Here is a 61,195-nt window from a genome sequence, read left to right on the forward strand (position 1 = left end):
ACTGGTATCACCAGCCACTTTAACTCAACTGGACATATATAGACTTACCCCCCCCTGACTATATCTCAGATTTGCCACCAGTCCAGAGACCAGTCCACCAGCCCATTTGCACCATGCACTATGTACTTTATCCCTGTCCCATTCCCCATTTACCTGCTATGTTCCTACCTCAGTCACTGTTGCACCTCTGCTATTCACACACACTGTACATACCGCACCTATATTTTTATATTTCATACCCTATACCGTTATCTATTTTACATTCTTAACTTGCTCATTTAATGTCTGTTGCCTGTCTTGCACTATGTTGTCCTGCACTATGTTATATGTAACTGCTGCTGTGATTTTGTGATTTTGTAGTATGTCATTGCACTGAGGCCTAGCCTAAACGTGTTTTGTTGTGCTGTACAACCCTGTTTCAGCATAATGACAATAAAAGTTGAATTGAATTGAATTGAATTGAATTGAATTGAATATATATATATATATATATATATATATATATATATATATATATATATATATATATATATATATATATATGTGTGTGTGTGTGTGTGTGTGTGTGTGTGAGTGAGTGAGTGTGTGTGTGTGTGTGTGTGTGTGTGTGTGTGTGTGTGTGTGTGTGTGTGTGTGTGAGAGAGAGAGAGTCAATAAATAAAATAACAACCCCTCACCTCTACACCTCTAGAGGGAGCTATGGGAGAAGGGGATGATCCTTGCCTTGCACAGGCAATGAGGAAGAGTAGGAAGCAGACTGTCGAGTGTTTTACAAGGGGTTGTGCAGGACAAATTTTAATACACTCATATGGATGCAACACATAAACTATGAAGAATCAGAATGCCACAGTCTCAGTAGCAGACTTACAATTAAAAAGGTAGTCTACCTTAACTCAAGTTAGAGCTGGTTTAAATATTTCATGATGAAATATCTTCTAGATGAAACATATTCAAGAGAATTTGATGCTAATGACAGGTACTAAAAAACACCTAGAAAGTGTCTCACTGGGTTGCTCTGAGGATGGAGTGTGTAGAGTCAAGGGGGGTGTGTGTGTGTGTGTGTGTGTGTGTGTGTGTGTGTGTGTGTGTGTGTGTGTAGCCTGACAAACACACTCGCAGTCAGGCAAAATGATTATTTTGAAGATTCTTAACTAGATTATGGTCAAGTTTGTAATCCCAAGTGATGCCAAACACACTCATACATGTCTGCACATACACTAAATAAGGCATTTAAATGTCTCAGTGTTTCTATTGACACTGGTCTCTTGTGCAATGTATTATTTATTGGTATAGACATAACAGCCTCTAGATGGCACCAGAGGCTGCCGCTAGAAATGAAACCTTAAAACAATCGCGTAACTTTAATTAAGTTACGGAATAATCCAGTGATACAGTACCACATTTTACCTCTAAATATTTGAACATGTTTTAAAACAGCACCTATATATACAGCTCAAATTCGAAGTGTCATTCTTGCGTTAAAAAAAAGGCGTCCGTGGTTACAACGTACCGGTGAATAAGTCCGTTATGTTTTTCCTCCTACCTCTCCGTCTCGATATAAACTCCACAGCCTCACCCCCCCCCCCCCCCCCCTCTCTCTTATTATAGGAGCGACTGCTAGTTTTTATTGACCTTTGACCTCTAACCTTCTGAGCGAGGTTAGGGGGTGTCACTTTTTCAGGTACAGCGGGCAGTAACAGTCAGGAGTTAACAGCCACGCAGGGACACCGGCCCCACTCGCAACACGCTCTGATTGGCTTCAAAAGTGCACACGCCTTACCCAGAGCCCAAGACAAATGGTGCAGTTCATGACTCAGTGGTCTGCTCACCCCAGATGGCTCAGTCTAGGAGGTTTGTGTCCTATTGTTTCACAGTGTTGATTAGACACTCAGTTCAAATAGCTGGTGTTGAGCTGAATCTTAAAGTGTTCATTTAAGTTTGATTAATGCTAGAGGATCTAAGTGGATTGCAATTAAATATTTAAAATGAAAATTCTTCAAGAGATAATTCAAAAGTGAAGATTTTATACTGTCACCATGATCTTGTAGTCTACCTATATGGTTTATAATTGGAAAGATTCCTAGCAAATCCAGCCCTACAGCAAATCCCTGCACAGTCCTAACCAGTAACGTCACCGACCTGTCCAGTCCTGTCACTGTCCTAACCAGTCTCAGCAAAGACATGTCCAGACCCAGCACAGTCTTGTCCAGTGTTAGAAGCCCAGACATGTCCACAGTGAGGACAGAGACACAGTGAAGTTTGTTTTGTTTTGTTTTCTTGTTGTTGTTTTTTGCAGTACTAATACCTTCCTGCCTTGTTGCTGGGGTGAATCAGTGTGCATTCATAACCTCCTGTAAGCAGTGCAGCTCTGTGCATGGTACACACAGCCAGGTCTCCTTGGGCTCTTCACCTGTTATTTGGACTTCTCAGTTTCACCTGTGGGGGCTCACTGCTGCCAGACCAAATATGCTTGCTACAAGACCTGCCAGGATCCTTACCAGATCTGGTTCTGTTCAAACATCAGAGCCGCTGTGAAAGAAAAGGATGAGAGAGAGAGAGAGAGAGAGAGGAGAGCAGACAGACAGATGGACAGACTGAGACAGGGTACCCTGTGCTACACAGGGTATCAAGCACATGACAGTAAATTTGGATGAAGTTCTCTCTCCCATTGTGGAGTGCAAAGAGCTGTTCAGTGAAAGTCACAGAGCAGTTGGAGTGTTGAGAGACTTCAGCTGTGACACAGCATTGTTAAAAAACACAAACCTCCTTCTCACTTAGTTCTACTCTGAGAGAAACAAGACAAGAGAAAGAGAAACAAGAACTAGTTGAGAAGCATTTGGTCACATCTATTATTGCATTATTTGTAATCTTATTGCTTGAATGTATGCTGATAAGAAGACTTCAGATTCAGAGGAGCAGCTCAGGAGAGTGGGTTAGTTATCATTGTTTGTCTGTACTAATGTACTGATGGTGTGTTTACACTGAGTTACGTCTTCGAGGGCAACTGCAGTGAGTGGATTCCTTTTAAATGCCCCACAAATCACGCTAGCATTCCCGAGTGGAAGGTAGTCGAGGATGTTGGCTACGTCTGTGGTCTGAGGTGGATAAGCATTAAAAAAGAGAGTCCCACACGCTTCATTCGTCTGGAGATGTCAAACATGGGCACATGTGCAGCAGACAAGAGAGCAAGAAATTATTAAGAAAGGCATTTTGCATCTTCATGTTTAGTGTTTTATATAGCAATGCAAAACACATTTGGATTTGATTGAATTGAGCCCAGCACTAAACCTCATCAGCCTATCTGTGTAAACAATATTCCTTTTTTTGGCGTGGAATCCATTTAATGGGGTCAAAAGGATTTCTGTTTGTATCCTATTCAAAATGTAAACAACATACCTTTCCTCAAAGGAATATTTGGTTTTCTTAAAGTACAGAATTTCTCTGTCTGTCTGTCTGTCTGTCTGTCTCTCTCTCTCTCTCTCTCTCTCTCTCTCTCTCTCTCTCACACACACACACACACACACACACACTTTCTCTCTCTCTCTCTCTCTCTCTCTCTCTCTCTCTCTCTCTCTCTCTCTCTCTCTCTCTCTCTCTCTCTCTCTCTCTCTCTCTTCCCCTCAGCAGCTGTGCAGACAGCTCAGAGCGCCTCAGCCACGCACCCATGCAGGCTGAGTCGGGGCTCCTCAGGGTTGATCTGCGGGCGAGGATGCTCATTTGAGCTGCAGTTAAATTACAGACTGGCCGCAGAGCGAGATCCTCCACCTCGTCCCACCACTGCTCTTAGGCTGTCGCCCTGTCCGCTGTCTCCCCCTCCACCCTGACAGTTTAATGAGCATGGAGCCATCGCAGATGAATAGCGCTCGCCGCCACACGCCCCCACCTCCCCTGCAGTGGGCGGGCCCCAGCTGCATGGAACACCACGCGCGTGATGTCACAGGGGAGGTTCTGGAACTGGAACCTGCTGCGGAACCAGAAAGAAGATTCAGCAGAGTCCAGTCTGCAGAATGTCTCGTTCCTGCTCCCTCGACGAGACACTGGGCATCTGGGCCAGCAGCTCTGAGATAATGGCATGAGGTGACCAAGCATGACGTACCGCCACACGGGCACTGGAGCAGCAAATCAGGTGGCCACCTGGCTAGAAGGCCTTAGTGTCTGCCCCCCATGCTGGAAGGCCTTAGTGTCTGCCCCCCATGCTGGAAGGACTTAGTGTCTGCCCCCCAGGCTAGAAGGACTTAGTGTCTGCCCCCCAGGCTAGAAGGCCTTAGTGTCTGCCCTGCTGCCAACACAAGCTCTGCCCCACCGCACACAGGCTGTGTGCCCAGAATGAACAGCTCGCAGGTGACAGGAGCTGTTTATGGACGTTGCATATTGAGAGAAATGTGCAAGATTTATGTCACATTCTATGAATTTTATATGTTTAAGAATACATTTGCATACACATACAGTATGCATGCACATATACTTTGATTAAATAGCATTAAACTCATTATGAAGGTGTCTGCAAATTCTAAGGGCAAAAGAGGGATCTGGTGTAACATGATCTTCTCATCCACACAGGACCTGCACCTGAAGACCTGCACCTGAAGACCCGAAGGGGGAAACCTGTGGCTGGATCTAAAATAAATTAATTTATATTATTTATTTTATTTAGATATTATCAAATGACATTGCAGCTCATACTCCTCAAAAGTCATATTATAAACATATTATTATAAATACAAATATTAGTATAAATTCTTGCCATGTTCAGAAATGACGCCAGCTGTGTTTGGATGCTCCACACGTCCTACACTGAACCTCGAGTGATGAATTAGCACTTGGACTTTTACTCACTTTCTTTCTCTCAGACACACACACACACACACGCACACACACACAAATCTACTTTCTTTTTTTCTCAGAAGCCACAGACTCATAATAATCCAGCAGGCTGTGATTCCATAAATAGGCTGACTACACACACACACACACACACACACAGAAGCACATCTCTCTGTCTCACTGTCACAAAAGTTCATTTGAATTTCACACCCAGCGAGAGGTAATTCTGGCTACCACCCCCCTCCCCCTCACCCACACACACACACACACACACACACACACACACACACACACTCTCTCTCTCTCTCCCCCATCTCGTGGGTATAAGCCAGCCTCCCTCAGGAATACTGACGCTTAGACTGTTCTGTTTAATCCTGGATTTAAATTTGCACTTGAGTTCCACGAAATTACCTCCACTGTTCATCATATGTGTGTCTGATGAATCAGAAGTCCAGAGAAGGCCCATCTCAGCAGGAAAACAAATGGTGAGGGTAGCCAGAGAGAGGTGAAGACTGTACACAACTACTCAGGAGTTTTACTGTGAGCTACAGTGTGAGTGTGGATACAGTCAGAATACATCATGGATACATTCAAAGTGATTATGGATACAGTCAGATTGTTCTTGGATACAGTTAGACTGGTCATAGAGCATAGCTAAGTGTGTCCATGTGTGTGAGGAGAAAGACCAGACGAGGCGTATGTTGAACATTTAGAGGGGTGAGAGGGAGACTCACGGCTTTAATTCAATTGGATGACGGCTTCACCCTGGTCATGTGACACCGTCCATACCAAATTCATGCACACACACACACAGGAAACAGGAAATAAGACCAACAAGCAACTCCATATGCCCAGTGTTTCCAAAGAGCACAAATGAGTGTTAACACTCCCCTTCAAAAGTCCAGCATTAGAAATGATGAATGAACCCAGGACAAAGGCATACATTGTGAATTTGAATTATCTAAACAGGGTCATACAAAGGTATTATGCTAAACTGTTTCATTTCACCTTAAAGAGGTTCCTCTATTGCATTAAATTATGTGTATTAACATAAGTCAGTGAACAACATGTGAACAACAGCGTGAAAAATCACACTGAAAACACACTCAATGTAGCTGCTGCACATCAATCTTCATCAGTAGTGCAAAATTCAGCCTGCACCTATAGTGACACACGCGGGAAACCCTAGTGACACACGCGGGAAACCCTGGTGACCCTCGCGGGAAACCCTGGTGACAGGCAGCCGAAACAAGAACGCGTGTTGTGGGTGTTAGTTAACAACAGGGTGTTAGCAGCCACATGTTAATGCTTTCATTTCAAAAGTCAAATTTTGAAAAAAAAAATGGTAAAGAAAACGTTTGGTTTAATAAGTAAATGTGTTTATTGTATAAAGGTAAACACTGCAGGCCCTGGAGCCCGTGGACTGTTATAGTTGATTCCTTTGGTTTAAACATACGTCTTTCTTTCAGCATGAGTGTATTTCTGGGCCTGAGAACCCAGACTCTAGGACATCAAACCGTTCTGCCCCCAGAATGTGTGTTTTCGTATCGGAAATATGTGCCTCACAGAATTATAAATCTTTGTATAGCGATCCCTTAAAGGTACCTACAGGGTACACTGACGTCTGTAAAAATGCAAAGGTAGAGGAAAATAAGCCTTTGTATTTTTCCAAGAGATTTTTTTTACTTAATTACAATATATTCACTGTACAGTGTTAGAAAATTATTTCTATTTACATACATTTACACTAAAACTATAACACAATAAGCAATGAATTTATGTATCTTTAGACTTTAAGCTGGTAGGTGTTCAGAGGTTGAAATTTAAATATATTTAAATATGTTTAGAGACTGGTGGCAACTCTGAAAAAACAGAGGTGTTTACAGAAACACCTGTACTCTGAGTCTCCTTAATTATTTTTTTATCAAAACAATTACTTACACTTTAATGCCAGTATTTTCAAACAGACCTCCCTATTAAAGGTATTTTACGGGTGTTTATCATGGAGTTGTGAATATAGCTTTTTATATGGCATTCCTTTTTCAAAAACTATTTTGTGAAATTCATTTTCACCGAATTGCTCTCTGAGAAGTCAGTGAAATTCTCACAGGCAAGTTTTAAGGGTTTGATTTGGCATTCTTTAGTTTTGCTCATCTATACTACTAGGGTTAGGGCTAGCAGTTGGAAATGTCTGTCAGGAAAAGTCAGGAGGAACTCACAGAGCAGTGTCAATTTCGTGAAAAAGAGAAAATGTGATGATTAGATAGATAGATAGATAGATAGATAGATAGATAGATAGATAGATAGATAGATAGATAGATAGATAGATAGATAGATAGATAGATAGATAGATAGATAGATAGATAGATAGATAGATAGATAGATAGATAGATACTCTACATTTTTGTGAAATGCACAGACTTTCCAGAGAAACAGTACATCTCTGACAGAGAGTGGGCAAGGGATTAGGGTTAGAGTTAGGGTTAGCACTGACCTGTAGGGGGCAGCTGTTTTTTGTTGTTTTCTTTCAAACATCTTTGAAAAAGGTTGACATGGCTGGTAAATCTGAACTTAGTCCAAGTACATTTAGCCAATTTGATGACTAAACTGGAGCAAGTGTTTCACTTCTGCAGAGAGTGGACGCACTGGCCTATAAACTATCTACTGTTGAGACAACAAGAACTCCTTTGGTGCTGACTTATCATCCTAGAAATAAAAGAGTGGCTATGAAACCATTCAGGATCCTCCAGGGTGAGGCAGAGAGCGCCTCCCTTTTAAGGACCCTCCATTAATCTCCTACACTCCAGACAAAAACATCAACATGCTTGTCATGACCATTGAGACAATAACAAGACTTGCTGATCCATGTGCTGAACACCTTCAGACCATCAGAATGAAAACCACAGAAAAAGAACTGATCTACATTCTTAAGGTGATGAAGGATCTCTGTCCAAAACATCTTATCTCTCTGGAAACTCTGTAATTTACAAAAATGTTGCATATATATATATATATATATATATATATATATATATATATATATATATATATATATATATATATATATATATATATATATATATATACACTCTCTTACTACAGTACTCTGCAGTTATTCACCTGATATTTATACTATATATTAATGTATAAATATTTATTAAAATAAACACTAATCTTATAGGTAGAATGTAAAAACCTCCCACATAGGTGTTTCACTTGTATTTGCATATGCATGGATGCACATCCATATAGTACATTTTGTAAACTCTGGCTAACTGTAACATGTGATGTCCACCTGGGATCATTTTGAAACATGTCAGAATTGGAATTGATTAATAGCAACCAGCCTCCATTTTAAGGGAGCGTCCAGGTGCTAAAAGGCATTCTGAGGAGGTCATATTGGACTGGATCTCCTGGCTGCCTTTAGTGAAGAGACCAACTTAAACACCTCCCGCTGTAATGCTGAGCATGGTCAAAAGAAGCTAAATACATCCTGGTGGTAAGTTGTGATGGAAAAGTTGTAATCTGGGTGTTGAACACGGAAACCCCTCCGTTCAATACCTGAGAATGAGTGGTTACCCAACACGCCACCTTCCAAACTCTCCACCCTCCTCACACCTGAGAAGTGGTTACCAAACACGCCACCTTCCAAACCCTCCTCACACCAAACACCCATACACCTTCCTCACACCAAACAGCCAGAAGGCAGAAAATCACAAACAACTGGAGCTGGCCTTACATGGCCTATCTGCTTGATATAAAGTCTCTTAAAAGTTCTGAGACATGTACGCTGTAGGTTCCCCTACAGCATTTGAAAACTCTCAACTGTAGAACGTTGGTGCTTATTTCTCTGGAAGAGCCATTGAGGAGTTTGAAGCAGAACAGAACTGTGTAATCATGGAAAGATCAAAGTTCAGCTGCTGTGTACCTATTTTTAAGTTAAGGTCATTGATGTCAAAGGTCCTCTGAATGTGTCTTTATGAAATGTTCGTGACATACCATTAGTAGCAGTTTGATAAGCTTTATTTTTAGAAAATAAATTTAAAGGATTATTTGCTTCTGATACTCAATCCATTGGCATGATTGCTCTTGTTACCCCTTTGACAGTTTATGCATACCAGTTTTAACCAAGCACATGCAACGATGAACTTTATTGATCAGGCGAAACCTGAAGGCTTTTACTCTTCCCTCCAATCACTTCTGTATATTATACAATTGGAAAATCTCTACATACACATACAATTTACAAACCCTCCCTGTAAAGGAAATGATATTCAAATAAAAAAAAGGAAATGACAAGATAAGGTAACAACAAGAGACAAATGTGCATGCTTGGGTTGACAATGATATTTTGGCATGACATTTCTTTAAAGAAACCAGTGTCTTCCTAAATAACATTGCTTGTAAAAAATGAAAAGGAAAACAAAATAAATATAAAGAAAACTATTAAAGGAAAATATATTTATGTCTTTAAAAGTAAGTTGTGGTTCAAAGCAGTTTTTGATTTAGTTTGTCATTCAGTGATGTGGCACTTGAGACTCCTCCCACCCCGCAAACTTGAAATGATCTTTTAAGTAAAAGACAAATCAGCTTCATTAGTCTTTCCCTGTAAAAAAAACTAGGTTTAAGCTCCTTCCTCAGTGTTGTTGTCGGAGCTCGAGGGGCTGTCATCCGATGTCACACCAAGGTCATAAGGTCGTAAATTCAGGTTTGGGAGATTTTGCCCCAGAACAGAGGCAAACAGCAGCCCGCAGACGAGTGTACGATGACAACAAGGCAGATGACCCATGAGCATGCTTCATGCTGTTCATCCTGGGGGAGGAGTTTCAGTGGGCTGGCACCTCCCACCACTCCAGAGCTCCTCCCAGCCTGTAGCCTCTCACCTCAAGGACAAAACTGAAATGTGATTTTGGTTAAGAAGCAGCTTTTGCAGATGCAGTGTGTGTGTGTGTGTGTGTGTGTGTGTGTGTGTGTGTGTGTGTGTGTGTGTGTGTGTGTGTGTGTGTGTGTGTGTGCGTGTGCGCGTGAAAGAATGTGTGTGATTTAAGGTATTGATGAATCAATTTCATTTTAATTGAAAAAGGGAAGAAGTATGGGGGCGAAAGCCAGAGTCCAGGGCATGGGCGGGGCCAGTGTTGGGGGCGGGGCCAAGGCCGGGGGACCAGCGGGTTCAAACGGATTTGCGTCGTCTCATCAGGCGGAGGTTGTCCGTGTAGCTGTGCAGGCCGGGGGACACGGAGCTGATGGGGGAGGGCAGGAAGCTGTTCTTCAGGGTGCTGGGTGAGATCTCCTCGATGCGGTACGTCACCGCAGAGTGGAAGTACTGGGGTGGGCTCAGCTGGCAGCTGAAAGAGTTCTGGTGTGCAAATGCCCTTCCGCCCACCCCCATGCCACCTCTTCCTCCTCCTCCTCCCCCTCCCTCGGGCCCCAGCGCGAGGGCGGCCGAGCTCCCGAACTCGTGCGAGCGGTAGCGCATGCATGAGCACACCGACTGCAGGTCGGCGACCTCCGACCTGAAGCGTGACTGCTGCTCGTGCCTCTCGCGGCGCTCGCGCCGGCCCCTCCCCGGCGCCCCCTCCTGGACGTGCACCACTGTGCTGCTCCAGTTGCCGGCCAGCGATGCGCGCTCCTCCGCGTCCCGTCGCTCGTCCTCGCTGTTCATGGTGAGGAAGCGCAGCACCACCAGGTTCAGGAACGCGCCGATCACCGTCAGCCCCACCAGGATGTACATGAAGCTGAAGGCCACGTATAATGGCTTCCTCTGCAAGGCCCGGTTCTTCTGCAGGGCCACAAAGTCCCCGAAGCCGATGGTGGTGAGCGTGATGAAGCAGTAGTAGTACGATTGGAAGAAGCTCCAGTCCTCATAGTGCGAGAACGCGGCCGCGCCGATGCACAGGGTGCCCATGCAGGAGAAGAAACCCACCGTCACCATGTTCTCCATGGAAACCTCGGTGATGCGCATGCCACAGCACTTCTTGATACGCTTGAGCAGGTACTTCACGAAGGTGTTCATGCGTTCTCCGAGGCTCTGGAACATCACCAGTGTCAGCGGGATGCCCAGCACGGCGTAGAACATGCAGAAGGCCTTCCCCGCATCCGTGCCCGGAGCCGCGTGACCGTACCCTGAGGGGAAGCAGAAGACACACGGGATCAGGCCATGACCTGCCACACACAGTACAGAGCGACTCAGAGGGGAATCTCAGAGCCCAGCCAGACCCACGTGGTCTGTAGTGGAGCTTCAAGGACTGGACGTCGTGCTCGCTTGGCAAACAAGCCTGCAGAGAGAAGAATTTGTTAAACTATAATTTTTCATTTTAGGTTCAATATCCAAGTTAAACACAATTTCTGGCCATTTTCATTTCTACTTTGGCTCGTTAAATGTACAAACAGCTGTGAAAATGCTGTTTCCAAAGTCTGCTCCGGCTGAAAGTGTCTGTTCCATGGAATCCTGCAGCAGATTTTCAAGAGTCAGTCAGAATACATCAGAAACTCGTCCAACTACTGCTTGATATCACAGTAAACACATTTTTTGTTGAACCCCCCCCCCCCCCCCGATATAAACACATTAATATTCATAAACCCCCTGCCATTGCTTTATACAAAGTAGCTAAAAAATTTAGTTGTGTGATTGCTCCAGTTATTACTAGGGCTACATGTGAAGCTCTGTGTGTTTGGTTAGTGAAGCTTCATGCAGTTCCTCTAACATGTAGCTCAGCTTTCTCACTTGCACTCATAGACTGAATAAGCAAGCTCCACTCCCACAGGCGGTATATCACTGCTTAATCGTCATCGAGGTATATGCAATATGGGCAGAGCAGAAGGCTGCATTATGCAAATGAGTCCTCTAACCAATTATTAGTTCATGAGCGAGCACCGACAAAACGCTCAGACTTTCTAGAGCATTCTAGAGCAGAGTTCTGTCATTGTTTGATAGATTACAGCACTCCAACAATATGTATATATGGATTTTGGACAGAACAATGCCAGCTCATCCTTCTCATTAGAGGTTTTTGTGAATACAGCCTGAACTGCTACCATATGGTTGCCTGTATATCTGTCCCAACACCCCTGACTCATCTTTATGAAGGCTAACACCATAACCCCAGAAGAGACAACCAGGAGGCCTCACAGATTAGTTGAAACATTAGGCAAAATGTAGGAAACAGAATCATTTAGAAATGTACAAACAGCTCTTAAAAATAAATACAATTACTTTTTGTAAAAAGATGCTAGAAGGGAACTCCTAATCTTCAGACTCCTTCACTCAATAGGCATAAGATATGACAACACATATATAATATATGACAATACTTTCAATACTATACTCAACCATCATCACTAATGTCAGGAGGTATACTCCACCTACTTCACTAATGTCAGGAGGTATACTCTACCATCATCACTAATGTCAGCAGGTATACTCCACCTACTTCACTAATGTCAGGAGGTATACTCTACCATCATCACTAATGTCAGCAGGTATACTCTACCATCATCACTAATGTCAGCAAGTATACTCCACCATCATCCCTAATGTCAGCAGGTATACTCTACCATCATCACTAATGTCAGCAGGTATACTCTACCATCATCACTGATGTCAGCAGGTATACTCTACCATAATCACTAATGTCAGCAGGTATACTATACCATCATCACTAATGTCAGCAGGTATACTTCACCATCATCACTAATGTCAACAGGTATACTCTACCATCATCACTAATGTCAGCAAGTATACTCCACCTACTTCACTAATGTCAGCAGGTATACTCTACCATCATCACTAATGTCAGCAGGTATACTCTACCATCATCACTGATGTCAGCAGGTATACTCTACCATAATCACTAATGTCAGCAGGTATACTATACCATCATCACTAATGTCAGCAGGTATACTTCACCATCATCACTAATGTCAACAGGTATACTTCACCATCATCACTAATGTCAGCAGGTATACTCCACCTACTTCACTAATGTCAGCAGGTATACTCTACCATCATCACTAATGTCAGCAGGTATACTCTACCATAATCACTAATGTCAGCAGGTATACTACACCATCATCACTAATGTCAGCAGGTATACTCCACCATCATCACTAATGTCAGCAGGTATACTCCACCATCATCACTAATGTCAGCAGGTATACTCCACCATCATCACTGATGTCAGAAGGTATACTCCACCTACTTCACTAATGTCAGAACACTTACCATCCAAGAAAAAAACAACATAGATGAATTAAATGTAACTAATGAATATCATGAAAACAATGTACTGAGATTTAAGGAAAAAAGGTGATAAATGCTTATCCCCCCTAATTTGCTTCATGTAAAGTGAGGTTACTCACATTAGATATCCACCATTTTTCCAAAGTGGTATGAGCTCTTTTCAGTTTTGCATTAACCCATCAGCCTGTGATTTGTTTTTCTTGTAGAATGAAGCACTGGCTTTGTTCACAAACGTCACCAAACTCATCATCCGTCAGGCCCACCAACACACACACACACACACATATATACATCCACATACACCCATGACACATGCACCCACCCACATACACCCCCCCCCCCCCCAAAAGAAAAAAAGAAAGGATCCACATCACTCATTTGGCTGGTTCAGAGATCATACTGGAGGTGTTCAATCAGACAAATGTCCCTTTTTCCCTTTTTGTTCACTAGACAGGAGGGAGGAGGAACGAGTGGACATTATTGGTTTAGAAAAGGCAGGCGGCCTGCACAGGCCAGTAAAGCTTTTAGCTTAATGAGCCTTTATCTGGAGGCAAAGAGCTAAAAGTTGCTGAGTCACTTGGACCCCATCGCACCTTTCCATGTTGACTTATGGGATACTGGGATGGCATGAAAATACAGTATGACAATGCATTAGGTTGTAAACCTGAGTCTGCCATTCATTCTCCATAGTCAGTATGCTGGGAAGTATAGTGGAAAGCATTGTGTACGATATGGAAGGTGATATTGCAGGTAGTGTGAGGGGCAGAGTTTTGTGAGTAATATGGCAGGCAGTATGTTGATTAGTATACGAGGTAATAAGACAGGTCACTGCAGTACCTGCTTGGTGTATTGCATGTCACTTTGGGCAAAAACGCCACCCAACTGGGCCGGTACACAGTTCAACCACTGCATTATAGACAGCTTGTCCAGTACTGCGATCAGCCACAGGGGGAGCTGCACGCCCACCATGCTGGCCCTTCTAATGCCGGTGCCTTGGGGGGAACGTACGTCTCTGCTGTTCGTTTGGTCCTGTCAGCATTGATCTCTGCGCTCTCCTGGACCCCGGCCGCCCCTCCTGCACACGCTCCTGGCTTGTGGGCTATTTTTAGCGCACACTCAATCGATTCCATTTGCAACCAGCGACTGGGGAGAGTTTCCTTTACGACCAAGTGCTCACAGTTCGTTTGACCCCCGTCCACACCAACAGACACGCATGCATGCATGAACACACACAGACACCATAGACACCATACACACACACAGGCACCATACACACAGACACCATACACACATACACAGGCACCATACACACACTTGCACTCACCCTTGCAGGTTCAAACAAACATTTCCAAATACTGCCAGCTGTGCAGTTTAAGGGGATCACGAGTCAAGAGGTGAAGGATGTATGATTAGACCTGCCAGGTGTGGACGGCCCCCATACACCACGAGTCCAAAACCACCACACGCCACACAATTTTCACTATACATGTTTGGAGCTATTAGGCAAAGACATTATAATAAAGACAGCCTGCTCATAGCAGGAAGCAATACTAGCTGTGTCATTAACGCACCTAATTGGATATGACCAAAAGCACATGAGAAATGCTATACTGTAATATGCTAATTAATCTATGTTTATTCATACTTTCGGGTATCTGCTGATGTTCATTGGACGCAGAGGACCTTCGTCAACAGCAAGAGCAATTTCAACGCTAAAATAAACCTCAATTGTCACAAACACCTCACATAAAATCTGACCATGAGAGATTATTACCAATTACCAAATAGATCTGGTCTATTAGTTTGTTAAGTTTATTATACATGTCAATGTGTTATTGGCTACGAAACCCATCGTTAGTTCTCTCATTGCCCAAATTGCACTAGCAATCAGAACCTATAGTGCAGTAAATGCCTACCCACGATCATGTTCTGGTATTGGTAGTGTTATACACCCTGTCCTTTTGTATAAATATATCATTCTAACACCTATTCCATTACTTTATTGGTCTTATTCGGTCTTCTACACTGCCCCCCTGTGCAGCACCAATCTCACCCACACCCAAACTCTTTAAATGTACCCACTCATTGAAGTGTTTCTGATTCTGACTCCATTACTACAAGGGTGTACATCAGATGTCAGTGTCTGCAGCATGCTTTAGAAAACAGACTTCAGAACACAGTAGGCCCACGTGGTGATCATCACCTTGCCGCTAGCCTGTGTCTACCGACGCTGATCTTAGCCGCGCTGTGCGCGTACGAAGCAGGCTAATAATTCTTGTCTCTTGCAGCCCCGTTCAATGAGCCACCTCGCCCCCTGTTATCTGTCTTTAGAGAGCCCGCTGGAGCGGGGCGCACGCAGAGCTGCCAAATAAGATTAAGACCCCAGCCGACGTGGGAGGTTTATTTGCCGTGAGTACGGAGCGCTGCGCAGCCGAGATACGCAGCGCCGCGTTGTTGTTGTTATCTGCGGAAGTGGGTCGATCTACACCCGCGCTGCGCGTCACCGCTCCCTCTCCGGGTTGCGCTTAGTCATGGTGTGTGTGTGTGTGTGTGTGTGTGTGTGTGTGTGTGTGTGTGTGTGTGTGTGTGTGTGTGTGTGTGTGTGTGTTGGGGGTCGCGAGGCTCCCTAGAAGTGGTGAGTCATCAGTTAAATATAATCAGGACGAGTCGTAAAAGCATCGAAACGTACGACGGTGCCAAAGTAAGTGGATGTCAACCTTTCAGACCCAATTTAAAAAGCTGCATGGTGAAATGGTGGTGCCTACGCTCCGGCTGCGGCGGTGTGAGCAGTTTCAGCGGCACCACAGAAGACAAAACCACACCGGGGGGGTTAAGCTAAGTGTGACCGTTGTACAAACACATATACAAATGTACTTGTTGAGTCTGAGCTCTATCGCACTGGGTCCAGGAAGTCATCGGCATGCACAGAGCAGTTTAACCCCAGACACAGACTCTCTCCATGCTCTGAAATGTCATTAAAAACCATTAGAACCCAACAAAGCTTTAGAAATCTCAAAGCCTTTAGCAACTTGTCACGATGAACAGTAGACTAATTAAAATTTCTCTGATGAGCCTCTCTTCTTTTTTTTTTACCATTGTGTCCCCCAGTGCCCAACAGATACTTAACCAAGTCCCCCACCTCTCCACCTCCCTCTTCACCTCCCTCTTCACCTCCCTCTCCACCTCCCTCTTCACCTCCCTCTTCACCTCCCTCTTCACCTCCCTCTTCACCTCCCTCTCCACCTCCCTCTCCACCTCCCTCTCCACCTCCCTCTCCACCTCCCTCTCGTGTTCCAGGCTCACTAATTAATATATAGTTTCTAGGTAGCCTGTACTGCACACAGTAATTGGGCTTCTCTGAGGGCTGGTCTGGGGTGGAGGGGGTACAGGGCTAAACTCAGAATAAGTAGCACTACTTTTGTAAAAAGAAAACACTGACACGACCTACTCTGTCCATTTCTCTTTAGAGAAGCGACATGCTAAAGCAGGCGGCCCCGCTCCGTGGGTGTTGAATATTCAGATATATTAAAGGTCATCATTCTGTTTATGTAGGTACATCATGGCGTAATAACCGAGGCTATATGGGAAATGCACATGTTGGAATGGCTCGTCAGGACGTGAGTTTGACTGCTCGGGATTAAATCACACGGGTGTGTGGGGAGCCTGCTCGCTGTATCCTGCAGTCACGGAGTTAACGGGACTCCTGCCGGGCCCGTTTAACTCTGCACACAATGATGGAATGAACACGTGCTGCAACTCTGGCCCAGCGTGGCGCTGATTGGTATCGCTGATTTGAGCCTCCTGGCTACACGCACGCTAATTGTAAATAAGAGCACGGTCCCTGCTAGCTCCCAAAAACAGCGCCATCAAGAGGCGAAGCTGTGGAACTGAAACTGTCACCTCAGCTCGGTGGCGAGATGCGGCGCAGTCTCTGGTCTCCTTGTGGTGGACGTGAACAAGGATATTTGAACACGTATTTGACGGTTCGACAGGGAGCAGGGACGTGAGAATTAAATTACTGTGCTCTGTGCTGAGTCAGTGAGTCTGTGTCAGCCGTCCAGCCTGGTCAGCTCTCTCTGATTGTGCTGATTAGAGGGTTTTTATGTCTAAGAGACAGAACGCATTGTACCCATACTGATATTATTATGACTTAATTATTTTGACTTTATAATTCAATTGCCATTGTGCGTGTGTGTGTGTGTGTGTGTGTGTGTGTGTGTGTGTGTGTGTGTGTGTGTGTGTGTGTGTGTGTGTGTGTGTGTGTGTGTGTGTGTGTGTGTGTGTGAAAGAGAGACTTTTAAAAGTGTGGACCTTACTGGAAGAAGTCTCAGTAATGATTTGTAGGAACAGGAAAGGTCAAATAAATCCCAAACAGTGTGTGTAACAGCTGGAATACTGGCCTATGAACAGGACCCACACTACAGAGTGCTTTCCCAGGGAACACGGCTCCAGCTCTTTCTAGAGGGTTTAGGACCGGAGTTCAATTGCAGCTCAGCCACCAAGCAACGTTGCCACTGGTCTGGCAGTGGAAACGCGTGTAGTTCGATTTCCCACCCTGATGTGCAGTAATGAGACAGAAAGCCTCTCCTTTCTATAGTGTCTCACCTGGCCAGGCAGACAGCACAAGGAGCTGCTAACACAAGCTGTTAATCCCTAGGATCTGTCTATACTGACAAATATGTAAATCAATCTGGGTAAGAACATCTGACAAACGACATCAAACCATTAAGGCCTGTTGTGAGCTTCTCATTCAGGATTTAGAGTTTTACAGGTGTGTAAAGAGAGAGGCGGGATCAGATGTATGTCTGCCAGCCCTAATTAGACTAGTGTTCTCAGCATTCTGGGTTGACTGTTGCTTTAAATGAATGTTTTACTGTAGTCTGGTCCAGAAATTGCAAGCAAATTATAAGCCTTTGCACATCTGATGCAGATCAGATATATCAAAATCCTACATGTAGATTTCATCCTACATCCATTTTATTATTTACAAAAGTCTTTTGCAATGGAGAAGCGTTAATTGAACTTTATATCTGGAGGAAGGGAGAGAGAGAGAGAGACAGGAAGAGAGAGAGGGAGATAGAGAGAGAGAGAGAGAGAGAGAGAGAGAGAGAGAGAGACAGAACGAGGGAGATTGGGAGAGAGAGAGAGAAAGAGAGAGAGAGGGAGAGAGAGGTAAAGGTAGCGCAGAAGTACCAAGCGTCAGCGTGGCTGTACATCATGTTTAACAGTAAGACTGCTTAAGCTTGTTGGTTGAAAGCTGCCTGTTCCCCTGATGGTATCACCATGAAGTGTGGGCCCCTAACAGACAGGTCCATTACTGTGGAAGTGCTTTACATCGCTGCCTTCTGCCTGTCCTGTTCACCTGTTAATCCACCTCCAATTATACCCTCAGCAAGGCAGTGATAATGACCATGAGCTACTGCATGTTAATGAGAATGAGAGAGACAGAGCGAAAAAGAACATGGAGAGAGAGAGAGAGAGAAAGAAAGAAAGAGATGAGTACAAAGAGAAACAGGAACAGCAAAACAGACATGTTGTTTTTCTAAAAGGTTTCTATAAATATTTTATATTCCTGTTAAATCAAAACTGTTGAAGTGCCTATAAGCCATTCATGTTTGATTAAGTCAGAGCAGCCTTCAAGGAGAACCTACAAGGAGAACCTACATCGCAAACCGTCAGTTTCAGAAGGTCCAGAAGATCTTCATTGCCTCAGTTACTCAGTTACACCAACAGCAGGTGTGGTGGGTGCAGTGATGCAGGTTAGTTCAGATACTCCACCTGCCTGTTTCAGAGTAGTCTGGTAGGGTTAGGGTTAGGTTGGGTTAGGATTAGGTATGGTGGCTTATATACAGAAAAACAATTTAATACAAATTAAATTTACAATATAATGCAAAAAATTGTATTAAGCCCTCGAATTCCGTTCTGTTCTGACCACAAAAGGGAAAAAAGCTAAAAAATGTAGAACATGCCAGTCATTCGGTTCACAAACACAGTGTAATAATACACTGTTTGGCCATTGGTAACAAGCTGAATAAAAGCACGTGCAGTCTCTATAGACCATGACTGGCAGTAGGGCAGCTCATACTGAGGAGCATAGTGAGCTTAAACATGGGATGACACCTTTGCCCCAAGATAGGCCATGACATTTCTGCTCTGCTTGATCTGCCCCGGGCCACCCGCCAGTGCTACTATGATGAAATGGAGCTACAGCTCATCCTGGAAGCATCAGACCACACAAACCCCTCGGAGCAGGACGGCCGTGTGCTGAAGCGTGTAGCACATAAACATCACCTGCCCACTGCTGCTCCGCTCTCTACAGAGTCCCTCAGCGCCTCTGGAAGCAACGGCAGCTTTAGAACAGGGGTGGGACCTTCACGGGACGGGTGGAGCAACCACACGCCAGCAACATCAGCCACTGAACGGGGGGGACCTTCACGAGACGGGTGGAGCAACCACACACCAGCAACATCAGCCACAGAACAGGGTGGGACCTTCACGGGACGGGTGGAGCAACCACACACCAGCAACATCAGCCACAGAACAGGGTGGGACCTTCACGGGACGGGTGGAGCAACCACACACCAGCAACATCAGCCCCAGAATAGGGTGGGACCTTCACGGGACGGGTGGAGCAACCACACGGCAGCAACATCAGCCCCAGAACAGGGGGGGACCTTCACGGGACGGGTGGAGCAACCACACGCCAGCAACATCAGCCCCAGAACAGGGGGGGGACCTTCACGGAACGGGTGGAGCAACCACACGCCAGCAACATCAGCCCCAGAACATGGGGGGAGCTTCACGGGACGGGTGGAGCAACCACACGGCAGCAACATCAGCCCCAGAACAGGGGGGGGGGACCTTCACGGGACAGGTGGAGCAACCACACACCAGCAACATCAACCCCAGAACAGGGGGGGAGCTTCACGGGACGGGTGGAGCAACCACACGCCAGCAACATCAGCCCCAGAACAGGGGGGGACCTTCACGGGACGGGTGGAGCAACCACACACCAGCAACATCAGCCCCAGAACAGGGGGGGACCTTCACGGAACGGGTGAAGCAACCACACACCAGCAACATCAGCCCCAGAACAGGGGTGGGACCTTCACGGGACGGGTGGAGCAACCACACGCCAGCAACATCAACCCCAGAACAGGGTGGGACCTTCACGAGACGGGTGGAGCAACCACACACCAGCAACATCAGCCACAGAACGGGGGGGACCTTCACGAGACGGGTGGAGCAACCACACGCCAGCAACATCAGCCCCAGAACAGGGGGGGACCTTCACGGGACGGGTGGAGCAACCACACACCAGCAACATCAGCCCCAGAATAGGGTGGGACCTTCACGGGACGGGTGGAGCAACCACACACCAGCAACATCAGCCCCAGAACATGGGGGGAGCTTCACGGGACGGGTGGAGCAACCACACGCCAGCAACATCAGCCCCAGAATAGGGTGGGACCTTCACGGGACGGGTGGAGCAACCACACACCAGCAACATCAGCCCCAGAACAGGGGGGGACCTTCACGGGACGGGTGGAGCAACCACACACCAGCAACATCAACCCCAGAACAGGGGTGGGACCTTCACAGGACGGGTGGAGCAACCACACTTTTTTTTCATTTTCGATGATTATAAGCTCCTGACTTTGTGGTAGCGGTTTGGGGAAGGCCTCATCCTGGTCCAGTATGGCACTGTACTCCTGCGCAAGGTCCATGTAGACCTGGATTCACAAGTTCTCACAGAGCTCTGAATTGAGGTGAATTGAGGCATGAATTGGAGAGTCGACTGTGAGCCATCTTGAGAACACACTGTACTCCTGCTCCATCTAGCATCAGTGCTTGACCTCTTTTGACTGAGTGGATCCAAATCCCTAAGGCACACTACAAAGATCTCCCAGAAGAATAAAGGCTGAAACAACCAGCCTTTAATGTGCATTAAGACCAGCATTAATATGGACTCCATCCGTATTAATGCCATTGGCTCTGGAATAGGATGTCCATCAAACCCACAGGGATGTGATGGCCAGATGTCCACATGCTTTTGGTCATGTAGTGTAGGTTTGGACAGAAGCTCTCCTGTGATCCACATCTGCCTTGTTCACAGTCCTTCTGTGATGGGGAAAATGGGGAAATACAAGAAAACCAACCTGCACTTGTGAGATCCTAATGTAATTAGAGAACCACCAAAGAAACCCCTCTGATGATCATGGGATCAAACATGGAGCTAATCACTGTGTTGGGGGTAATCTAACAAAGAACAGAGATTCATCAGGACCACTCTTGGAATCTCCAGTAGAAAAGAGGATAGTGCCTCTTTTCTGGGCTTTCCAAGAAAGGCCCTGATGAATGAGACGTCTGTTTTGTTTATTACAGATTACAGATTACTGTTGCACAGTACTTCACACTGTTTGCACAGTTTTTTCTTTATAAATGGCTATTTGTGCCTGGTAATGTATGTTACCAGTGGCTAATCTGTAGCCATGACATTTCTGCGTGGGACGCAGCCCCTGGTTGTGGTTCCCTGGTTCCACGTCACAGTGAGAACCGACGTGGCGTCAGCTCGGCAGTGTTCCCTCCGACCCTGAAGAGGAGGCACCAGTGGTCCCAGCACAGAAGTCACAGGTGGCCGTAGCATCGCACCAGTCACACAGGCATGAGCCTGAAGGTCAGGTCTGGTTAGTCAGACTCGGAGGACGGAGATGGCCAGATTGCTGATGACCAGAGAAGTCCTTCTGTGGATGGAGGCCCCTGCCAAACTCCACAGTAAACAACCCAACTCCTTCCATTTGATCCAACGTTCACGGACAGCCAGCCTTTGGTTTTGGAGACTTTCAGTGAGTTCCAAGAAAAGCACTGAAACGAGTGAGAAAACTGTATTCACTTCCATTCACATTCACTAGACACACACACAAACATGTGCACCCTGTATAAATAGATGTATTAATAAAATAATTATTAATTAATTTCAAAATGCACCTGCTGATTCAATATATCCACCAATCATTGATTACTTCAGGGGTTTTGAAGCAGTATTGAAAGAGCAGGTAAAACACTTTGGGAGTTTGGGGAGAGGCAACCCTGTGCTAGACTGTGCTCCTACTCCTGTACTGGGGGAGTTTGGGGAGAGGCAACCCTGTGCTAGACTGTGCTCCTACTCCTGTACTGGGGGAGTTTGGGGAGAGGCAACCCTGTGCTAGACTGTGCTCCTACTCCTGTACTGGGGGAGTTTGGGGAGAGGCAACCCTGTGCTAGACTGTGCTCCTACTCCTGTACTGGGGGAGTTTGGGGAGAGGCAACCCTGTGCTAGACTGTGCTCCTACTCCTGTACTGGGGGAGTTTGGGGAGAGGCAACCCTGTGCTAGACTGTGCTCCTACTCCTGTACTGGGGGAGTTTGGGGAGAGACAACCCTGTGCTAGACTGTGCTCCTACTCCTGTACTGGGGGAGTTGGGGAGAGACAACCCTGTGCTAGACTGTGCTCCTACTCCTGTACTGGGGGAGTTTGGGGAGAGGCAACCCTGTGCTAGACTGTGCTCCTACTCCTGTACTGGGGGAGTTTGGGGAGAGGCAACCCTGTGCTAGACTGTGCTCCTACTCCTGTACTGGGGGAGTTTGGGGAGAGGCAACCCTGTGCTAGACTGTGCTCCTACTCCTGTACTGGGGGAGTTTGGGGAGAGGCAACCCTGTGCTAGACTGTGCTCCTACTCCTGTACTGGGGGAGTTTGGGGAGAGGCAACCCTGTGCTAGACTGTGCTCCTACTCCTGTACTGGGGGAGTTTGGGGAGAGGCAACCCTGTGCTAGACTGTGCTCCTACTCCTGTACTGGTGCCTTTAAATGCACCTCCAACATTCTGAGTCAAGCCCCTGGTTTCCCTTGAAAACCAAATACTTGTTCCCTAGATACTACACAGCACGCATGGAGGAATCCAGTCACACACCAATGCACTGACAAAATGTCAATATGATGATATCAGTATCCAGACAAATACATCTATTCATATTTTAGGGCAGAATCAACAGGGTTTTTTTGTAAAGCTGTTTGATAAATTTGTAAGCATTTAAGGTTAAGCTGGGTAAGCTAATGCTTTAAATATAATATGTGCTAGTAAAAGAATGTGTGTGTGTGTGTGTGTGTGTGTGTGTGTGTGTGTGTGTGTGTGTGTGTGTGTGTGTGTGTGTGTGTGTGTGTGTGTGTGTGTATGTGGGAGAGTGGCAGTGTTATATGTGTGTGTGTGTGTGTGTGTGTGTGTGTGTGTGGGAGAGTGGCAGTGGTGTGTGTGTGTGTGTGTGTGTGTGTGTGTGTGTGTGTGTGTGTGTGTGTGTGTGTGTGTGTGGAGAGTGGCAGTGGTATGTGTGTGTGAACTCCCTCATGATCATGAGTCAAATCTCCCTGACACATCAGTGTCCTAATGCCCTTCCATCAAAATGTGTGTGTGTGTGTGTGTGTGTGTTTTCCATAAAGAGTGGCACCCAGCATCACTTATTACTCTTTCATTCTTTGTGACAGTCGTTTGCAGCATTTTTAAGATAAAATCTTCACGTTTTATTTACAATAGGGTGGATGGAAAACACATCGATTCCAGAACATTATAAAAGAGTCTCAGGTAAATCAATTTTATTTAATTAACCTTCCCAAAAATATTTTCTCCAATTTCCCTTTTACAAAATTAACAGCTGAACCGTTAACTACTCATTATCCTAATCAATAAATAAACAAACAATCGCATAAGTTATCATCCAGATATTCTATATTCAAATGTGCTCAGGTACAAAACACAATTCACAGTAAAAGGCAAAACCTGCCCTGCTACAACCTTCACTGTGACCTCTTACATCTCTTAGTTCACGCCTCCTTGGGTCATCTAATTGGAGGACAGCAAGAAGTATCCATGGTGAGGAGTTAAATTGGCCAATCACAGGTAAGCAGAATCATTGATTGCTCTTGGTCTGATTAAGGTGATGTCTGTCAGAGGTGTAATCCCCGTAGAATAAGGCACGAGATCTTTTTAAAGCTATAGTCAGCGGTTTGAAAAGGTGGTGGTGGTGTGGGGGGTTTGTCTGACATTAACATGACATTAATAGTATATTATTGCTTGTTGCTTCTTGTTTTCTGAGCAAAGCCAGCAGATTCTGACTAAAGGCTGTGCCCCTGCGCCCACCTTAACCGTAGTCATTAAAGTCAAAGCCTTCTTAACCATATTCCACTGGCCAGTTACACACTCCAGTGTTGCTCCACTGTAGGGAAGTTAATGAGTTCAATGGGCTGTGTTTGAGAAGGGAACACACGATGGAGGGCAGCGTGTTCCCAAGATTAGCCGTCACAAGCTTGGCTTCACAAAACACTGCCATGGCAGGGGGGGTTCTTCTCCTTCCAGTTTGTGCTCCTGAAATCTCTGACCATGGCTTGAAAGACTAGCACAGGGAGAGAGGAACCAAGCCCCTGGTGGGGGTCTCCTGGTGGGGTCTGCCTCCTCACGCCATCTGCACATTACCTGCTCCCACAGGCACCTTAGCTGGTCCTTGTCAGGCTTTCTCAGGTGGTTTTCAGAATTGAGTCCAATTTCATGTACAATCCAAACTTCACACTATAAAACTGGTCGGGTTTCACACTGAGGACGATTCTGATGTACTGAACAGGGTTCAGTGTAACTGCCTGATCTTTCTCTCATTCCCCTTCCAGAATGACCCAAGGCAGCAGGCTCAGCTGTGTGAACTGTACCACGGAACAGCACATCGACCACCTCACGCAGCAGAACTGGGACACACTTCTTCAGTCCATTCCTGGGTTCCAAAAATACTTTTATATTACCAGAACTTTTGACTCGACTCAAATTCTGATTTGGACCAAACTTACAACCACCTTACATTGCTGTCGGTGGGGTCAAAGCAGTAGCCTCATGCCTTTCCCTACAGCCGCAGCAGGATTAAAACTAAACTGTGCCTGTCCAGGATCTGAGTTTAAAAATATGTCTTTTATTCTAGGGCAGCACCATGTCGATGACCAAGCATGCTCCAGTGCACCCCCTGCCGACAGCCCACCTGACTCAACTCGGCAGCTAATTAACTAACGCATGCCGAGTTGCGTTGAGGAATTGCGTGGCAGCAGTGAAAGTTCAGGTAGCAGGAACCAAAGAAGAACACAGGGCTGCAGAATCAGATATCTTAGCAGTTTCCCAAAAATCTCTCTCTCTCTCTCTCTCTCTCTCTGTCTCTCTCTCTCTCGTTCTCTTCCACTCACTCACTCTGGCGGAACTGAATGAACACAAAACTCCTATTCTGTTTCCCCAGACATCAGTGCTCAGCTCATAAAAGCCAGAATCGATTGCGCTCTGGGCTTCACCAGAGCGAAGAGAGACATTCCTTTATGACCTGGCACTTCGGATTCATCTGATCGACATTTGGTGGCACAGATGGAAAAAGTCTTTAAAGGCATCACATGTGCAATCTGTCATCATCTGCAGATGGGCAGAGTTTTGTGTCTAGCAAAGGAACATCCCTTTACACACACACACACACCTCTTGATATTACTGTTATCATCTGATATAAGTAGAAAATGTCTCTGGTCACACTATTATAATTAAACTTGCATGCCTTTGGGTGACAGCTTTCAGTGATACGAGAATACAGCAGAAAAGAAGCTTTCATAGGGATTAGTTTGCCACTAATTATCTCTAGTTGCAATTTAAAAGACGAGCACTAGTATGAGAAGGTGTGACATTTAAAAAAGATTTATAGAGACCTGAGAAACTGCCTGTTTGAACTGTGTATTTGTGGGAAATGTGGATATGGGTGTTGAACACGGTTAAGTGTAATGATCATATGTAACATGACCAATGATGTACATGAAATTAAGCAGTTATTACTCAATAAATAAGACCCATAGTTTTACAATAGTGCACCCAAAAATATTCAGCTCATAAAAGTTATTCATCACGTTGCATACACCACTAGATTATATTAATTATTTATATCAAAGGAAAGGAAATTCTGTATGAAATATGTAGCACTCCATCTACACCCAAGACATTAAAGGCAGTGTGTGTCTACATGAGTAAAAACACTGTAACATTTAACCTGGGTTTGTCTTTGATGCTCTGTGCCAAATGGATATCAACATGAATATTTACAATCTCAGCATCTCACAGACACTCTAATCAGAGCAACTTGCATATATTAATTATGATATACAAAGCATGAGCTGCCTGGGAGTCAAAACCTCAACTCTGAAGTCATTAGTACCAGTGTAGTCATTAGTACCAGTGATGTCATTAGTACAGTGAGATCATTAGTACCAGTGAGGTCATCAGTACCAGTCTAGTCATTAATACCAGTGACATCATTAGTACCAGTGAGGTCATTAGTACCTGTCAAGTCATTAGTATCAGTGAGGTCATTAGCACTTGTGAAGTCATTAGTTCCAGTTAGGTCATTAATACCACTGAGGTCATTAGTACCAGTGAGGTCATTAATACCACTGAGATCATTAGTACCAGTAAGGTCATTAGCACCACTGAGGTCATTAGTACCAGTGAAGTAATTGGTACCATAGCTTTAAAACCATGTAAATAATGTCTGCAAAGTTGCACTCTTATCACCTGAGACCATCATCCTGGGTCTGTGACGTTCTCTCAACAGTGGACAGTGAGAAATGCTCTCCATCGTGGCTTTCCCAAGACCTCCGTGTCCAGCTGGAAGGGTTCAGAAAGCTACCGTATGCTTGAGATGTCCCACAACTGAGGGATACCTCACCTGGTCTCCAACAGCTGCACTAGTTACCTGTGTCTTTCACAACTGGCTTTAAGAGACTCTTACTGACCTTCAGGCAGCTCTATGATCTTGCTACTCCATAACTCGAGGAGCTGATTATGAAGCTTGATCCCAGAAGAGCTCTCAGATCTGCCAACAGTAACACGCAGGTCAGGCCTGCTACCTCAAGAGAGAGGGCAGGCAGCCTCTTCTTAGTTTCAGACTTCACTTTTTAGTAGCATAAAATCACCTATAAGAGCAGTGATAAGACCTAACTGTAGATTAGCTGTTACGGCTTTTGTTTATTTATTTGCTTCATGTTCTAGCTTCCTTTTTTTCTTAATTTACTCCATTTACTATTACTATGTAAAGCATGTCATATTTAAAGATTATTAATAACGCCTAATACAGTAAAACATTATGTAAACAAACATTAATGCAAAATTTTTGTTTGTTCTCCAAAAAGTTTGCTAGAATCCAGGTTTGATTTCCAAACAAACAAAAAAGGAGGCACTCTTACCGCATGGCCCCGTCCCCCATGGCCCCGCCCACTACCCCACCCCACAACCCCGCCTCAGTATGACTGGAGCTTTGTGGCTTCACTTGGACCGAGAAGAGATCAAAGAGTGGCCAGAGCCAATAACAAACTTGGGAGTTACCTTGAGAGAACTGCAGTATTTCTCTACAAGTGTGCCACAATGATTTAAAGAATTAATTATCAACCCTGGGCCCAAAGCTGCCAAAACCACTTCACTGAGTGATTTTAGACTCATAGCATTTACTTCAGTTGCTATGAAGGCATTTGAGCGTATGATCCTTATTCCTCTGAAGCCAGATATAATAGTATTGGATCCATATCAATTCACTTATTGAGCCAATCACATACTTCACAATAATATTAATCTTGCTCTTCATTACATTTTGAGACATTTAGACTTTGCTAACAATTATGTGCATTATTTCTTTTCTTGATAGAGTTCGGTTCAGCTGAGGATGAACATCACTATGCACTTTCAACCATGAAAATCAAACATTTTACCTCATAGTTAAGTAGAACATTTTACCTCAAATTAGAACATTTTACCTCAGAGTTACGTAGAGGAGTGCCTCAGGGCTATGTCCTGTTACACTGCTTTCTTCCTCTGTATGCTAATTACCTGGTATTTCACAATGAATCTGTTCAAATCTGTTCAAATCGAAATTTGCAGATGATACCACCATAATCGGCTTGATTGTAGATACTAGAGAGACTAGTTATTGGGAGAAGGTGAATGAGTCAGAAATATGGTCCACCAACAATGACCTCCATCTTAATACAGCAAAAACAGTGTAGATCATTGTGGATTACAGGAAGAAGCAGAATGTAAAAACTCGCATGTAGGTTTTGGAATAATCTACATCTGTCACAAGATCTTTTACATATTTGGTAATTATATTAGTGACTATTGATAGTGGAGCATTGATTTTGATCAAATCATGAAAAAAATATTTCAAAACTTGTTCTTCATGAGACATAGAAAAAAAAGATCTACTGGTAAAATTTTATTCGTCCATTATTACAGTTTGGTACCAAAAAACAATGTCCAGATGATACTGATACTGCCCTCACCTGAATGTATGTGTGTGTGTGTGTGTGTGGGGGGGGGGGGGGGGGGGGGGGGTCATAATGCCTTTTCCTGAACCTGAACATATGCTGTGAGTACTGATACATACCTCTCCCCCTCCATACACACCTACATACCTCTCCCTCCATACACACCTCTCTACCTCCATACACACCTGTTTCCCTCCTTACACACCTGTTTCCCTCCATACACACCTCTCTACCTCCATACACACCTGTCTCTACCTCCATACACACCTGTCTCTACCTCCATACACACCTGTCTCCCTCCATACACACCTGTTTCCCTCCATACACACCTGTCTCCCTCCATACACACCTGTCTCCCTCCATACACACCTCTCTCCCTCCTTACACACCTGTTTCCCTCCATACACACCTCTCTACCTCCATACACACCTGTTTCCCTCCATACACACCTGTCTCCCTCCATACACACCTGTCTCCCTCCTTACACACCTGTTTCCCTCCATACACACCTCTCTACCTCCATACACACCTGTCTCTACCTCCATACACACCTGTCTCTACCTCCATACACACCTGTCTCCCTCCATACACACCTGTCTCCCTCCATACACACCTGTCTCCCTCCTTACACACCTGTCTCCCTCCATACACACCTCTCTCCCTCCATACACACCTGTCTCCCTCCTTACACACCTCTCTCCCTCCATACACACCTGTCTCCCTCCATACACACCTGTCTCCCTCCATACACACCTGTCTCCCTCCTTACACACCTGTCTCCCTCCATACACACCTCTCTCCCTCCATACACACCTGTCTCCCTCCTTACACACCTCTCTCCCTCCATACACACCTCTCTCCCTCCATACACACCTGTCTCCCTCCTTACACACCTGTCTCCCTCCTTACACACCTCTCTCCCTCCTTACACACCTGTCTCCCTCCTTACACACCTCTCTCCCTCCATACACACCTGTCTCCCTCCATCTTGGCAGCCTGTCATGTGTAAATATGATGCTACTATAATCCATAATTCCAGCAGGCAAATGGTTTTAATTTTAAACTCCAGTAAGGTGCAGCAGTATTGGGAACAGACTGCCTATTGGATACTTATGGCCACAGCTCACACACACACACACACACACACACACATATCTCATGCCTTCAGTACTCACAGAGCACTTCACAGACAGTCCTCCAGTCTACGGCTCTCAGATGAGAAATGTTATTATCTCAAATCAGTTTGTTCTAGAATTTACAATAGATTCATTTTAGAACGCTCAGCTGTCTCATTCCTGACTCGGAGTCTGAGCAGGTGAGCTGAACACTGCTCCAGAACACTCAAGCCATTATAGTCTGACGCTGTTAAAACTGTCATAAAATCTTCAGTGACAGCACAAAAATCACTTGAATTGATAGCATGTACTCTTAACATTGACTAGAAACTTGCTTAGCATGAATCACTGGAAAAGGTTTTGTATTTTTATGGATTTTTGTATTTTTCTACATCTTTAGGTGCTGTGATGTAATAAAATATTGTGAATTTATGAGATTTGTAGAGAACATTGAATGGACTCCATCACACGATACACGCACCTAGTATACTCTTAATAGTGTTCTACTGCCTGAGAGCATGAACCAGGGACTTCTTTAGATACACATGCATTTTGGGAAAACCTGTATACAGTTAAACTCTGTATGCCAACTGTTGCTGTGCATATCTTGTCTTATCACCCTCTGGGCGGTTTCAGAACACCACTCTTCTGGGGACGTCGTTTGGGTTCAGATACCCCAGCAGTTATGTGGCCTGTACTGCTTCCTACTACAGCTGAGCATCCACCCCATCCATCCTCATCTACCCTCATCCACCCTCATCCATCCTCATTTACCCTCATCCACCCTCATCCATCCTCATTTACCCTCATCCACCCTCATCCATCCTCATTTATCCTCATCCACCCTCATCCATCTCATCCATCCTCATTTACCCTCATCCACCCTCATCCATCCTCATCCACCCCATCCATCCTCATTTACCCTCATCCACCCTCATCCATCCTCATTTATCCTCATCCACCCTCATCCATCCTCATTTACCCTCATCCACCCTCATCCATCCTCATCCAACCCATCCATCCTCATCTACCCTCATCCACCCTCATCCATCCTCATTTATCCTCATCCACCCTCATCCATCCTCATCCACCTCATCCATCCTCATCCACCCTCATCCATCCTCATTTACCCTCATCCACCCTCATCTACCCCATAAATCCTCATATATCCTCATCTACCCTCATCCACCCTCATCTACCCTCATCCATCCTCATCCACCCTCATCTACCCTCATCCATCCTCATCCACCCTCATCCATCCTCATCCACCCTCATCTACCCTCATCCAACCTCATCTACCCTCATCCACCCTCATCTACCCTCATCTACCCTCATCCATCCTCATCCACCCTCATCTACCCTCATCCACCCTCATCTACCCTCATCCACCCTCATCTACCCTCATCCACCCCATAAATCCTCATCTATCCTCATCTACCCTCATCCACCCTCATCTACCCTCATCTACCCTCATGCATCCTCATCCATCCTCATCCAACCTCATCCACCCCATAAATCCTCATCTATCCTCATCCACCATCATCCATCCTCATCCACCTTTATCCACCCCATCCATCCTTATCCCACCCAATTCATCCTCCATCCATCCTCATCCACCCCATCCACCAGCATATCAGTGTCCCTGCTGAAAATTGCCCAACATTCACCATTCAGTGATCAGAATCAAGGCAATCATGAAGGACGAGATGATGACAGATGACAGATCCATCCTCATCCACCCTCATCCACCCTCATCTACCCTCATCCATCCTCATCCAACCTCATCCACCCCATAAATCCTCATCTATCCTCATCTACCCTCATCCACCCTCATCTACCCTCATCCATCCTCATCCAACCTCATCCACCCCATAAATCCTCATCTATCCTCATCCACCACCATCCATCCTCATCCACCTTTATCCACCCCATCCATCCTTATCCCACCCAATTCATTCTCCATCCACCCTCATCCACCCCATCCACCAGCATATCAGTGTCCCTGCTGAAAATTGCCCAACATTCACCATTCAGTGATCAGAATCAAGGCAATCATGAAGGACGAGATGATGACAGATGGCTAAAATCCATTTGAAAAACATCTAAGCTGTAGGGTCTGCACAGATTCCTACAGGCTCTGCTGATTGGACAATAGCAAAAGACACACGGTTTGGGCCTAATGAAGTGGGCAGAACAAGCTGGTTCAAGCTAGCTGGTGATGGCATGTGGGTTGTAGGCATCTATACCCCATAGCCAAACTGCATTAAGACATAAAGCAGTTGCATTGGTAGGCTAGAGAAGCTATTCCTGGACCAAGGGGCAGTGGCATTACAGCAAGGCGGAGAGACAGAGGACGTCGTCAGCGGACTAAAGGACAGCGACTAGCGCTCTTCAGAAGAGCTAACGCGCTGCTTGCTGACAGCACCAGACTCAGAACGACAGGTGAAGCATTCCTAACAATGCTAGCAACCATGCTAAGAACCCTGCAGGGCTAATAGACTTAATATCAAAATAGCACATGAAGATCATAATTGAACTAAATTAAAGACTCTGATAGCAAAGATGTCAGTGGGTCTCTTCTGGTATCTCCACTCTGTCCAAATCTTATTGGCAGGAATGTTCTAAAATATAAAATATATCACACCATGGCGTGCCATATACTCCAGCGTTATGACATCACTGCTGAGCCAAAGTCTCAGAAGAACTTCATCAATACAAACTCCTGATCACAGCTGTACAACCGAGATCACTTTCGTTCTTACCCACATTTACAAGCACACCACCAGAGTTCATGTGCTAACCTACACCACCAGTTTGAACAAACAGCCCCACACCACCAGTTTGAACAAACAGCCCCACACCACCAGGGTGAACATACAGCTCCACACCACCAGAGTGAACATACAGCCCCACACCACCTAATTTGGAGCTGAGAGGTGCTGACCCATGTTGCTGTGTTGTAGAGAAGGTCCAGTCGTCCTGTAGTGTATGATTCAAAACCAGCACCATGCACGTGCGCTGTAAGCTTTGCGTGTGACGGATGTGGGTGGTGGTGGTTGTGTAAATGCCTCTTACACACAGTCACACCCCACTTGACTTGCTCTGTTTCGTGTATGGTCACAAATCATAAGTACACACACTCTCTCAAACACACATTAACACATAAAGGTCAGTCTCATCTCTCTCTCTCTGTACCATGCACAAACACACACACTTAGAGAGAGAGAGAGAGAGAGAGAGAGAGAGGAAAAAACACAAATTGTCATATTGTATTCATTCAGCACTAATCCAACAGCAGCCAGGGGCTAAATCATATACTGGAAAAATAGAGCAGAGAACCAACCACCCTTACACACACACACACACACACACACACACACACACACACACACACACACACACACACACACACACACACAGACAGTCACTCATCTCCTTTGGTCACTCCCTTTATCTCTCTCTCCACCTCTTAACTCGCAGTTGTCTACTTGTTTTGTCTCATCTTGTCTCCTTTCTCCTCTCTCTCTGTCATACAAACACACACACACACACACACACACACACACACACACACACACACACACACACACCATCTTCATCCCGCTTTCCCTCTCGGAAGACGCAGTTCCCCTCAGCTCTGCGAAACCAAACCCAAATTAATGAAAGTGAAATTGAAGGAGATAAAAGCCAAAGGAAGAATAATGGCTGGGAATTTGTTTCTGAATAGCACAGAAAGCTGTCTAAGTGCCCTCATTGAATTACAGCACAATGAAGCAGCGAAATCGCACCAGATCTTACTCCTCCTCCACCACTCTACCTCCCTCCACCACCCTCCACCCCCTCCACCCCCCTCCACCCCCACCACCCCCTCCACCCCCCTCCACCCCCTCTACCCCCACCACCACCCTCCACCCCCTCCACCCCCCTCCACCCCCCTCCACCACCCTCTACCCCCTCCACCCCCTCCACCCCCTCCACCCCCTCTACCCCCTCCACCCCCCTCCACCCCCTCCACCCCCCTCCACCACCCTCCACCCCCACCACCCCCTCCACCCCCTCCACCCCCTCCACCCCCCTCCACCACCCTCCACCCCCTCTACCCCCTCCACCTCCTGCACCCCCCTCCACCCCCTCCACCCCCTCTACCCCCCTCCACCCCCCTCCACCCCCTCCACCCCCTCTACCCCCTCCACCACCCTCCACCCCCTCTACCCCCTCCACCTCCTGCACCCCCCTCCACCCCCCTCCACCACCCTCTACCCCCTCCACCACCCTCCACCCCCTCTACCCTCCTCCACCCCCCTCCACCCCCTCTACCCCCTCCACCCCCCTCCACCACCCTCCACTCCCTCCACCCCCCTCCACCCCCCAGCGTAGAAGAGATCCAGACCCAGAGAGTGGAGAGTTATGCATTTAAGGTAGTCAGCACTCCCCTCATCTCCAGAAACGAAGCCTGACCTGTCCTTACAGATGCTATAATGGAGCTGTTAACATCACACTGCATTAGACAGCCCTAAGGGTCTGTGGCTGGTAGCAACAGTGGCTGAAGCAGCCTTGTGGGCCAGCTTCCACAATCAGCCTAGAGGCATCAGATCATGGCTGAGGACCATTTCAATTCTTCTTCTAGATCGAACTTGAGTCTTCTGCCGCTGTAGAGTATGTTTAGAGTGAATTAAGATGTGCTACAAGGGTGCCACTGTACCTTATTGGGCCTGACAGATGATGTGATGATGCTTTGTAATTGTGTTTACAGACGAATCATGATTTAGATTCAGCACAATACAGAGAATTTGATGTGAATGGGTTCAGTGATGGATCCAGATGAAGGCTTTGGTTTAAACTAGCCCTACTGGACACCATCACCTCTAGAGTTAAGGAACCTGTCCAAACCCGGTGAACATCGTACGATGTTGCTTTGGTTGTCATGCATTTTGTAAGGAGGTAAAACCCATGTTTTTGTTTGTAAAGACACAAGTTTTATGTTTATAGCCACTCTGATCCTACCAGGAGCAAATCCATACACCAGCTTTTCTGTGGTTGCTAAGTTACCAGGACAGGATGATGTAAGAGGTGTGGGACAGGTGCTGTTGTCAAACCCCGCCCCCTCTTGTCCTGCAGCATGCGGTGATTTTGAGACATTATGAAGGTGTAAATAACCAATCAACTTCAAGTGCAGGAAGAAAGTTCTGGAAGCCGGGCGATTTCTTGTCTGACGTCCTCGATGTGGCCCTAAGGTCAGGACTCAGGTTTATCTGTTAATCAGCCAGATATGGAGCGTGGTTGCCGGGGACAGTGTAATCTGTTGTCAGGCAGATGGGGGATGAACAGAGTGCTGAGCTTACGGTGACGCGGCAAACAGGTGTGACTTAAACAAAAGGGCAGTGAGGATTTCTATCACACACACACACACACACACACACACACACACACACACTTAAACACACACACTCTCTCATACATCTTTACACACACATACATTTACACACAATCTCATGCAAACACACATTTACACACTTTCTCACACACACACTTTCTGTCTGAAATGTCCAGTATCTCTGGGAACTTTTTTGAAAGAGAGAAGTAGAGATTCCACTATTTTGAATCTCTAAATCTCTCACTATAGTACACTACAGTTACGCTTCTGGAATCTTCTTCATATATAAATACACACACTCACACACACACACATGCACACAGACACACAAACACACACACACACACAGACACACACACACACACACACACACACACACACACACACATACAGGCCAGGGAGCAGAAGCCATTCTGTATGCATGTCCATAAGGCTCTGTTAAAGCAAGCCTGGCTAGAGAGATTACATTCATAAACCAAAACCTCATACATATCAATGACTATTTTCACATTGAAGCCACCTCAATCATCCCCCTCTCTCTCTCTCTCTCTAACTCTCTCGCTCTCATCCAAATAGCATTGTTATATATGTTGATGAAGTGAAGTTATTTGTGTCTGGTGACCAAGGTGTTGCTGCACCCTGATACTTGTCATGCATATCCAAACTTAACTTGGCACAAACACAAATTCCCTGAGCCCCAGTTAGGGAGACACTTACAAACAAGGAGGTAATACACCATAGCAACACACTCACACGCACTGGCAAATGTGTGGAAATGTAACGACACATTGCAAGCTGGTTTTGCCCCATAGATGAACATTTGGATCACGCTTCAGTGGTTTGGCAAGAGGGAATTTTGACAGCTATGTAGACCAGATATGAGAGCTGGAGATCACCAGCCCAGTGCAGCCGCTTCTGGGCAGCTGCTCCAGGTCTGGGGTCATGGGCTGGGGTCATGGGCTGAGGTCATGGGCTGGGGTCATGGGCTGAGGTCATGGGCTGAGGTCATGGGCTGAGGTCATGGGCTGAGGTCCTAGGCAGCCACACCTAGGCTGGGGTCCTATGCTGGGGTCCTGGATGTCAAAGGTTGCACTACAGCTAAGGGACGGCACCTTTAGTTCAGTTCTTTATTGTGCAAAATTTCAAAGAGGCACAAAAAGACAGACATGAATATCACGAGTTCATATAAGATTCAAGATTCAAGAATTTATTGTCATGTGCACAGCAGAAATGGGTAGTTACACTGTACAATGAAATACAAGTAGCAAACTCAACAGTTTTGCCTCTTTGTGTGTGTGTGTTGGTCTAGTTGGCTGCAGGTATTTCTGCTTGACTTGCTGTGTGTCACTGATGATGGAAAAACACTCTGACATGGTGAGAGGTCTCCATGACCCCTGTGCAATGCGAGGGTATGTGCTCACACACACACACACACACACACACACACACACACACACACACACCCCTCCACTGGGGAATGATGTCTAGAGTATAAACATAAACATTCACGAAGAAATCATTCACAAATGGACACACTTCTGTCCTCGTTTCCTCTCTCTCTCTCTCTCTCTCTCTCTCTCTCTCTCTCTCTCTCTCTCTCTCTCATTCTCCCTCATTCTCTGCCTCTCTCTCTCTCTCTGTACTAAAGACCCAGTAACCAGCATCTCCATTTCTCTTTAACTGAACTTGTAACACTTATATACACTTTTACGTCTTTAATGAGACCTGCATTTACAACGTCTACACACTAATACAGCAGATGTTGTCTTGCTCCGAACAGGAGATGTGTACTTTAGTATACACAGAACCTACATAGAGCTGTGATGTTAGTTCAGGACACCAGTCTCCAGGGCCTTGCTGTAGTCTTCAAAATGGCTCTTCATAACAGCACATTAGGATGCTGATGAGGTAGCTCTGTTGTCAAAGCTGGTGGTCAGGTCAGAGGTCTAACATTAATAACAAATTATTAGTTGTTTAATAATGTGGGCAAGTCAAAGGCATTTTGTCAGTTGGTTTTTACATTGCAAGCAGTCGTCCTATACCTGCAGCTGAAAAATACTCCCATAGCAGTATGCAGCCACCACCATGTTTCACTGTTGGGATTGTGTTGGGCAGGTGATGAGCAGTGCCTGGTTTTCTCCACACATACCGCTTAGAATTAAAGCCAAAAGCTTTTTGGCAAACTGTATGCGGGCTTTCATATGTCTGCCATAAAACCTGACTGGTGGAGAGCTGTAGTGATAGAGCTGTAGTGATAGAGATGTAGTGATAGAGCTGTAGTGATAGTGATGTAGTGATAGAGCTGTAGTGATAGAGCTGTAGTGATAGTGATATAGTGATAGAGCTGTAGTGATAGTGATGTATTGATAGAGCTGTAGTGATAGAGCTGTAGTGATAGTGAAGTAGTGATAGAGCTGTAGTGATAGTGATGTATTGATAGAGCTGTAGTGATAGTGAAATAGTGATAGAGCTGCAGTGATAGTGATGTATTGATAGAGCTGTAGTGATAGAGCTGTAGTGATAGTGATGTATTGATAGAGCTGTAGTGATAGAGCTGTAGTGATAGTGATGTAGTGATAGAGCTGTAGTGATAGTGATGTATTGATAGAGCTGTAGTGATAGTGATGTATTGATAGAGCTGTAGTGATAGAGCTGTAGTGATAGTGATGTATTGATAGAGCTGTAGTGATAGAGCTGTAGTGATAGTTGACTTCTGTGTCTGAGCTCCTTGGGCAGTTCCTTCAACCTCATGATTCTCATCTGCTCCGACATGCACTGTGAGCTGTGAGGTCTTATATAGACAGGTGTGTGAGCTGTGAGGTCTTACATAGATAGGTCTGTGAGCTGTGAGGTCTTATATAGACAAGTGTGTGAGCTGTGAGTTCTTATAAAGACAGGTGTGTACGCTGTGAGGTCTTATATAGACAGGTGTGTGAGCTGTGAGGTCTTACATAGACAGGTGTGTGAGCTGTATGATCTTATATAGACAGGTGTGTGAGCTGTGAGGTCTTATATAGACAGGTGTGTGAGCTGTGAGGTCTTACATAGATAGGTGTGTGAGCTGTGAGGTCTTATATAGACAGGTGTGTGAGTTGTGAGGTATTATATAGACAGGTGTGTACGCTGTGAAGTCTTATATAGACAGGTGTGTGAGCTGTGAGGTTTTATATAGGCAGGTGTGTGAGCTGTGAGGTCTTATACAGACAGGTGTGTGAGTTGTGAGGTCTTATACAGACAGGTGTGTACGCTGTGAGGTCTTATATAGACAGGTTTGTGAGCTGTGAGGTCTTACACAGACAGGTGTGTACGCTGTGAGGTCTTATATAGACAGGTTTGTGAGCTGTGAGGTCTTATATAGAAAGGTGTGTGAGCTGTGAGGTCTTATACAGATAGGTGTGTATGCGGTGAGGTCTTAAATAGACAGGTGTGTGAGCTGTGAGGTCTTATATAGACAGGTGTGTGAGTTGTGAGGTCTTATACAGACAGGTGTGTACGCTGTGAGGTCTTATATAGACAGGTTTGTGAGCTGAGGTCTTAGACAGACAGGTGTGTATGCGGTGAGGTCTTAAATAGACAGGTGTGTGAGCTGTGAGGTCTTATATAGACAGGTGTGTGAGTTGTGAGGTCTTATATAGACAGGTTTGTGAGCTGTGAGGTCTTACACAGGCAGGTGTGTACGCTGTGAGGTCTTATATAGACAGGTTTGTGAGCTGTGAGGTCTTATATAGAAAAGTGTGTGAGCTGTGAGGTCTTATGCATAAAGGTGTGTGTGTTCTTAATGAGTTTAATTAAACACAGCTGGACTCCAGTGAAGGAGTAGAACCATCTCAAGGAGGATCAGAAGAGATAGACAGCATGTCAGTTTAATATGAGTCACAGCAAAGGGTCTGAATACTTATGACCATGTGATATTTCAGGTCAAAATGGGGTTTAATGGTCACGGTTCGCTACTGGTGTATATATAATATATATAAACACACACACACAAGCAAGCTGGCTTGGGCAGGTGACAGGCTGTATATATATATATATATATATATATATATATATATATATATATATATATATATATATATATATATTCAGTCATCGATTAAACCTTTAAAAACTCTGTTCCTCATAAATATATAGTTATGAGGAACAGAGAGTTTTTAAAGGTTTAATCAATGCTTGGAGAGCTTGTTTAAAGCAATGATATCACAATAAATATTTAATATTGGACCAGAAGGTAGATTTTTTAATAAATGAATAATTAGTCCTTACTTCCTAGGGTTAGTAGTACTATACTGATGTGTGATCCTTTATAAAGGGAGATTTACATAGCAGAACAGAACAGTGATAGAAATAGTATTCTGTTTCTAAGAATCCACAGATCTCTTATTAGCACTAATTAGTTTGGCCCCTCCTTGATTCTGGAGTGTTTATATAAATGTATGTGTGTGTGTATATATATATATATATATATATATATATATATATATATATATATATATATATATATATATATATATATAAAATACACACACACACTTGTGTTTTTCCAGCTGTGCCTGTAGTGCTAAATCAGTATGTGATCATTCCACTACAGATAATCTGTCAGACAGTTTGCTCAAATCTGAAAATGCCCTCTCCCTCTCCCTCTCTCTCTTTCTCTCCCTCTCTCTCACACACACTTATGTTTTTCCAGCTGTTATTGGCATGAATGCATCAGTCACAAAATCACGAATCATTTCTACTCCCTGCCATTCACAAATAATGATACTGTTAAAGATGTGAGCCACATATGTTTTAACTTTAAACACTGCTACAACACATACACACACATTGACACTGAATTCCCTTTATGTGTGTAGGTAGGGTGTGTGTGTACAGAGAGAGTGTGTGTGTCGGCAAGTGGAGACAAAAGGAAAAGAGAGAGAGAGAAAGAGTGTGACTAATAGAGGGAAAGAGTGTGACTAATAGAGGGAAAGTCAAAGTTCCCACAGGAAATGACATAATCAGCACCTGAGTCCTCTGATACCTGATACAGCATGAAACATGAGTCAGAGTGAAAAGAGAAACACACTCACAAACACAAACACGCTCAAACACTTAAACAAGGGAAGTATCTCAGCCATATAAAGCCAGGAGGGATTTATAAACAACTTTATTTATCAAACATTATCAAAACATAGCTTGAGCTGTGACAAAAATATTAAACAAAAAAGGTTTAACAAAACTGTAAAAGAGCAGTGTACTGCAACAGAGTACTGTACTGTAACAGAGTACTATAAGAGTAGTGTACTGCAACAGAGTACTGTACTACAACAGTACCTTAAGAGTAGTGTACTGCAGCAGAGTATTGTACTGCAAAATTATAGTGTACTGTAACAGTGTACTATAAAAGAGTAGTGTACTGCAGCAAAGTAGTGTACTGTAAAAGAGTGGTGTACTACGACAGAGCAGTGTACTATAAAAGAGTAGTGTACTGTGACAGAGTAGTGTACTGTAACAGAGTAGTGTACTATAAAAGAGTAGTGTACTGTAACAGTAGTGTACTATAAAAGAGTAGTGTACTGCAGCAAAGTAGTGTACTGTAAAAGAGTGGTGTACTACGACAGAGTAGTGTACTATAAAAGAGTAGTGCACTATAAAAGAGTAGTGTACTGTACTTTTGTAATGTTTCCACTTCACACTATACCTGCTCCCCGCCTCTCTCACCTTGACTAGACTCCATTCTGAACATGAAATCAATGTTTCCCCAGAGCCACTAATTAGTTTCACTAGGACACAAATGCAGCATACACATGTGAACCCGAAATCCCCCTACCCCTGGGGAGGGGGGGGGTGATGTCTGGAGCTGGGTGGTCAGTCTGAGGGTATTATAAATATTTCTATTCACCATTGAGGGTGTTTACAGCCGCAGTACTCACAGTCATCTCTACTGACCTCTGAACAGTGATGTCAGTAACGCGTTACTAAGTAACGCGTTACTCTAATTTTACCACTTTTTTCGGTAACGAGTAATATAACGCGCTACTATTTCCAGTCCAGTAATCAGATTAAAGTTACTTATCCAAATAACTGTGCATTACTATTTTTATTTTCCTTAGTAAAAATATATACTTTATCTTTCTTCTTGGCTCAGTTATACTTTTGCGTCTGACCGTAGCACTCGACTCCGCACGCTGCGCGCGACCCTATGAAAGCGCGAGCACGTTTTACAAGTCATTTTTTGCAGTGTCCTCCCGAAACGATATGTGGTAGTATAAAGAAACACCCCTCAAAAACAGGGGAAGGAACATTTACCTGATGAATTTTAATGTTGCTTTGTGTTCCACGTTTGAAAAATGCTGGAATTTTGACTAATGTAGCCTACTTTAAAATGCTTGAACTTGTAATGGTATTTCGTTTCACAAGCTGTTTGACTGAACAGTTCGCTTGTATTACGTTTACAAATAAATTTACAAATAATACCGCGCAGCTACACAAACGTAATGTCAGGAGATATTGTAGCGACTCTTGCCCTTTAAGTGACACTGGGGGGCGGAGCCTGCTCGCACCAGGGTTGCGTTATCAATAAAGTTTCCCTCCTCTGAATTTTTGGATTAAGCAGTTTCTGCCTCGGTTGCCGAACCTGCTTCAATACATTGTTACTGTTAAAAATGCACTTCCAATAAAGTGAGTATTGGAAAAATTAATTTTGCTGCTGAATGTAACTATTAAAGTAACTTGTAATCTAACGTAGTTACTTTTAAAATCAAGTAATCAGTAACGTAACTAAGTTACTTTTAAAAGGAGTAATCTGTAATCAGTAATCGGATTACTTTTTCAAGGTAACTTAGCCATCACTGCCTCTGAATATACACACACACACACACACACACACACAAATCAGTACTCACTGTCATCTTTACTCTTTTCTTATGTGTTTACATTTTAAGTAATATTATTTGTAAATAAATGCATTATATACAATACACTTTATTTAACAGGGCTCAAATGAATTAAACTATGGCATGCTCCCACAATGATGTGAATTCAGATGTGATCTATTGAACAAAATACACTGAATGGCCGCCTGAGACCCCCATCTGTGCTGAACCTCCTTTTGTCTTCAGAACCACAGTGACTGATAGCGGTGCAGATTCCACTAGGTGCTGAAATTGTTCTGGAGCAATCTTGGACCATGTGGACAGGTTTCTCGTGTAGCCACAAAGCAGACATAATACAGACATACGTAATACCGACGTGCTCTAAACAGACTCTTCTACCTCGTTCCAGAGATGCTCTGCAGGATTAAGATCTGGGGACTGTGAAACCCAAGGAAGCAACGAAAAATCCCAGGCATGTTCCTGGAACCGGTCCATGACTCCAGAACCCTAACCAGTCCATGACTACAGCACACTAACCAGTTCATGACTACAGGACACTAACCAGTTCATGACTACAGGACACTAACCAGTCCATGACTACAGGACACTAACCAGTCCATGACTACAGGACCCTAACCAGTCCAAGACTACAGGACACTAACCAGTCCATGACTACAGGACCCTAACCAGTCCATGACTACAGGACACTAACCAGTTCATGACTACAGGACACTAACCAGTCCATGACTACAGGACACTAACCAGTTCATGACTACAGGACCGTAACCAGTTCATGATTACAGGACCGTAACCAGTTAATGACTACAGGACACTAACCAGTTCATGATTACAGGACCGTAACCAGTTCATGACTCCAGAACCCTAACCAATCCATGACTACAGAACCCTAACCAGTTCATGACTACAGGACACTAACCAGTTCATGATTACAGGACCGTAACCAGTTCATGACTACAGGACACTAACCAGTTCGTGATTACAGGACACTAACCAGTTCATGAGGACCCTAACCAGTCCATGACTACATGATCCTTGTGTTATAGTGAACAGCTGCCATAAAGGGATGATTGTTGTCATGCTCGGTGCTTAGGTGAGCCCTGCTGTCCAAACCTCCATCCTCAGGTGTGAGAGGATCCACCACCTGTTACTCCACATCCACCAGCTTGAACTGTGGAGACCAGACAGGAAGGTTCATCGATTCATGCTGCTTGTGCCAAATGCCAACCCTCCTGTTAACATCAGTATCAGAAGTCTGGATTCTTCTGACCAGGTCATGTTTCTCTACTGCTCAGTCATTCAGCGTTCGAGCTGGTCTTACCTTTGTTTCCCTTCAGGCCAGCATGGTAACGACACTCAAACTGCTCACTAAACAAACCTGTGCTAAGGAGCGATAGATTTTGCCTCCGGAAACGTTAGCTGGAGCCCAGCGTTGTGTGCGGCTCGACCGTGCACCGCCTGTGCAACAATCCTTGACTTCTTCGTCCGACCCCTTTTGTTGACGAGTTGTTTACATCCACAGAATCCCCTTTCTGAGGATTTTGTCCCCCTCTGGGCAATTTCTGAAATGTTTCCCTCAACCAGACTGGCCCGATTTTCCCATTCTGATGTGGATTCCTGATCCACAGAAAACACACTCTGAGCTCACAGGTCTAATCACTACAGGGACGCTCGTGTCCTGAAAGGCCCGTGTCTCTAATAAAGTGGACATTGACTGTAAGGTACATTTCAGCTCTTTCAAACACAGTCACTAATAAACAACTCGGCAGCTTGTGCTCGTTTCACAGCCATGTGTGTAAACGGACACATTGCTTCTGCTCGAAGGCATCGAGAACCACTCACAGCACAAAGCAGTCGCCATAAGAAACTGTTCAGTGTCCCAAAGTCCAGCCCACCGTGCCTTCAGCTCAAGGGTCCAATCTTATGTGTTCATTCTAGCTACTTATCTATTTATGGCATTATGCAACACTGATTATGCATATATCAATATTAAAGAGAAATAAAAGCCTGATCCTCATATTTTATTAAATAGAGTTTTCTATTTTTTCTATTTCCTTCTTTTTGAGCCGGCTAGCTCGTGCATATCTAATGTTCTGTGTGAAAGGATGTGTAGGGGATACTTAAGGATGAGAAGCCCCTTGATATGTTAAAAGGATGGGACACATTTGATGTGACTGGGAAGCAGTAACATCAGGTACACACAGGCTGAAGTCAGGTGTGTGCTCACGCCTCAACACCTCCCAGTCAAAAGGGAAGCAGCTAAACTTCTGAGATCAGCTTAAAATAGATTACACTCCCAGTACAACATGGTCATTTCATATTGTTCTTGTGAGGTATTTCCGGTGGCTTATGAGCTACTATAGCTAAATAAATGCAATGCCAAAACCTAACCCTCAAACCTAACGCTCCTTCAAACCTAACCCTCAAACCTAACGCTCCTTCAAACCTAACCCTCAAACCTAACGCTCCTTCAAACCTAACCCTCAAACCTAACGCTGTTTCAAAATTAACCCTCAAAGCTAACCTTCAAATCTAAAGGTCCTTCAAACCTAACCCTCAAACTGAACCCTCAAACCTAATGCACCTTCAAACCTAAGCCTCAAACCTAATGCTGCTTCAAAACTAACCCTCAAACACAATGTTCTTTCAAAACTAACCCTCAAACCTAACCCTTAAACCTAATGTTCTTTCAAAAGTAATCCTCAAACCTAACCCACAAACCTAACACTCAAACCTAACGCTCCTTCAAACCTAACCCTCAAATCTAACGCTCCTTCAAACCTAACCCTCAAATCTAACGCTCCTTCAAACCTAACACTCAAAGCTAACCCTCAAACATCCAAGGCTTTGTGGTTCTTTTATGGGTTTTGTAGAAAGGCAGATACAGGCACATACAACACACTGCAATAAACCTTATCCTAACTTTAAAGCATTTATGAAAAACAAATAATATAGAAACACACACACCCACCCACCCATATACACACACACACACACACCCATACACACACCCATACACATACACACACACACACACACACACACACACACAGACACACACACACACACACACACACACACACACACACACACACACCCCAACACAAACACTACTTAACCTAGACACAGCACATTGATATTGACAGAGTGATTTCTGTTACCTCTTTGGTCTCATTAGTCTCATCCATACCAGTATGACCTTTGCCCAGCAGATGAATTTCATAATTAGTTTATCTAATTAATGAACCTCGTTTCAAAGGTTAGAGCGCTGTGTGGATCAGTATCCATCTTCATAGCACCTTCAGAACAGAGGATTTTAATTACCACTATTAACCAAAGGGTCAAACCCATCCACTTGATGGGGGGGTTAAGATTCAATACACCTGTTTGATGTGAATAAAGTTTCATTAACTGACAGATGCAGCACATTCACAAACCCAGAAGCAAGAAAAGACATGAAATAAGAGACAAGACAGGACAAGACAGGACAAGACAAGACAAGATAAAACACAGGACAAGATACAAGACAGGACACATGACAAGAAACAAGACAAGAAAGGACACAAGACACATGACAGGACACAAGACACATGACAAGTTAACACTAGGGTACCCTGCCATCCTGTGACTGTGCTTTTATGTCCTGAATATAACATTGCCGTATATATATACACACACACCCACATTGACCCCCTGGCCCACACTGTCCCCCGCGACCCCCTGGTCCTCTGGGCGGGTGCGACCTAAGGACTCTCTGGCCTCTGAAGCACAGGTATAAATACAGGACTGTTGACAGCTTCCTGCATCTAACCCAGGTCAGCAATACTGACCGGTCCCATCACATCCTTAAAAAAAGCATAATCATTTCGACTCCAACAGAGTTCATTGCAATAATCGTCTAAATCAGGTATCACCAAATGGCGGACCGCGGTCCGGATCCGGACCCGAACGCCGTCCTGTCCGGACCCAATCACATTCCTGATTAACTGGATACGGACCCAAATGCCAAAAAAAAATGTAACGGGAGACTATTTTAAACCGGAGAATTTATTTTCAGACGAGTGTTACGTTCACCACCCATTTGGGTGTTACGTTCGCCCCCCCCCCCCCCCCCCCCCCCCCCGCTCAACAACTTTCGTCCGCAGACCTGGACCTAAGGTCTGAGCTATCTGCCAAAAATGGACCGCGGAAAGATTTAATTGATTACCCCTGGTCTAAATGCATTCAGCGAGATGATCCTTCTAAGTGCAGCGCTCGGAACAGGCACTGATGATCACACCTGCCTACCGACTGGTGTGATATTGCCCAGATTTGGTCATGAACTGATATTAAACTCACAGAGCTCATGTTTCCCCCACTGACAATGGCAGTGCAGTCTGTGCCTCAGAAGAGGGGCAGGAATGGGACGTAATGATCTAAATCAATCTGGACATGGGTTCCAGAATATTCTAAGCACTTAGCATATTGTTGTAAGACACGTGGCAAGGAGGATCAGGTCCAGGGACGCTGGTGTGGCACGAGGGACATGGCTGGTCTGAACTTTGATTCATTGTCTGTCTACAACCAGGCCCAGGCTTAGGAGGCAGAATTACGAGAGCTGGCGAAGGTGTGTGTGTGTGTGTGTGAGAGTGTGTGTGTGTGTGTGTGTGTGTGTGTGTGTGTGTGTGTGTGTGTGTGTGTGTGTGTTTATCATTTATTGTATATATAATTCTCAATGCTTTCTACTCCAAGAAAGATGATGTAGAGGCCGAAAGAGAGAGACACAAAAGGAGAGACAGAGAACGAGAGAGGGGGACATAAGAGGAGACAGAGAGAGAGAAAAAAGAAAACGAGAGATAGAGAGACAGAAAAGGAGACAGAGAGAGTGAGAGAAAGAGAGAAAGAGTGAGAGGATGTCAGTCGTGCTGGACTTTTGTACAATGGTCCTGACAGAGAGATGATATCTCTGCTCTCACTCTGACAAAGTGTATGTAGCTCTCAGAAGCATGATTCTGGGTCCCCATCCATGTCTCTCATTCTCTCTGAAACACACACACACACACACACACACACACACACACACACACACACACACACACACACACACACACAGTCCACCTCCCAGCAGTGCTGGACCAACTACAGAGAGCCCACCTCATTACCAACTCAATGAATATCATTATTCACACACATCCGGTGCTCCTACCTCACACACACACACACACACAGTGATCCTACATCACACACACACACACAATGATCCTACCTCATACACACCCAGTGCCCCTACCACACACACACACACACACACACACACACACACACACACAGAGTGATCCTACCGCACACACCCAGTGCCCCTACTGCACACATGTAGTGATCCTACCTCACACACACCCAGTGCCCATTCCTCATACAGTCATACAGGGGCAGTCATGGCCTGGTGGTTAGGGAACTCGTGGGTTCGATTCCCAGACCTGAGGCCATGACTGAGGTGCCCTTGAGCAAGGCACCTAACCCCAACTGCTCCCTGGGCGCCGGGCTAGGGCTGCCCACCGCTCTGGGCATGTGTGATCCACAGCCCCCTAGTAATCACTAGTGTGTGTGAGTGTGTTCTAACTGCACAGCGGAGGACAAATTTCGATTGCGGTGAAAAAAATCACAATTGACAAAATATGGCACATTTGCACATTTACATACATACCCAGTGCTTCACCTTACACACATTGATCCTACCACACACACACACACACACACACACACACAGTGATCCTACTTCACACACACCAAGATGTAGTTATCTCACTCCACATGAAGTCTCCCCACATTATATCCCACAGTACATTGCAGCTGTGCACAGAGGGTGTATCTGCTATATATGGATTCGTAGCTTTAAATGAATGCATTAGCCCTCCAGTAAGGGCAGTGTAACACATACATATAGACAAGAATATATGTGTACACACACACACACACACAAAATAATAAATAGTAATTCATAATTTAATTAAAATGGATGAAGCATCCAAAAGTCACACTTGGGTAAGAGTACCTACATGTTAATAAAACATGTACTCATCAAGATTCTGAATGCCAGTAAAATCAGCAAATATATAACATGAAACCATAATTTGTATTCCACTTTCAAAATGAATTAACAAAAGCAATTTAAGTGAAATAAGGCTTCCAATTGTAATACATTTAAAAATCCAAGTATGAACAAATATCTTTTAAAAAATCATATTTCATTGTGCTTTGTCATGTGGTTTGGTTTAATGTTTATGTTTAATATGTCTAACTGGCTACAACAACGGAAACACACACAGCTCCAGCTCTGTAGATTCTCCATTTATTCATTCTCCATCAGATTTCAAAGTAACAAGCAACAAAGGCAGCAGAAGATGAATCACACAGAAAGTAAAAGAAACAGTAAATTCACTCACTATCATAGGCGATTACTTAGTATGGCATCATGGAACCATGGAACTACCCAGAATGCACTGGTGCATATCCTAACCGATGCCCTGTCAGTCCAGTGCTGCTAAATCCGTGAATAAAAACAACCCAGGGAACAAACTCCAAAATCTGGAAGGAGATTTTCTGGAAGTTATTTTGCTTGGTTTCAAGAAACCAAACTACTGCAGCCCAGCTGTGCCTGATGCAGGACCAACACAGCTACCTGATATAGGACCAACACAGCCCACCTGATGTAGGACCAACACAGCCCACCTGATGTAGGACCAACACAGCCCACCTGATATAGGACCTACACAGCCCACCTGATATAGGACCAACACAGCCCACCTGATATAGGACCAACACAGCCCACCTGATATAGGACCAACACAGCCCACCTGATGTAGGACCAACACAGCCCATCTGATATAGAACCAACACAGCCCACCTGATGTAGGACCAACACAGCCCACCTGATGTAGGACCAACACAGCCCATCTGATGCAGGACCAACACAGCCCACCTGATATAGGACCAACACAGCCCACCTGATGTAGGACCAACACAGCCCACCTGATATAGGACCAACACAGCCCACCTGATATAGGACCAACACAGCCCACCTGATGTAGGACCAACACAGCCCACCTGATATAGGACCAACACAGCCCACCTGATATAGGACCAACACAGCCCACCTGATGTAGGACCAACACAGCCCACCTGATATAGGACCAACACAGCCCACCTGATATAAGACCAACACAGCCCACCTGATATAGGACCAACACAGCCCATCTGATGTAGGACCAACACAGCTACCTGATATAGGACCAACACAGCCCACCTGATGTAGGACCAACACAGCCCACCTGATATAGGACCAACACAGCCCACCTGATATAGGACCAACACAGCCCACCTGATGTAGGACCAACACAGCCCACCTGATATAGGACCAACACAGCCCACCTGATGTAGGACCAACACAGCCCACCTGATATAGGACCAACACAGCCCACCTGATATAGGACCAACACAGCCCACCTGATATAGGACCAACACAGCCCATCTGATATAGAACCAACACAGCCCACCTGATATAGGACCAACACAGCCCACCTGATATAGGACCAACACAGCTACCTGATATAGGACCAACACAGCTACCTGATATAGGACCAACACAGCCCACCTGATATAGGACCAACACAGCCCATCTGATATAGAACCAACACAGCCCACCTGATATAGGACCAACACAGCCCACCTGATATAGGACCAACACAGCTACCTGATATAGGACCAACACAGCCCACCTGATGTAGGACCAACACAGCCCATCTGATGTAGAACCAACACAGCCCACCTGATATAGGACCAACACAGCCCACCTGATGTAGGACCAACACAGCTACCTGATATAGGACCAACACAGCCCACCTGATATAGGACCAACACAGCCCACCTGATGTAGGACCAACACAGCCCATCTGATGTAGGACCAACACAGCCCACCTGATATAGGACCAACACAGCCCACCTGACATAGGACCAACACAGCTACCTGATATAGGACCAACACAGCTACCTGATATAGGACCAACACAGCCCACCTGATGTAGAACCAACACAGCTACCTGATATAGGACCAACACAGCCCACCTGATATAGGACCAACACAGCTACCTGATATAGGACCAACACAGCCCACCTGATATAGGACCAACACAGCTACCTGATATAGGACCAACACAGCCCACCTGATGTAGGACCAACACAGCCCACCTGATGTAGGACCAACACAGCCCACCTGATGTAGGACCAACACAGCCCACCTGATGCAGGACCAACACAGCCCACCTGATGCAGACCTAACACAGGTCAGCTGATGCAGACCTAACACAGGTCAGCTGATGCAGAACTAACACAGACCAGCTGATGCAAAACTAACACAGACCAGCTGATGCAGAACTAACACAGACCAGCTGATGCAGAACTAACACAGACCAGCTGTTGCAGAACTAACACAGACCAGCTGTTGCAGAACTAACACAGGCCAGCTGATGCAGAACTAACACAGACCAGCTGATGCAGAACTAACACAGACCAGCTGATGCAGAACAAACACAGACCAGCTGATGCAGACCTAATACAGGCCAGCTGATGCAGAACTAACACAGACCAGCTGTTGCAGAACTAACACAGGCCAGCTGATGCAGACCTAATACAGGCCAGCTGATGCAGAACTAACACAGGCCAGCTTATGCAGACCTAACACAGGCCAGCTGATGCAGCACTAACACAAGCCAGCTGATGCAGAATTAACACAGACCAGCTGTTGCAGAACTAACACAGACCAGCTGATGCAGAACAAACACAGACCAGCTGATGCAGACCTAATACAGGCCAGCTGATGCAAAACTAACACAGACCAGCTTATGCAGACCTAACACAGGCCAGCTGATGCAGCACTAACACAAGCCAGCTGATGCAGAACTAACACAGACCAGCTTATGCAGATCTAACTGGATGGGCCAAACGTGGTGATTTATAGGATAACAAAGTAGTCATGAAACATATAATGACCGTGCATGTTTAGTTATGCCCATTTACATTGACCTGTATCAGAAATCCACATGTACATTGGCCACTACACAAGTGACTGACCTCTGCAATAATGTGCTGATTGCGTTCATAAAGGTTTTACTGAGTGCAGCAAGTGGCTTATTGTATCTTTAACTGTCAGTGTAATGACACCTTTAAAGCACCTAAAGTGCCCGGCAGGAGCGTCCAGCGGAGGCTCTGCTCTGAATCTCTAAAAGAACTGAGACTCGCAGCTCTGCCGGCTACAGTAGGCGGAAGGAAAACAGGCAGACACAGAGATGGCAGAACATAACGGCACCCAGAGCAAAAAATAGAGGAGAGATGGAGGAAAGGGAAGAGGAGGGAGGGGAGGAAGATCGAGAGAAAGTGAGAGAGAAAGGGAAATGAAGAAAATGGGTGGAGGAGAGAGGGAGACAGAGGGCGGTTGTACAAGCCTTCATCTGCAGCTGTTAAACCTGTATTCATTCTACACACAGCAGCAAGCATCAAAGGGATTTTGCTGTTGTCGTGTGAACAGCTTTCAGATGAGGATAACACCTGCACTCAGGTGCTCTCTCTATTCACACAGGAGATTCTCTTTTCTTCGCCTCAAACTAACATCCCAGCTTGTTTGTTCAACAGTCATTATTGCCTGATGGGAATGTGCATAAAACCTGTGGGTATGAACCAGCACAGGTAACAAAACATATAGCATACTACAGCACATGTAACACACCATATAGCATACTACAGCACAGGTAACACACCTTAAAGCTCATTGTAGCACTGGTAATACACCATATAGCACACTTTAGGACAGTTAACACACCCAATAGCATGGGTAACACATACTATAGCTCATTGTAGTACAGGTAAAAGAGCCTATAGTACACCATAGAACAGGTAACACAACTTATAGCTTATTGTAGCAAAGGTAATACACCAATATAGTTCACTATAGCACAGGTAAGGCACCCTATAGCTTATTGTAGTACAGGTAAAAGTACATATGGTTCACTGTAGCACAGGTAATACACCCCATAGCACACTGTAACACAGTGTAGCACTCTATAGCTAGGTGTCTATAATTCACTGAAACTCAGGTCTCTACAGTTCATGAAACACAGGTGAGTCCCTATTGCACAATAAGCAAATAGCTTTTAGCACAGTTATAGCACAGTTTAGTCCTTCTAGGACAAAGCACACATCACACAGGCTTTAAGACCCAGGGGCAGGTGAAGGTGCAGGTCGGGCAGGCTGGGCAGGCTGTAGCCAGCCGAGAACATGCAAGTCTGCTGCTTCTGCCTGTACAAATGTTTCCATCATGTTCTGTCATGGTGAGAGAGACTGGTGAGAGACTGGTGAGAGACAGGTGAGAGAGACTGGTGAGAGAGACAGGTGAGAGAGACTGGTGAGAGAGACTGGTGAGAGAGACAGGTGAGAGACAGGTGAGAGACAGGTGAGAGACAGGTGAGAGAGACAGGTGAGAGAGACAGGTGAGAGAGACAGGTGAGAGAGACAGGTGAGAGACAGGTGAGAGACTGGTGAGAGAGACTGGTGAGAGAGACAGGTGAGAGAGTCTGGTGAGAGACTGGTGAGAGAGACAGGTGAGAGAGACAGGTGAGAGAGACAGGTGAGAGAGACAGGTGAGAGACTGGTGAGAGAGACTGGTGAGAGAGACAGGTGAGAGAGTCTGGTGAGAGAGACAGGTGAGAGAGACAGGTGAGAGACTGGTGAGAGAGACTGGTGAGAGAGACTGGTCCTGCTGTCAAGCACACATCATTCCCTTCACACTCCATCCTTTATCAAACAAAAACAAAGAACAGAAGACATCACATCCTCAAAGAATAAGAAGTAAGGATGTTAAACCTACGCACCACCCCCAATCCTTTCTTTCAAGCTCAAAAATCTTTCGTCTTAATCGGCGGACTAGGAAATCATACAGAAAAACAGCCACTTCTGCAGATTCTTCCCAGAAGGGCATGAATGGCATTCACTACCTGGCAAGGGGGGAGGTGGGGGTGGGGGGTAGCAGAACACTCGTGCTAAATGACTCGGGCCTGTAGTCTCTGCGTCAGTGAAGCGCCACCACCATCGCTCAGCCGAGACGGCCCAGTGCTGAATTCGCAGTCAAGTGTCATTGTGATCTTTGTGTCTTGAGCTAAAAATAGAGGATGAGAAAACGTACTTCAGGACTGGCTACACATCCGCTGCTGAGCTGATAGGGAGGATTAACTCCAGCTGCACCATAATCTGCCTCTAAATCACAGTCAATCAAATTAGCAGATAAGGTTTATTATGACTAATCCTGAGGTATACGTTCTAATAGCATATTTGAAATGCAGTCTCATTTTTTTTAAATGGGAGATTTGCAGACATTTGTTGGTTTTGATGTGTGTGAGCAGAATTCCCAGCACACCGTGTTCCAGAACTTTGAGTCTGGGCTACGGCAAGTCCTACTGTCTTAAAGCTACGGTAGCATCTTCTCCGCCACTGTGCAGACGCCTTCACTGCAGGCATCTGATTCCACCGTGGAGGGGAACCTTATTGATGCAGCTGATCACAAAAGATGGGGAGAAACAGCTTGAGTGACAGACACAAGGGGCACTGTGCTACATCTCTGGGCTTAAAGTAATTCACTAGAAGGAAAATGACAGACATACAAAACACATCTGAAGCACATTCCCTCTTGAGCAAAGCAGGAGGACAGTGTATCCAGGTGATTCTGTCGCCAGGATATCAAAGCTTGCCATCTCCAGCTCCAGCTCGGGGAGGCAGAGAGAGCAGGGGCTTATGGGTAAGAAATGCCATCGTTTGCCGGCTCTCGGGCGCAGCGAGGTAATGTACGTGAGGCCGTCGTCGTCGTGGTAGTGGAAACATTCTGCACAATTAATCACGGCGGAGAGCGGAATCACGGCCCACCCCTCCCACCCCTCCCCCGCTGCACTCTGCTCTGCGCGGACTTAGAGCTGCGCACGTGGCCAAGATACACAGTGTCTCCACGGAAACCAAGGCTTGAGGCTACTCTGACATCTCCAGTGGCTCACAGGGAAACCGCCCTGGTGTCCCGGCTGCACCCTGGAGAACCGCACAGACAGCCGTCCTCGTTACGCCTGTCCGTTTGGTCTTCAAACTTTTATGAACTTTAGTTTTTTTGCTCATTTATGCTTTCGATATGTTTAAACAAGAAATGTCAGGTGCGCACTGAAATCCCATTTCACATTTACTGTGTATGACTTAATGCAAGGCTGGTTCACGCAACATTTTGCTATGTTAAAAACAGTTCCAAGCAAATAATATGGTATATAACTAGATGGTGTATATTAAGCTGTTTTCATCTGAAGTGTTAATTATGCACCATGCCTTCTGTTCACTCCACGGTCGGAGCTCAGAATGCACAGTAATGGGGCTTCATTAAGAGCCACTCTCTGCTCCACACAGCACACAGGAGACAACCAGCCCACGGCTCCATCCACCTTCCCAAACTACTAACACAACCTTTAAAATGGCTAAAACGCTCAGGCAGCCAAGCAGATATGTGTTGCAGGAAGCCATGATGTTTGCAGGACATGTGAGCACTTGAGGAACAGAAAGCAAACATGGATTTGTGTTTGACTCACTCGTAAGTGTCAAAACCAAACAGATGCTGCACGACTTGTGTTTTCCAGTCTGTGGAGCCATCCATGTGTTTATCTGCAATAATGACCTTCATTGGGATGAACCTCTGTGGCTTTAAGCTGTCTAGTGACCAGCTAGCACTGTGTGTGTGTGTGTGTGTGTGTGTGTGTGTGTGTGTGTGTGTGTGTGTGTGTGTGTGTGTGTGTGTGTGTGTGTGTGTGTGTGTTTGTTATATTCTCTTTCTGGGGACCTAATGCATTGTTTCCCAATTGACTGACCTGGACATTGTGGATATTACAGTTGTAAATCTTTTTAAATGTGTGATTATATAAGTGATTGTGTAAGCGTGTGCTCTGGCTTTCCTGCTTTTGTATCAAACCTGCTGGGTGACGTTTCATGGTGAGCATGAATGTGTAGCAAGACTGTGGTCCGAGATATAAATAAACAACCTGTTGTCATCTCATTTAGGACAGAGAGGCAGACACCTCTGAAGAGAAGCTTGGTGCTCTGGGCAGTCATCAGAAGGAGGACAAATATTGTTTCGGCCGAATCAGATTCGGTTTCAGCCTTCTGAAGGCAGGATGTGAAGTCAACAGACTTAATGTCATAATGAATGAAAAGCACACAAATGATTCATATCCATCTGGATCCACGGTGGGGGGAGGGGTGGGGGGTACGGTGGGATTGAGGATGGGTTCATTTGATCACAAACCTTCATTCATTATACAACCAGCCGGGACAGGCTTGAGCCATTTTAGGACATGCACTAGTTTTCCTGTCACAAGGTTTTTGATCCATATATAGGCATAAGGTAACACACACACAATCAAGACAGCCTCCATGATCACTTAAAGTGTGTTTTTGAGAACCTTTCACCTGGAAGTAGTCGTTAAAGAAAAAATTATAAAGATTTTGTTTGTTTTTGTGTTAATTACTGTACACACACACACACACACACACACACACACAAGCGCACACACACCTGTTGCATGGCCATAGCCACTAGGTTTACAGCCATTGTGAAGCTCACTGTCCCTGCTGCATTGATCCATTGTTTTCAGCCTTGGTGGAGCAGAACCGGCGGTACAAGGATCAGCGCCATGACGATCATACTCTATAATACAGGTAAACAAACACAACATGACCAAGTTCTGAAAACCTAATGACACTGAATCCCACTCAGCATTAGTTATTGATGCATCTAGAGTCCATGAACAAGCAGGAGTTACTAGATGTCAGTATATCAAATGTGTGTTATGTAACTTGTTATATAACATTACTTACTTTCAGAGTAACTTTATTATCTAAAGTTCACAAAACAACCAAAAATTACTCTGCACTTAACTACAGCTCGAATTCAGGATTAAACTCTCCGCTGTGCCATGTGCCGTCCACAGCCAAGTGAGCATGCTGCTGCTGTTCTCATTGGCCAGTAGTAAGCAATAGGAGAGCCAATAGGGACTGTTGTTATAGTAGTAGAGGCGGGATCTGTAGTAAGCCCCTCTGGACATTGATCACAGATGATTCCACCTACTGAGGTGGGAGGCACAAGAAGAGACCATCCTTCTAGTTTGAAGCTCCAGGTTTTACCACAACAGCATCTAGACTCAGTAGACCAGCAGAAGTTGCTATATAGTACTAAATCACACACGTTATATAACGTGTTGCAACATCATTTCATTTAGGACAGAAAACAGAAATCTATAAAGAGGACCTTGTTGCACACAGTAGAACACAGAGGGAGGAGCATTTTCAACCAATCAGAGTCCCGGCCAGGTACGGCTGCAAATGGACCTACAGCTTCAGAGATCTAAGCCTTGGAAAGCAGTTACTGGTTTGTCCGCTGATGTTTGCATGTGATAGCATGAATATGAATTAGCCTGTCACATGAAATTTACAACATACACATACATGTCAACAATTGCCACCCACGACAGATAAGCGCAATGATGGAAAAGTAAACATTTTTCAGTTTCGCTAATCCATGCGTAACACGCGCGTCTATAAAAGTTTATTGCCGATACCTGTTTGTGCACGTGAACACACTCGCAGCGTATAACACGGAAATAGACAAGACAGAAAGTGCTTAAAAACTACTTCTTACGTAAAAGCACTGCCTGTAAACAAGACCAAGGAAACCCTGTGTTTCTACACGCAAAAAAAACCCGTCGTGCTATGCGTGGAACAAAAACTGCCATCACAAGAAACTATGACGCAGATAATAACGTACTTATTGCGAAATTGTAATTAAACTGTACACTCAACCTGACGAAGTAGCTGTTTTAAAATACAGTGAAAATTTTGAAAATGATCCGAAATAAATAACTTTATGTCTGAAAGAAAGACAGAAAGAAACAAAGACACGTCTAAACTATTACTCGAGTCTTTGTAAACCAAACATCATTAGTTTGACTAATATACTAGTGAACATTAACCAGACCGACGAGTCACGTGCTGGAAATGCGCGCTCTAGAAACAGTCCACTGCTCTAGAAACAACAGGAGTGCTGCGCGTGACGTGGCCGCCTTCTTTTGCACCTGGCCAAAACGTACATCAAAGAACACATGTTGAACATTAGAGTCTTTATCAGACAGCGCGATATCCGTTGATTATTCAATGTCACTGCACCATCAGAACACAAGTCGGAACAGCGTCCCTCAATCGACTTTAATTTAATTTGTTTTTTTTTCACGTCAAGATAACCTGATATTCACGAATAAACAGAAAGTTGTTAGAAATGTTCTTGAAATCTCGAGGCATTTTTATATATGAGGACTGAAGCGTTTGGCTCGTAAACAGACGAGAAGTCCTAAAAACTTCGAGAGGCTTGCTCCAGACTTCAACTGGACTGAAGCCCGACTTGTTCAAGAAAGCCTAACTGGACGAACGTTCATACACAGGAAACCACAAGCTATAGATTATACTGAAAAGATACACGTGGAAATAAGTCCGGGTATTAATAGACGTAGCATTAAAAAAATACATAGAAATGCTGAGTCAACCAATAATCAAGTCACAAAACATCTTACTTGCTTTTTATCTACAGAGGCAAGACACCTGTTGAGTCGTATAAAAGACACGACTAAATTGTGTTCTTTATTTGATTAGTAGCAGTAATAGTAGTAGTAGCAGCAGTGGTAGTAGTAGTAATAATAATAATAATAATAATAATAATAATAATAATAATAATACTAATATTAATATGTCTGATTTCTGGATTTTGTGAGTGTGTGTGTGATTTCCCTGTTGTTTATAACGTAAAGTTAACGCTTGCCCGCGAGCGCGTTTCACATGTCATGGAAGCACAAATATCCGTTCGAAGTGACTTTGGACGTTCTAGAATGGACGTTCCAGTTCAGGCTCCGACTGTCATGTTGCGCGTCTGCGCAACGCACTAGTTACAGGGCCATAAAGGGGAGCTGTCCGTTCAGCACCGCATCCTAGCGCACTACGGTAAGCAGTGCGGAAAACTTCGTCTGTTTCGTGACTACGCACTTGTACGAGGTGTATAAAAACAGTTTACGCCCAGTAGCCTAATTATGCGCTGATTGAGCACAGTCCAATTGCGGGGGGGAAAGCTACACGTTTAAATCTGCGAATAAAATGTACAAACTCCACAGGGGCGTTAATCACATAGAAGCACTGTGAAGAGAAGGATTCCAGGTTTGGCACTCATCTGTCTTAATTGCTTTCTTTTATTTTTCCCTTTTTAATAACCTGAATGTGCAACGAATATGTAGGCTCGGAGAACTGACAATTCTGCTAGTACTGACGAAACAGTGGCGCATAGTGTGTATCAGTGTATGAAAGAGTAAGTTTCAGAGAAAAACATTTATTATTGAACAAGCCAAACGTTCACTTAACGGTCATTTGTTTGTATCGTAGCCAAACACACACAAGGCGTTCATTCAGCGGCCTCGAGAGTGCTGGGGGGATTAAGTGTTCACGTTTTGTCCAGCTATAAACCTTACAGTTGTTTCCGTTTCACGGAGGCCTTTCCACATGTGGAAAGTCGCACATCAGAACGACACCTCTAAACTCTGAACTGTGATTCTTAATTACAGCTGTAGTTTATTCAGACGACTCACAAAATCCGCAAACTGTGCATTCAGCATTTTAGCTCGGTGTCTTCATTCGTCATCATCTGCATTATATTCAGCTGGACACCCCGGGAATCTTTTACTATTGAAGTTGTAAACACACGGCAGTCGCGTGCTCGTCATATGCAGTTTGGCTTTACGTGCAATGCGCATCAAACCACTAAAGTCAATTAAGGTTTGCACTTGAAACGCTGTAAAGTTTATTGAGTTTACTTGGCCGAGTCCGTTTATATATATATATATATATATATATATATGTGTGTGTGTGTGTGTGTGTGTGTGTGTGTGTGTGTGTGTGTGTGTGTGTGTGTGTGTGTGTGTGTTACTTACACTACTTACTAGTGTGGTTACACAAAGTCTCGCTCGTGCTACACCCAAAAAATGATATCGAAAAATCTTACCACACACGTTGGGACAGAAGCCAAAGTAAACTCGGCCAGCGTTGCAGAGAGCTTACTCACCTATGGTCGTGATGACTGTGATGGCAAAGTAAAAAGAACCCGCAAATTTCCACTGAACCCCGGCTCGGTGCGGTTCGGCCTCCATTATAATGCTCTCGAGCATCCTGTAGTCGTCCTCGCTGATGTTGTACTTCCCCAGGAGACGCTTCTCCTCGGCCTCGAGCTGCTCCTTCTCCCTCATCTCAAAATCCGACTCGAGCGCATCGAACACCGCGGCCCCGACCAGCAGATAGGTGAACGTGCAGATGATCAGGGAGAGAGTCCGCACGTTCTGCCGCTTCATGGCCACCAGGAACCGGTGTGTGAGGGGCTCATGTCCCCTCGAATCCCCCGGAAAGGCGCAGCAGTCGGGAAAGCTCTGACAGCGATAGGACAGATACGGACAGATCCTGGCGTGGTGCTGGTGCGGCGGGTGCTGGGTGCCAGGGCACCGGTTGCGGTTAAGGTCTCGGTAACAGGTCCCTGAATCCTGATCCTGATTCGAGGAGAGACACAAGAGACTGCTCGAGCGCCGAGACCACGAGCCTTGCAACCGCGAGACTCTGCGCAAGACCTGCCCAAACCAAGTCCTCCCGGCGCGCAGTGCCATTAACAAACAGCGCAGATACTACCTCGCGCTCCCCGTGTTCATCGGAGTACACTGTATTACTCGAAACTCGCAGAGAAAGGGGATGTCACCAAAACTCATGTTATGATAATTATGCAGTTCGTGGCAGTATTTACAGATTTAACACGAAACTGTCCGGGAGCTAAAGGAGGAAAACGATATATCCGAGTAAAGAATGATACCGACGGAGCCTCTTCAGCCATTTCCCTCAAAGTTTGAAGCAGCACCAACCTGTTAATCTCCCCATCCTTTGCAGCTACGCGCTCTTCTCGAGTATCCCCGCTTACACGGTCAGCGCGAGAGGAATACTGGGGGCTATGGAGAAGGACCAGCCCGAGATGGGTTCTCTGAGCACACACACCATCACTCTGAGGAGTCCGTACAGGAACCGTGAGTACCAGGGGCGTCTTCTTACATTTGCGCGGTGAGACCCGGACCTCGAGTGATGTTCCAAAAAATCACAACTCTGGAATAGATCTTTAGAGGGACGCGAACGCGGGCGTAAAGCCTACTTTTCCTTTACTGGCGCGTGGGTAACAGGAACGAGGTGTCCAGTGAGAACACTTTTAACTGCAGAAATCTTCAGACCAACAACAGGTTCCGTCACAAACTAGCCCGTCTCTTCTCCCGCCTCAGTTCGGTCCGGGAAAGGAGAACACGTTCATGGTGCTCCACCGGAACCAAACGCAGGCGGACGTGAGCGACAGGTGCGCCCGACACGGCCACATCACCAATACGTCGTGTTTGGACCCCACCGCGTAGCTTCAGTACGCCGTTCTGGTTCCTTGTGAGAGTTCTTCCATACGGACACTGGCTGCGAGAAACAGACGCGCAACTTGTGCTTAGAACGCTTAAAATAATAAATGCGGACGCGTTTTTAATCGGTTATTACACATTTCTGAACAAAGTGACTTTAGTTGTGCGTCTAGGCACAGCTTAACAGTTAACTTAAGGTTTCCCCGCAGGTTAGTATTGCTTATAGAGGGGATATTTTGCCCTTTTTTGTTTGATTTGTCGCGTTGGTAAGGAGCTTGAGCGCACTCGGAGCGGTTGCTCCTGTTGAGCGCGGTTCCGCCGTGTCCCCCCGTCTCCCCTGGGTGCTCCCGTGACCACCGCTTTCTGGATCAACCCCCTCCCACATATCCCCGTGTTCCCTCGCTTCACGGCACCACGCCCACACACTCTCACGAACATATTACGATCATATGGGGAGTTTACTGCTTAGTCACATGGCCAAACATTCTCGAGGTACAAAAGCCAATGGAAAACAAGAATTCTGGCTCTGTCCTCGGTTCGGACACCTTTGCAGTCTACGCACGCACGCGAAGACAAGGAGAAAAGTGCGTAGGTTTAGAAGATGAATGTGAGCGCCTTTCCCTCGCCTTTCCTCTAAATTACTAGAATTTGCTTGTTTACTCGTCTGTAGTTTCAAAACAGCGCTTACATCTTTCACCAGTGCGAGGGACCGCGGTCTCAGGAACGGGATCGACAAGGGACTAAAGAACGATGAAGCGTCACGCGGTACCACCGACACTGTTTATCTGACTCCTACTTTCACAGCATCCAAACAAACGTCTTCACGTGGTATTGTAAGACAGCCTTAAGATATACC

General features: G+C 45.3%; 2 protein-coding genes across 7 annotated transcripts; one reads left to right on the top strand and one right to left on the bottom strand.

Moving 5' to 3' along the window:
* Positions 1 to 7,992: 7,992 nt before the first annotated feature.
* On the bottom strand, positions 7,993 to 60,625 carry kcnk9 (potassium channel, subfamily K, member 9). The gene is made up of 2 exons (XM_077006086.1): positions 58,977 to 60,625; positions 7,993 to 10,947 (listed from the first exon to the last, which is right to left on the bottom strand). Exons 1-2 carry the CDS (start codon positions 59,563 to 59,565, stop codon positions 9,995 to 9,997), a joined length of 1,542 nt encoding a protein of 513 aa, XP_076862201.1. The 5' UTR covers positions 59,566 to 60,625; the 3' UTR covers positions 7,993 to 9,994.
* On the top strand, positions 15,152 to 26,148 carry LOC143514652 (uncharacterized). Of its 6 annotated transcripts, XM_077006089.1 has the most exons (6): positions 15,486 to 15,764; positions 16,616 to 21,909; positions 23,631 to 23,678; positions 23,917 to 23,993; positions 24,755 to 24,859; positions 25,057 to 26,148. In XM_077006089.1, exon 2 carries the CDS (start codon positions 19,262 to 19,264, stop codon positions 20,402 to 20,404), a length of 1,143 nt encoding a protein of 380 aa, XP_076862204.1. In that variant the 5' UTR covers positions 15,486 to 15,764; positions 16,616 to 19,261; the 3' UTR covers positions 20,405 to 21,909; positions 23,631 to 23,678; positions 23,917 to 23,993; positions 24,755 to 24,859; positions 25,057 to 26,148. The 6 variants fall into 6 exon arrangements, 3 of the variants coding, with proteins under 3 accessions (XP_076862204.1, XP_076862203.1, XP_076862202.1); XR_013130937.1 differs by lacking the exons at positions 15,486 to 15,764; positions 16,616 to 21,909 and adding exons at positions 15,152 to 15,242; positions 15,352 to 15,472 and having other exon boundaries at positions 24,755 to 26,148; XM_077006088.1 differs by having other exon boundaries at positions 16,616 to 21,937; positions 24,755 to 26,148.
* Positions 60,626 to 61,195: the final 570 nt, after the last annotated feature.

Source organism: Brachyhypopomus gauderio, chromosome 5 (assembly GCF_052324685.1).
Source record: "Brachyhypopomus gauderio isolate BG-103 chromosome 5, BGAUD_0.2, whole genome shotgun sequence".
Classification (NCBI taxonomy): Eukaryota; Metazoa; Chordata; class Actinopteri; order Gymnotiformes; family Hypopomidae; genus Brachyhypopomus; species Brachyhypopomus gauderio.

Bases quoted from the DNA above. Each gene is read 5' to 3' on its own strand.
- LOC143514652 (XM_077006088.1), top strand. From the start codon at position 19,262: ATGGAGCTACAGCTCATCCTGGAAGCATCAGACCACACAAACCCCTCG.
- kcnk9 (XM_077006086.1), bottom strand. From the start codon at position 59,565: ATGGCACTGCGCGCCGGGAGGACTTGGTTTGGGCAGGTCTTGCGCAGA. The intron at 10,948-58,976 runs GTGAGTAAGCTC...GCTTCCCCTCAG, and splicing joins CACAGTCATCACGACCATAG to GGTACGGTCACGCGGCTCCG.